General features: G+C 35.1%; 4 protein-coding genes across 5 annotated transcripts; 3 read left to right on the top strand and 1 right to left on the bottom strand.

Moving 5' to 3' along the window:
• The first annotated feature begins 10,644 nt into the window (after window positions 1-10,644).
• Window positions 10,645-15,484, top strand: LOC142624551 (metal transporter Nramp3.2-like). Its single transcript, XM_075798154.1, has 4 exons — window positions 10,645-11,429; window positions 12,151-12,287; window positions 12,640-13,292; window positions 14,979-15,484. The coding sequence occupies exons 1-4, from the start codon at window positions 10,882-10,884 to the stop codon at window positions 15,201-15,203; spliced, it is 1,563 nt and encodes a 520-aa protein (XP_075654269.1). The 5' UTR covers window positions 10,645-10,881; the 3' UTR covers window positions 15,204-15,484.
• Window positions 15,485-37,861: 22,377 nt separating this feature from the next.
• On the top strand, window positions 37,862-42,386 carry LOC142625726 (FRIGIDA-like protein 3). Of its 2 annotated transcripts, none has more exons than XM_075799427.1 (4): window positions 37,862-38,115; window positions 40,074-41,153; window positions 41,377-41,552; window positions 41,642-42,386. In XM_075799427.1, the coding sequence occupies exons 2-4, from the start codon at window positions 40,112-40,114 to the stop codon at window positions 42,137-42,139; spliced, it is 1,716 nt and encodes a 571-aa protein (XP_075655542.1). In that variant the 5' UTR covers window positions 37,862-38,115; window positions 40,074-40,111; the 3' UTR covers window positions 42,140-42,386. The 2 variants fall into 2 exon arrangements, with proteins under 2 accessions (XP_075655542.1, XP_075655543.1); XM_075799428.1 differs by lacking the exon at window positions 37,862-38,115 and adding an exon at window positions 38,837-39,020.
• A 2,688-nt stretch (window positions 42,387-45,074) lies between these two features.
• Window positions 45,075-50,668, top strand: LOC142623689 (aspartic proteinase 36-like). Its single transcript, XM_075797134.1, has 12 exons — window positions 45,075-45,485; window positions 45,588-45,708; window positions 45,804-46,231; window positions 46,353-46,509; window positions 47,015-47,097; window positions 47,179-47,275; window positions 47,493-47,565; window positions 47,721-47,912; window positions 48,506-48,630; window positions 48,794-48,895; window positions 48,976-49,073; window positions 50,148-50,668. Exons 1-12 carry the CDS (start codon window positions 45,256-45,258, stop codon window positions 50,317-50,319), a joined length of 1,878 nt encoding a protein of 625 aa, XP_075653249.1. The 5' UTR covers window positions 45,075-45,255; the 3' UTR covers window positions 50,320-50,668.
• A 368-nt stretch (window positions 50,669-51,036) lies between these two features.
• On the bottom strand, window positions 51,037-52,254 carry LOC142625360 (putative F-box protein At3g10240). The gene has a single exon (XM_075799037.1). It carries the CDS (start codon window positions 52,252-52,254, stop codon window positions 51,037-51,039), a length of 1,218 nt encoding a protein of 405 aa, XP_075655152.1.
• Between the last annotated feature and the right edge of the window lie 9,917 nt (window positions 52,255-62,171).

Here is a 62,171-nt window from a genome sequence, read left to right as displayed (position 1 = left end):
ATTGCCTAAGGCCCCCACTTGTAAAAAAAATTATATATATATAATATATATTTATCTATATATTTTAATTAAAAAAACATTTAAGCACTTTTATTGGTCAATAAAATGAATTAAAAAGCCCTAATTGTATCCGAAAATTCAAAAGATTAAAAAGGGAAAAAACAAAAATACTCAAAGTTTAGCTAACAAAATTAAATTTTAGGAGACAAACTTATTATTTCATTCTTGAAATATGCTAAAATAAAAATTAATACCAAAAAATTTATTAATAATAAAACGTAATTGTCTTGAAATTTACTAAAATAGAGATTATAAATTTTTTTAAAAAAAATCTCTCATCTCTCTATCTCTCTGCCTCTCCATCTGACTATATTCTTACCTTTTTCTTGATTCTTGATCCTTTTCCATAAACTCAATCTAGCTTGAAATTTTTCTTTGTTGATTTCCTTCAATACACAAGAAATTCAAAATTGAAAAGGGGAAGCGTACCAGAGCCTGAGGTAATCTTCTTCCCCTCTTTATCCAAAAATGAAGATGATGAGTCTGATGTTTATTTAACTTAAATTATATATATTTTTTAGTTTAGTTTATTGCACAATTGATTGATGGGACACGTTTTTACTATGATAAGACCATTTTATGCTCCTCTCTTATTTCACTGCACAAGTCATTGATGGGAGTGAGACACGTTTATTTATTTCACTAATCACTGCACAAGTTGACCCTGGTTTTTAGTCATAAGACAGGCTGGGACCTGGGAGAGAGTCCTTCTAGTGCCACATAAAGTGGCACAACAAATGCCACAACTCGCCTATGTGGTTGGTGGAAGGGTGTCCCCACATGGACCTACCACCACCCTTCCACTAACCATAACTCGCCACATGAGCAAGTTGTGGCATTTGTTGTGCCACTTTATGTGGCACAAGGCTTATTCCTTGGGAAAATATTAATTCAAAATATTGATACAAAATTATGCCCCTCTCTTCATACTTAATTGGACCATTTTCTGCTATGATAGGACACGTGTTTTGCTTTTAGCCTTTTACACTTAGCCATAGGAGTATAGGCCTGGACATCTCACATCTGCACTGCACTGTACATAGGCGCACAACAACACAGGCTGCACTGCATAGTTGCGCACTGTATAGTGCAACCCACAGTTATAAGACAACACATTTTGCTCACTTTACTGACTATTATAAATTATCATACTAAGTAATAATTTGATGGGTATCATTTCGACTTATTTGTATTATAGTGACACTAATTTATTGAATCATAGAATAAATTAATTTTTATTTGTGCAGATTTAGACTTTAAACTTTACAGTGGTCACGGCTTTAGAAAAATTGCAATAACCGATTCTATCCTTCTATACTTAAAATTTTATTTTTAGTTAAATTATCATTTTTAATTAAATAAAAAAATTAGATATATATTATTTGATTAATTTTTAAATGTAAAAAGGCCCCACTTAAAATTTTCGCCTAAGGCCCTCAAAATTGTTGAGCCGTCCCTAATTGTGGTGGGTCTCACTCAAGCCCGCTGACAAATTTGGAAACTCAAAACGATAGATATAAATAAATCTTTTATTATCATTTAAAATAATATTTAACTAGTATTTTTTACATCATACTTTTTTTTATAATAAAATTTCATTATTCTTACATTTCAATATGACTTTTTTTTTTTTTTGGAAAATACTAAAGGTATAACATTACTACAAAAGAAACTTACAAATTGATGTAATAATGAATGTGGCCACACTTCAAGAAAATAATAAATAAGTATTTGAATTAATGATGTTGGGCATACTAATTTTATAGCATGAGACTTAAAATTTTATAATTTGATAATTGGGGAAGAAATTACTTGAACCTTAAATATCTCAATTGAAATTTTCAAGACGTGTCAATTGCTGTATTACAAGGATCTTAATGTAAGAAATCATAATTGTAACATACTAGTATTACAAGGATCTTAAAGTAAGAAAACATAATTAAGAGTGATCAAACAAGAATATTTTCTCAAGATCAAGACTGTGAAAGGTTATGCTCAATCTATTCTTTCTTACAGACAAAAAAATAAATAAATTGTTGTTGTTGTTATTGTTAAAAAAAAATATAATTCTCTTACGCATGAATGCGAAACTTTAAATTTCGATCAATTAAGACAAAATGACATAAGCATGAAATCTTATCCTTTTTATTGGGGTAAATTAAGATGAAACAATTTTTTTTAAGCAAAATGAAATTCAGTAAAAGAAATTAAAATATTGGAGATTTTTCAGCTGAACTGTACCAAATCCAACTTTTAATAAAAACAACACAACCAGAAGACAAACGACTATTACAGCCTGTTTGATTTTTTTTTTTTTAAATACAAACAAACAATTTGTATTGAAATTTTGTTCTTTAGAATATTGTAATAGATAATAAAATAATAATGCACATGTTAGTTCAATCCACCTCGATTGGAGTAACTGTGTGCACTGTGCACGCATTCGACTTTTGGAATGTACAAAAGCACAATTTGCACAAAAACTATTTTTGTTGCGATCCGCTCTTTATGTTTGCATCATGGGTAATACTGCAGAAAAAGAAAAGTACAAAGTAATAAACAAATCAAGTACTCTCTTTTGCTCAGAAGCGATCAGCCACTCTTTTTCAACATCTCACTGTTCGCAAGGAACATTTCAACGTCTCGCGATCTTTTATTTATGCGCATGGAATCTCCACCACACGTTAAAAATTCCACAGCATCAATGCGGAGACCTAGCAGAAATTCAAGAGCGTGAAATGCAAATTCACGTAGTAATCTTCATCCTCAACTCTTTCTTTTTTAAGGCGTTATGGAACGGGGCATGATTAAATTTCAGGGTTAATTGCACTTTTGCCCTTAATTATGGGATACAATTCAATCTATTTATAAAGTTTAGGGTAAAATATTGTTTTAATTTTTATATTTTACCAAGAGCTCTTTTGGTTTTCGTCTCTAACTTTAAAATATATGCTTTTTTGTCCCTAAAATTTTGTAAACATATTTCTTTATGTCCTTTCTTCAATGCTAGGTAATTTGTATCATACGTGGCCTGACAAAATATTAATGTGCTAATTTTTTTAACATTGTTTAATTTGACTTGGACCAAAAGTTTTATTTTTAAAAAGGCTGGACACGTTGCGTGCAATTATTGGTCACACATGGAAATAACGATAGACAAAGAGCAAAGTAACATTTTTTTTTTTTGGTAATTAAGGTGATGTGGAATTTCACGTGGCATCCTAGTTGGCAAAAAAAATTTAATATGTTCATTAGTCATATATATCAATTTTCCTATTAATTTATTACTTACTAACATGGATTATTTTGACATAATATAAAAAAAAGTTAAGAGATTAAATTAAGAAATGTTATGTCCATAACATTTTTACAATAAATTCTAAGTGGTAGGTTATTATTGGTTATTATGGGTGGACAAAAAAATAATTTAAATTGTGGATTCAAATTAGAACCAATAACAACTTGTCACCTATGATTTGTTGTAAATATGTTGTAGACATTACACTTCTCTTAAATTAAACTGACATTATTCTCAAAAATAATAATAATAATAATAATTAACTGATACATTTGACTCATTTAGGATCAAAGTAGTAATTAATTAAACCAAAAAAATTATAACCCAATGATTTGGAATCTAATAACCAGGTTAAAAAGACAATTTTAAAATTTCAGACTTCCAGCACTCTTTCCTTTCCCATGATCTCTTATTATCATAATACATATCATAACGCAAAATAAGAAAATTTTATTAAAGCATAAAGAATAAGCATTTGCAACCTTTTTTTTTTATATATAGAGGAAACAATAGTAGACTTTATTAATTGGGAAAAATAATATACAATGGAAAAAGAAAGATGGACAAATGACCCATTTTTTCTCTTTTGCAACACTAGCATACGTTAGGGTAGCACGATTACATCGTATAAAAAAAATCCAAACTACTGTAAGAAAAACGAATCTTCACTTAGATGCCCAAAACACTTGGAAAAAAAAGAGTCAAACGACACCTTCTTGATTTACATGGACATAAAAGTGATGAGTTTTTGTGTTTTTTTTTTTTTTTTTTTTTTTTTTTTTTTTCTTTTAAGACTTAGAAACTTCATGTAGGAGATGGATAGGGGAGAGTATCCCCAATGAACAAAAAGCATTTGCAACCATTAATAACCCATAAAGCGGTGTAGGGGCATAATGGTCAAAACACTCTTTTGGGCCTTGGGTCTGATTTGGGGGTATTTACTTGTCTGAGTAGGGTTTTGAAGCCCACAAACAAACTATTGCTGAAAAGGTTGCTAGGGATTGTTTGAGGAAGGGCATATCCTCAGCCAAGTTGAGTGAAGATCGTACGACACATCAGGATGTTTGGAAGGAAATTCTGGAAGGTCTATTGGGTGGAGATATATTCTACAAAAAACTATAGAGAGGGATAATGAATGAGAAATATTTTGAAGAAAGCTGCTACCACCGCATTAAAGGCTCTACACCTACCTCTCTGGCCGCATCAATGGAGAAATGACCTCTGAATGGTAGTGACCAGCTTTACAGCTATTGTTTGAAGACTTCAAGAGGGTGGCAGATGGGACAAGTATCTAATTGGGTGATTTGTGCTACACGTGGAAGAGGAAAAGAAGAAGAAGAGTTATATAAAAGAACGAAAAAGGCATTAGAGCGGGGATCTGACCAAAAAAAACAGAAAGAAAGCACTGTACACATCATCTTCAATTTTAATCTATTGTTTGAAGAAGGAAAGGCAATATAAGTCATCATCAGCTTATGTCCAAGAAGAATTTCTGTTATTTTTTATCAATTGATTGTGTAGATAGTGGCAATCTAGCCCACCTATTTGTTGTCCAATATCCATAAAACCTAGGTTTCAAGCCCACGTTCTATAAATTTAATTGTATAAGGCTTTTTGGGCTTGAACCCATCACGTGGTTGGGTCTGGATACAAATTGTGCACTTACTAGCGGTATCCTTAATTTTTTTTACTAAAATCGATGACATTTTGGACATCTATAATCTAGCTATATATAAAACTGAAACAACTTGAATTTTGGTTATCTCGTAATATTGTGCCACGTAAACCTTTAAAGTCTCCAAATTTTACATGTTATTATTTTATTATATTTTTTTGAAATCAAATTCTATTCTATATTTTAACCTTCTATGATAATCTTGATATATCATATTTCTTTTTTCAAATGATAGAATATATAATTTATTATATAAACATGATCATAATAAGTGCTTAATGCTAAAAATTCCTCCATCCCTCTTGTAAAAAAAATAATTTTGGATATAAATTTAAATAATGGCCCACCTAAAAACATATAATGCATTTATTTCGTTGACTAACACTTTCTTTTGTTTCCTCAAATTACTCTGGATTTAGATTCTCTAGATTTTTTAGGGTACTCTAGCAATAGATTTTCTTAAATTCAAACTATTCTTTTATAATTTAAGAGTCTAGATTCTGCTGTGTTAGTATTCCACTAAAAATACTCTTAAAATAATATAATAATGTTGCAAACAAAATAATTAAGATTATTGTTAGTAGAATGTTGACATTACAGAATCTAGACCATTAAATCATTAAAGAATGGTTAAGATTTAATGAAAGTTATTTAGTAAAGTATCCTAGAAAATCTAGATGGCATGAATTATAATTTACTAAATTAAAGTATATTTAATGCATACCATACGTAATTTAATTATGCTTTATTTTTAATAAATTGACTTGTATAATTTTAGACATGGCAAGACTTGCCTTTTTTTTGCGAAAATATAAAGACTTATTACTTGACTTAAATATTATTGTTTAAGTAAGAAAATATTATATATTAAATCAAAATTACAAACATTTAGCTTGGCCCCCTAAAAAAAAAAAAATTGGCTCCACCACTGAACATACACAAACATAATCCTAATTCTAAATTAAAAAAATCCTAATAAATGCCTATTACTAACTACTATAATTATCAAATTTCATATTTTGAAAAAAATAGAATAGAGAAAAAAATCACTTTATGTTAAACTTTCTTGTGCATTGCACTTAGGTACAATAATTTATGTGTAGTACATTAAGTTCCTCAATTAAAATAAAAACATCTTGATGGATTGAATTAAATTTTTCTTGGAAAATTAAAAACTGTTTGTGTTTTATTGGTCAACATATCCAAGTGTTTAAATTTGATTGAGAAAATTAATATATCACATGTATATGAGTCTGACCCTTTATTCTTCTTAAAAAAGTTTTACCCTTTATTTTGGTTTTAAAAAAAAAAAATACTACAAAGTAAGTTACAAATTACTCTTTACCTTTATGTCAAAACTTTTCTAAAATATATTATTAATCTTTATTTAATTACACCTATTAGCATAATTATTTATTTATTTAACTGAACCCTTTATTTATTTATAGACACGATGACAACACTATATTCTATGCGTCGGTATACCGTGCAAAAAAGGCGCGTACATGGAGCGGGTTATTATCAAAAGGAATGAAAATCCAACACAACTGTTTTATATTTATTTATTTATAGACACGATGACAACACTATGTTCTGTGTGACGGTATACCGTGCAAACACGTGCAAAAAAGACGCGTACATGGAGCATCAGGCTGATTAAAAAAAATCAGAGGAGAATTTATGGGAGTTAATTTTGTCTTAATAGGGAGAACACACAAAAACCCGTGCAACCACGAGGCAACCACGACAAAACCTCGTCTCTCTCGTTGCGCCCACACACTTGCCTCATCTCATTTGACACGAAATTTCCCACTTCGGACTGCCGTAAAAAAGCGCTTCAAACTTGTAATAAATGACGCGCCACTTGGCGTTTCCTTAGTGGAGTATTTTAGTTTTCGAAAATATTGATGTGGACACTGACATCTCTCTGTCCCTCCACGCTTATCTAAATTTAACGTGGGGTTCATCATCTAGGGATTGATAGTTACTTTGACTCGAGTCTCGTAATGGGCAAGCCAACAATTATGGGTGCCTGCCTCAGCAGCCCTGTAGTTGATATGGATAAAATTTATTGAATTCAACATATTTGCCTGAATTAGGACAAAATTTTCGATTGACATTTTGGGATGGATCATTGAACATTCCTTAATTACATTGTCCATCTATCATTCATTTGAAAATTCAGACTGATTAATATGATATGTGCCAAACAAAAATCTCTGATATCATAAAACAAAAAAATTTCTATCTTTATATCAAAAAAATTAATAATAATAATAATAATAATAAACTACACCCTTGTATTTTCCTTGGGTGGTCCATGTGAATATTACTCTTTTGTCTTGTTTAAGGAAATATTCTTTTGGAATAACTTATTTTTAATTGTTTATTTTGCTTAAAAAATGAATTGAATATAAATATAAATATATCTAGTAGAAATAAGATTTTAAATCCAGTAAATAAGTTGGTTGAATTTTAAGTTTACCCCAACTTGCATGCTCTCAAAGTCTCAAGAGTTATATTCACTTATTCTCCCCACCCCCTAGGTTACATATAAGTCTAATATAAAAAGATGATATGAGTTTATAAAACCGTATTCTTTTATCTAACTCAAATAAAGTTAATGAAAAATTTTGAGTTTTTAAATTAAATAAATGATGCTAGCTTTTAATAGTTATGAATATTTTGTCCATTATCTTTTCAAAAGGTATTATATTTTAGAGATTTTAAAATACAGTAAAGGATTAACAAAAAGATTCGAAAGGGCTACTTTTTTTTTTGAGGATCAGAAAAAAAAAAAGTATATAAAATACAAAAAAAGAAGATAATGCGCATGGTGTGTGTACCTTCTTTCAGTGCAATAATCTTTATACATTTTAGATTCCCTAGAAAATTATTGTGTACTCCCGGAGTACCATAAATGCGTACTCCCTCCTTTCACATGAATGGTGGATCCCACTAATTAAATTCATGGTATGACTCACCATTCATGTGAGAGGAGGAAGTAGGCATTAATGATACTCCGGAAGTACCTAATAATTTTCCAGATTCCTTTCCCACGCACATTAAATGTTTAAATTGCGTAATCTTGTTTTTGGAAACAAGATTTTTTAACTCTGCTGTTTTTTTTTTTTTTTTGATAAGATTTAACTATGCTGTTGTTTGTCCACAACTGTTTATTATATGATATATTCATCACAACTTATTAGTCATAATAAGGGAATTAAGAACCAGCCTAGCCTAAATTTGAACTCACAGCTTTTTTTTTTGAGTAAACAATAATACTTATTATAATACACACGAAAATAGTAATACTAGTACTTTAAACTGAGTTTATAATACATTAAGGGCCTGATTGGTATGAGAATTTTTGTTTTTGTTTTCAAAACAGTATAAAAACAATTTTCAAAAAACTGAACTTGAAACTAGTTTTTAGATAATAATTTATATATTTTACGTGTTTGGCTCCCAGTTTTAAGAACAATTTTCAAAATACTAAAAATAAAAATAATTGTTTGGGAGACCATTTCTATTTTTGAAATTGAAAATTTTTTTTATAAAAAGTAACGTATAGAATCTATAGATTACATTTTTGTGGATAATGATAAAGAAATAGAGTTCATCATATTTTTTATTTTAATAATAAGTTTTAAATTTGAAGTATGAGAATTTTTTTTTGTGATAAAAATAAACTCCTAAATTTAAGAGATGAAAGAGTTTGGACAAATATGTAGAGTCTACTGTTTTCAATTTATTTACAATTATGTTATTAAAAACATTTTCTGTATCTTGAAAACACCCCTAAGCCGTTTTCAAAATCTTGTTTTAAATCAAGAAAATAGGATACAGTTTTTTGAAAATTGTATTTGGAAAATATTTGCCAAATAATAAATTCAAGCATGGGATCCATGATTTTATGGATTGCAAAACAAAAAACTATATTTAAATACTCTTACCAAACAACCCCTTATATAATCAGAAAATAACTACAAAAGGGCCTAACCTATATAGTTTTATTGGTAAAAAGTGATATTATGGCATATTGTATTTGATATCCACTTCATTGCCTCGCATTTTTCAATTTTCAATTTAAAACATGTTGGTAGGTATTGTAGTAAGATGGCTCATTCTCTTGGGAGAAGGGCAATCATTTCCCCTTCATTATCAATCTTGATGGAAGATGTACTACTAGATATTATTTATGTATTGTAGGTTGATTTAACTAGCCTACCCCAATAATACGCATTGTCCTTTTTCTTAAAAAAAAAAGATATTAAAATTTACTACCACATCAAGAAAATAGGATACAGTTTTTTGAAAATTGTATTTGGAAAATATTTGCCAAACAATAAATTCAAGCATGGGACCCATGATTTTATGGATTGCAAAACAAAAAACTATATTTAAATACTCTTACCAAACAGCCCATTATATAATCAGAAAACAACTACAAAAGGGCCTAACCTATATAGTTTTATTGGTAAAAAGTGATATTATGGCATATTGTATTTGATATCCACTTCATTGCCTCGCATTTTTCAATTTTCAATATAAAACATGTTGGTAGGTATTGTAGTAAGATGGTTCATTCTCTTGGGAGAAGGGCAATCATTTCCCCTTCATTATCAATCTTGATGGAAGATGTACTACTAGATATTATTCATGTATTTTAGGTTAATTTAACTAGCCTACCCCAATAATACGCATTGTCATTTTTCTTAAAAAAAAAGATATTAAAATTTACTACCACATCAAGAAAATAGGATACAGTTTTTTGAAAATTGTATTTGGAAAATATTTGCCAAACAATAAATTCAAGCATGGGACCCATGATTTTATGGATTGCAAAACAAAAAACTATATTTAAATACTCTTACCAAACAGCCCCTTATATAATCAGAAAACAACTACAAAAGGGCCTAACCTATATAGTTTTATTGGTAAAAAGTGATATTATGGCATATTGTATTTGATATCCACTTCATTGCCTCGCATTTTTCAATTTTCAATTTAAAACATGTTGGTAGGTATTGTAGTAAGATGGCTCATTCTCTTGGGAGAAGGGCAATCATTTCCCCTTCATTATCAATCTTGATGGAAGATGTACTACTAGATATTATTTATGTATTGTAGGTTGATTTAACTAGCCTACCCCAATAATACGCATTGTCCTTTTTCTTAAAAAAAAAAGATATTAAAATTTACTACCACATCATTTTAGCTTATAGAAAAACTAATTACATGTGCAGTTAAAAAAAAATTTAAAGGTAAATCAAACTTTTTATTTTTTTTTCCCTTATGAAAAATAAAGTTAAAATACAAAGGAATGAAAGGAAAGATAGTAATTTAAAATTCATTGACAAAGATTCGGCCCCAATTACCTAATGAAAGGAAAGACTGCCTTAACTTCCTGGTCGGTTTCCATCATTGTACAATGGTTGATTGTCCTGTAACACAAGCAAAGGGTATAGTTAAATGACAAGAACACCCTTGCACGTAGTTGAAACGGTCCAATCAATCCTCCTCGCTCTCCTCCACGTGTCATGGCCTAAAATGTAAAGTAAATTAGTAAATATATTTATCTCACACCCCAAAAGAGAAATAATCAAAGTCGCAGAAAAAGTAAAAACAGAGGGACCGGCAGTTATCTATCCGAGTGAAAGAGTTCTCTCTTTAGTCTTTCCCGTAACGATAAAGTTTTGGGACGATAAAAACCAGAAGCAAGCAAAGCACAATCAACCACCACTCCCAAAAACATAAAACACTGTAACCCAAAAAAACATATTCAACTCTCAGAAACACAGACACGCACTCTATCTCTGCGTGACACCACGTGAACCCAATCACCATGCCGCCACAGGAGACCGAGCAACAGCAACAACCACTGTTAACAGGGGAGTCTGACGAGGAGCTAGAAGAGACAGCCTACGAGTCCGACGAGAAGGTCCTGATTATTGGGATCGATGGCGAATCAGAAGGGTTGGACTCGGACTCGGGTCGGGCTCCACCGTTTTCGTGGAAGAAGCTTTGGCTGTTCACGGGTCCTGGGTTCTTGATGAGCATAGCGTTTTTGGACCCTGGGAATCTGGAGGGGGATCTCCAGGCTGGTGCGATTGCTGGGTACTCGTTGCTTTGGCTGCTTTTGTGGGCTACCGCCATGGGATTGCTGGTTCAGTTGCTCGCGGCTCGGCTTGGTGTGGCCACTGGGCGCCACTTGGCTGAGCTGTGTAGAGATGAGTATCCGAGTTGGGCGAGGTTGTTGCTTTGGGTTATGGCTGAGTTGGCTCTGATTGGGGCTGATATTCAGGAAGTTATTGGGAGTGCTATTGCTATTAAGATTTTGAGTAATGGGGTTTTGCCTCTCTGGTCTGGGGTCATCATTACCGCTCTGGATTGGTAATTACTTTCTCTTTTAATAATGGGGTTTTTTTGCTTTTGGTTTTTACACAAATTAGACAAATCTTTCATTTCTTTTTCTGATAGCTAAAGTTTTTGACTTTGTTGACGTTTTACTATGTAGCTCTGGAGATTTATTTCTTCTGCTTGCAAAAACAATTTTATTTGAATTTTGAAGTTACTTATTTGGAAAAAAAAAAAAAAAAATTATTTGAAGTTGAGTGCTTTTTCATGTCAAAAAATTCTTTGCGTTTGTGTCGGTTAGAAATAGAATGCTTTGATGACAAACTATAAGTGATAAAGAAATTTATCTTTAGGCTTTTGAGATCGTAGTAGATAAGTTTTTCATTTGATCACTATTCTCAAAATATAAGATTATAGGGTGGCGTCATTCAAATCCGGTATTTCTTTTTTTTTTTTGGTAATTAAAATTTTAAAATCTGGTTGGTTGCCAAAAAATCTGACTGGTCTAATATATATAAAGACCATCTCTATCATGCTGGATAACTTTATTAGGTTCTGTTGAGTGTCCATTGAAAAAGAGAATTCTTTAGTTATATGCAAAAGAAAAAGTTTGTTTGGAATAGCTTTTTCTTTTCTTTGCATTTTAATAATTTTATGAGCTGCTGAATGAAGCATATTTCTTTTTCTTTTTCTTTTTTTAACAAAAATACATTGTTCATGGGTTTAACAGTAATGTTTCTTTTTTGCCTTTTTACAGTTTTATCTTTCTATTTCTTGAGAACTATGGTGTGAGGAAATTGGAAGCAGTCTTTGCTGTTCTCATTGGGACAATGGCAGTCGCATTTGCTTGGATGTTTGGTGAAACAAAGCCAAGTGGCAAAGAACTTCTTCTTGGTAATTAAATGCTTTCCATTTGGTTAGAATCTTTTTTTTTTTTAGCACCAGTAAGAAAGAGTGAAGTGATTCAAGTTGAGGGAATGGAAAAAAGTAGATGATGACCAAAAATAACATTAGTAGTAGTTAAATAGGGCATGTCAATTAAGGAAGTAACAAAGTCTATGACTTTGAATAAAATAGAGTGGAGGAGATGAATAAATGTGGTTATCTCTAACTAATCTTGTTGAGGATCCCAAAAATTTGAGACCGAGGCTTTGTTGTTGTAATTTGCCCTATATTTATAAGATTTTTCATTTATTTACTATGCTCCCTTGCACTAATGCACAGTTAATTGGATTCATCTTTGTAGGTATTTTGATTCCAAAATTGAGTTCCAAAACAATAAGGCAGGCTGTTGGAGTTGTGGGTTGCGTAATTATGCCTCATAATGTGTTCTTGCACTCAGCTCTTGTACAATCTAGGGAGATTGACCGTAGCAAGAAAGGCCGAGTTCAAGAAGCTCTCAAGTACTACTCCATTGAGTCTACTATTGCCCTTGTTCTGTCATTCATTATAAATCTGTTCGTTACAACTGTGTTTGCCAAAGGTTTTTATGGTACAGAATTAGCCAATAGCATTGGCCTTCTAAATGCAGGGCAGTATCTTCAAGAAAAGTATGGGGGTGGGGTTTTCCCAATTTTATATATCTGGGGTATTGGGTTATTAGCAGCCGGCCAAAGTAGCACTATAACGGGTACTTACGCAGGGCAGTTTATCATGGGAGGTTTCCTAAACTTGAGGTTGAAAAAATGGCTGAGGGCATTGATCACACGAAGTTGTGCAATCATCCCAACTATGATAGTTGCTCTTGTCTTTGATAGCTCTGAGGACATGCTAGATGTTCTAAATGAATGGCTTAATGTGCTTCAATCAATCCAGATTCCCTTTGCACTTATTCCCCTGCTTTGTTTGGTGTCAAAGGAACAGATCATGGGCACTTTTAGAATTGGCCCAGTTCTTAAGGTATGTTGTTAATCCTTTTTATTCTGCATGTTCACCATAAAAATCATGCCATTTTATTTTTTGGGAAAGAAATGTTTGATGCCTGATTAGATAATTTTTTTTTTATAAAATAAACAAATCATTGTCTGACTAATCCTTGAGTAATTACTTTCAAGAGATCTTTTAGAACTCCCATAATCTTTATATCTTGTACACTGCTTCTGACAGATAACAATTTAGTACAAAGTTCTCCAGTCTTGGTATGGCTTTATTGTTCAGAAAGTGAAAGGTTAATGTCATATGATATTGTCATGGATGTGACTAGCAGTCTTCTCTGATATTTCATGCTTGTTGAAAAGTTGTCTTGAGTTTTGTTTATGATTAGAAGATAAAAGGGATTAACGTTTCTATTAAGGCACATGAAACAGACCTAGTTCAGTTGTAAATTATTGTTCATATAAATATTATTGGTGGTTAATTGTAGCTATCTACCCTAAACTATGTAGTCTTGTTACTCATGACCAATGTCTAAACTACAATTTTTTGCAATGAACATCCCAATTTGAAAAAAAATATTGCACTGTTCACCCCACCATCCAAACATACTCTTAAAAGTTAAAATTAACAAACTAGTGGGCCAATTGAGGTGGACATCGCAAATAAATATGAACTAATCTGTTGATTTTTCCATATTATGGCACCTTACCACTCAACCAGCCTACTTCTTTGACCCTAATTTTGGATGGTGGGATGGATTGTAAATTAACTCAAAAAAGTACATCGATTACAAAAATTTATAGTTTAGGGTTGATATTGCAAATGCCCCTTATAGTTTAGGGTGGATAGCTACAATTAACCCAAATCTTCTTAGCCTATTTTTATTTTTGTGCCCACTTTCCCATAACCATAACCTGCACAGTTGGTGCTCAGTTTATCGTCTTTCAACTTCCTGTTTATATTACTAAACAACTTGATGTGTCACATACGAGCTTGTATGGATGATTGTCTTGGTGTTGCAGTCTGTAGCATTCAGAGGCAGTGCATTGATTATGTTTGTATTAGTAACTTTGCGGGATTGTATTCTTCTAATTCTCCAATAATCTAGTGAAATTAAAGTTTGTAGTTTGGTCCACTATTTGTTGCAAGTATTTTGCTAGTGCTATCAGCTTGAAAAGTGGGCACAGTGCCCCCTTTAACTTAATGACCTGTCATATATTCCCTAATACCCACCTTCTCCTTGAAGTTGAAATCGAAAGCTATTAGTCAGCTTCTCTGATTTTTATACCTTCCCCTGAGGGATAAGGATAGACAAATATTATGGAATTTCACTCACTTGTCTGTTATAGCCAACTTGAAATTGAAGTTATAAATTATAGGTAAAATGGGTTGCTTGAACTTCTTCTGCCCTAGAAACTCACACCTTTTGCTTCTTAATTCACTTTGTTTCTTGTAGGTCGTACAAGATCAGCTCTTGTTTCTTTTGTAAATTTGCCTGATTTTTATTTTGCCATCTGATTTTAAGCCATCAGTTTTAAGTTCCTTATAAATTATAGATCAAGATCACTTATATGATATATCCACTCATTATTTTCTCATGACTTGCTTTGCATGCTGCTCACATTATTTTTTTTCTTTGCACAATGATCAAAATTCTTTAATAGTGGTTCAAGAGTTCACCCCTTTTTTTTTTTAAATTTTTTATTGTAGATAACTTCATGGCTGGTGGCAGCACTGGTGATATTGATTAACGGGTATCTGTTGCTGGACTTCTTCTCCTCTGAAGTGAATAGTGCGTTGTTTGGCACAGTTGTGTGTGCATTTACAACTGCATATGTTGCATTTATAATTTACCTTGTTTCCCGGGGTGTTACCTTTAGAAGATGGTGCAACTGGGGACAACCCAAGATCGTAGCAGACACAGAAATTGAGTAATCAATACCCATTGTTGGTTTCAATTGCAAGATGTTTGAAATTAGAAAATGCCAGATTGGGAAAGTGCTGCCAGTGCATTTGCACTGAAATTTTCTGATTTAGATTGACCTTCGATTGGTAATCATAGATCAGTTGTGTACAAATTTGAAATCAGTAGCTTAATATCGTTTCTCTGTGCTGTATTAAGCAGCTCGAGGTTGTTGTTTCTGTATAATAGAACTCGTTTATTATCTTTGGTTTTATAGAGGGAAGAGAAATGCAAGCCGTTAGTGCTTAGAGTATAATCTCCCACAGCAAATGTGCCCTTTACTTTTGTTAGGAGTTGAATAATGAAGCTCCTGGAAGATCTCTATTTAGCCTCTGTTTACTGGCATTTCAGGCCAATCCGTATTCTGTTCAGAATAATCGACAATATCTAAATAGTTAAATGCATGATCACCTAATTGCCCGTGCCCATGTACATGCACACAAGCCAATCTTTGGTAGCCACCCTTTACACTAATTTTACCATCTCTGTAGTTTAATGTAAATGTCAAGGTCAAAACTTTGGAATCTGTTATGGATCTTCAAAAAACTAGTCAACTAATTGTTATGGATCTTCAAGAAACTAATCAAGGTCAAAGACAATTACTTTTATTGATTTATGTTATTCTATCACATTCAAAATCACTCTCTTGATGCGATGGTCACTCCACATGTATAAGTACTTGTGGAGTGTGGGGGTAAGGACCGGAGTTCAAGTTTCCAGGAAGGAGCTTTACACATATATACACTTAGATTAGGCTAGAGTAGAAATTATATTTTGTATAAAAAAAAAAAATAAATAAAAAATCACACTCTTTATCATCTCCTTAATTAGAATGTCATTTTTTACTATTTCTGTTAGTGCTATTTTTGGTGGTCTTCTAAATTTTTTAGCTCTTTTGACTTATATTTACTCACTCTTCTCCACTGTTGCATTAATTGCTCTTAGCCAAACCCTCCCAAGTGATTTTTTTTTCTCATCTTTTTATCAATCGTATTTTTAAGTGAAATTTTGAAAAAGATTTGTCAGAATCTAAGTGGATACTTAAGAAGTGTTTAATCTTAAGTAAATACTTATTTCTAAAAGATTTTATTAAAATGTAAAAACTTGACTATTTATCTATTAGTATTAAACAATTTTTTTTGCTTTTTTTTTTCTATAAAAAAAAAAAAAATTATTCGCTCAAGAATACACCCTTGTCCCAAGCTAGACCAATGAGGTTATGACATGTCATTAATCATGATTGATTTTTTTAAATAACTGATCACAACTAATTAATCATAATCACATTTGTCTCGTCCTAATCGTAGGGATGCACATTGACCATTAAATATTGATTCGATTGTAATCTTTAATCTGATGGTCAAAGAATTTGATATAAGTTTTGATCGTTAGAATTTTTAGATTTAGTGAGTGTTTGGATAAGCTCACTTTTTTTTTTTTAGCTGAGCGCCACTTGCACTGTTCATTGTCCATGAACAGTGCATTTAGGCATGTGAACAATAAAATTTTGTGAATAGTAACTTTTTAATTATTTTTTTATTGTTTTCAGTTTTCAGTAAAATAAGCGGTATGGACCCTTATTATCAATGAAGTATTAGAAGAGGTCAAAAGTATGATTTTGTCCTTATATTGCGAAATGACAAATTTGCTCTTGAAATTAGGGGAAATAAAGTTGCAAAATAGGGAGTCTACCATAAGAATATACAAAGTGAACTTTGATGGAGTAATATTATAAAAATTAATTACCGTAAGAGGTGGGGGTGGTTATCCGATAAAAAGAAAACAAAATTAGCTTCGTCCTATGCGCTTCGCGGGGGGTTTTTTTTTTTTTTAGTGGTCTTATTTTGTAGCAAAAAAAAGCTGTCTTTATTTATTTTTTATAAGTCTATGTTTTTATTTTATTTATACCACTATTTAAGCGGTTTCCCCTATTTTGATCGATTTTTTTTTGTTCCAAAATACTCCTGACACTCCTAAGTTTAAATAGAGACAAAACTAAAGGATAATTAGGTAAAAATATATGTCTAACTTGCATTAAAATAGAAACACTCTCTATTCAAGGTATTTGAAATGCTCCAACTACCTAAACCCACGTTTCCAAAGAAAAAAAAATCACTTTTTTTTAACCTTTATTAAGTCTATAGTTTTTATGAAAAAAAAAAAAAAAAAACTGCTCCCTTATTTGAATATGTTTAAAAAAAAAAAAACTTGCTCCCAATGAAAAATGTAATTAATTTTTTAAAACATCATGCAGTTTGCTTTTTTCTACAGATGTATCATTTCATGGTGGTGAAAAAGAAGGAACCCACTTCACCACTCTCACTCTCCCTATTACGATCACTTTCTCAAAACACAAAAGTGCAAGCAATTAGTTCCTATCCAAAACAAATTAAGAACATTAGTCTCGTCACACGCGCTTCGCGTTTGCGGTGAGGTTTTTTTTTTTTTTTTTTTGAAATGATGAGGCTTTTTTTTTAGTGGTTTTATTTTGTAGAAAAAAAAAAGCTGTATTTTTTATTTTATATATATATATATTTTTATTTTGAAAATCTAATTTACAAGTGAATAAATCAATTTAAAAATTAATAGGAAAGTTGTCCTATTTTTTAGGCAATGTTTTAGTAGGAGTTAGAGTTGCATTTTTACCAAATTGTCCTTTAGTTTTGTCTCTACTTAAACATAAGGATGTAGGGATATTTTTGAACTAAAAAATGAGAAATCCAAACAAGAGAAGCCCCTTAAATAATAGTATAGATGCATTTTTACCAAATTGTTCTTTAGTTTTGTCTCTACTTAAACATAAGGAAGTAGAAACATTTTTGAACTAAAAAATGAGGAATTCAAATAAGAAAAACCCCTTAAATAATAGTATAGAAAAATGCCAACTTCCTTAGTTAAATTCTTCTTCTACATTCTCTACTCCATTTCCTTCACAGGTACACTCTTTTTTCTCACAACATGGCAGTCTTTAAAACCCTTCAAATATGTATACTATGGTTGAAAAACTTACATCGTTGCCTGTTGTCAACTTTGTTTTGCAGATGGGACACATATGGCCTGGACTTCTTGCCACTGACAGGCCATTTAACCCCAAAAGATGGTGGCTTTCATCTCTATAGTGGTGAAGAAGTAGTGTTTGAAGTTCTGGAAAGATGGTCTGGAAATATGGGGCAGACAAGGTTGTTGCTTTGATGAAGAAACTGGCAAAGGTTCATGCCAATTGCCAAACTGGTGATTGTGCTAGCCTTTTGCATTGCCAACACATTGGTGGACTACCTTCGGCCACAGTTGTTGAAATGACATTTGGAACCACTAAATCAAATTTACATTACTATGATGTGAGTTTGGTTGATTGGTTCAACTTGCTCGTGAGTCGTGTCAATGGTTTCCCATAGGTGGTAAGTATTATGCGTGTATAGGGGGTGAGTATTAGGAATGTAGGTGAAATAAGTTTTCATCACTAGGTTTTTTATTTTTTATTTTATTTATTTTACAATTGAAAAATGTAGTATTTCTAAATTATAATGCATGCAGATTATTAACCTTTTTCTCTGGTATTACATTTTTTTTTTTGTTGCTAAATGGCACTACTTCTTTATCAGCATTAGGATATGAGGAAACCTATAGAGAGAGGGTTTGGATAGAGATTATGTTTTCTGAGTTTACTTTTTTGCGTTTTGCTTTTTTTTTTTTTTTTTCTTCGTTTGCTGCTGCGGTGGGGGACAAATGTGCAGTGTGCACACTGTGCGTGTACTGTGCGCGCACTGTTCATGTACTTTTTAAGCAATTTTTTATTAAAAATTGGTCCCACAACACTATTCACACATTTAAAAATTATTTTACTACAGTGTTTTCAGTTTTCAGTTTTCAGCAATAAGTTCTATCCAAACGGACCCAGAATATCAAACATGTGATTAATATGTGAATATATATGCAAATACATTCAACTATCTCTAAGGACTAAGATTATCACAAAAACTTAGACACATACCATGTTGAGATAAAACAAACGCAGCAATCCTGAAAACAATTATTAGCAATCCACTAAGCAACCAAGTCAGCCTGCAAACAAAACTAAACCATAGATTCAAAAACTCAAATCCAAGTTGTTTTGTGATTTTTTTAGTTGGTTTAATCATTAATGCTGTTTTGCAAACCATAGGTCACAGTTTAGTTTTATGTTGTTATTTTTATGGTATGTATTTTTAGGTTTAGGGTATGTATTTTTGTAGAAACAAAGAAAGCAGAAAATCGTTTAGGTACAGTCAAGTTTTTTTTTTTATATATATATAAAAATTTCCTTTTCTTGGTGTTAATGTAGGTGATATGGTCCATACGGATAGAACAATGTTGGCCTAAATTGCATTTTCTGGACATTATGGAGATCTTGATTGCATTTTTTAATTCCTCTCTCTCTCTCTCTCATTATTTTTGTATTTGACTTCATCTACATGAATGTGACAAATCACCAAAGAATTTCCTGAGCATCTAGGCAAAAACCTTGCCATTGTCAAGAGCTTTTGAACCGAGAACCCTTTGGTGGCGAATGGTTTACCTTCTAGAAAACTTCTTTCAAATGGCATCTAAAGATTAGTGTCCACTATGCCCCGAAGCAACAAAATGCATAAAATTTGTTTGGAGAGAAAGGATCTAGACCCAAATAAGTTCTATTGACACACTATTTGTCGCTGCAAGCACTAGTAGTTAAATTGGGTTCATGTGAATCAGATCATCATATCTAGGTTATCCTACAAAAGTTGTGTGATGTACGAGCCGTGATCACAAAGAGAGTATAATTTTCGGATAGGATCTCTCTTTTTTTGTTTGAGAAAATAAATTGGGTGCTAGAGTGGTCTTTAGTGAGAATTTGTTTTTTATAGAAATAAAATGATTTTAGACATCCTACATTCGTAGACTTCTTTTTCTGATTTTGTTATTTTTTTCCGAGAGTCTTGAGGGGCTCTGTCAATTTATCTTAGTTTTGTAATAAATACACTCAAAAAATGCAGTAGTTTCATCACACTCATTTTTCTCTTTATTGTGGGAGGAATTTTACTACATAAATTTATTTGTTATGTGTTTTTTTTTCTTTTTCTGAAATGCTAAAGTTATAATTTTACTTCTTCATAATAGCTTTTGTAAAGGTCATCACATGTATTTTGTAAGTAGTTTTATTGTTATAAGTTCATTATGCATTTTCAGTATATGCATTATTTATAAGATTAATTCAAAGGATTTTTTTCCCTTCCAATAAAGGTTAATACTAAATTATAGCTTCATCTTCCAATTAATAGCACGTTGATTACTGCATAAACAAAATTGGGAAAAATGAATAATAATTACAGGATACTAGCCTCTGAGCACGCGCTCACACAAGTGCTCAGAGGCTAGTATGTATAATTTTTATTTTAAGAATCTAATTTATAAGTGGATAAAAAAATTTGAAAATCTGCATGAGAGTTGCCCTATTTTTTAGGCAATGTTTTAGTGAGAGTTAGAATTGTATTTTTACAAGATTGTCCTTTAGTTTTGTTTCTACTTAAACATAGGGATGTGGAGGCATTTTTGAACCAAAAAAAAAAGGATCCCAAATAGGGAGAATCCCTTAAAGAGTACTAGTATAGAAGAGAAATGAACACTAGTTATAACCTGGTATATATAATTGTAGAAATATTTTTTATTTAGAACTAAGGCTAGTGTTATTGTTGTTGTTGTTGTTGTTGTTAAGTTTTCAATTGTTTGTTAATACTTTTTTTTTTTTTAGAAGAAATACTGGGAACTTTATTAGAAAGAAAATTAGTCATGATCAGCTAGAAGAACATTATGAAGGTATGAAGGAATATCTTCCAACCACTCTGATAAAATAATAGTGCTTAAAGAAATAACAAAATATGGAAGATTTAATGTAATGAGTGTAGTACTCGAAATAATAGTGGTGATTACTAGTAATTTTTAGGTACTTCCGGAATATAGAGGATGGTGCTTCTTCCTCTCACATTCATGGTAGGATCCGCTTAGTAAATTCATGGTGGAGTCCACTATGAATGTGAGAGGAGGGAGCACCATATTTCCATACTCCGGGAATACTTAAGAATTTTCCGGTGATTACTTTTGTATATATTTATAGCAAATTAGACAACTTTTACATACTCATTGACATTTATAAAGATGATATATATATTTTAATTATATTGTGTATGGTATATGTAAAATTTGGTACTAAGAGTGTATTGTTGTTCACGTGTGTAAAAGTTATAACTTACTTTATTTATTAAAAAACTAAAAAATGAACTCTTTTAATATACACACATGACACGTGTGTTTGGATTTGCTTTTTACTGAAAAGGTTATTTGTTGGAAGTTGACATAAGTACAGTCGTGCCTAAAATAAGAAATGGGACTTTGAAAATTTTTTATAAATAAATAAGCTAAATTAGCTAATAAGTTAAAAAGAAAAAGCAAATCCAAACACAAATTGTTGCTTGTATATATGAGTGTGAGTGTGAGTGTGAGTGTAAGTGACTAAATGTACGTATGTTTATCTATCTTGATTGATATACTAATATCGAAATTCATGGGCTGTTTGGTAGCATTTTTTTAGTAACATTGTTTGTATTTTTTGAAAATTCATGTGGGTAAAAAAATATGTAGAAATACGTGTAATATTGTTTAAAAACTAAAAACTAAAAACTGTGGCTGAAAATACCATACCAAATGGCCATTCAGTCTCCCAAATAAGCCTCAAACTCAGTCATTGGGGTATCCTATCATTGTTGCTATTCTGCTTGATATACCTAAGAAACATTGTCAAATTCTTAACTCTCAAGGATGTATTGTTTGTGAGATTGAACTGTTGGACCCTCCTAAGAATGAGAATGCCCAATATATGATAGCATATTAAGTAAGCAAAACATGAACAATAAATATCAACTGTGTTACTGCATAAAATAAATAGAAGTAAAAAATTAAATTGGTGAAAAAATGAGTTAAAGGGGGTTTACTTGTTAGTTGTTACAGTATCAAAGTTTATACACAAAATTGGCTAATATAAAAGTACTGGGGTAAGTGCATCTATCTCAAAGTTCAAGGGATGTAAATTCATTTTACCCTTTTATTAACATAGTGAAAGCATATGATAAGGTCCTTAAAAATGTAATGTGGTGGGTTTTAAAAAGAGATGAGTTCATTTGAAGTATATTAAGTTGATTAAGGGTATTGTAGAGCTATAATTAGTGCGAGAACAAGTAAAGGCATCCTAATTGAGTTTCTTATCACTGGATGTTTGTATCTTAGTGTGTTATTTTTGCAAATAATGTAGCTTTTTTTTGGATGAAACTAGACATGAAGTTAATCTCAAGATAAAATTTAATTTGGAGAGATTTTAAAAAATTGAAAAGTTTTTTTGTTAAGTATAACTTAAATAGAGTACATAAAATGTAAGTTTGGTGAAAGTAGAAACAAAAATAAGGTGGTTGTCAGACTTAATAGTCAAGAGATTTCAAAGAGCAAGAACTTCTGATATCTTTGACTACTAATCAAAAGAGATAGAGAGATTGCAAAGAATGGAAATCATATGATAAAAGTAAGGTGGATGAAGTAGAAAAGTGTATTATGAGTATTGTGTGATTATAGATTATCTATTAAATCAAAGGGAAAAGTTTACAAACTACTATAACACCAAGTATGCTATAAAGTGATGAATGTTATGTTTTTAAGAAGCAACATATTCATAAAATAAGTATAGAATCAAAATGTTAAGATGGATATATGAGAATACAAGGAAGATGAAATACAAAATGAGAAATTTTTTTTATAGAGAGAGGTGGCCTCTATCGATAAAATTGAAAAGACATAGAGTTACTTGAGATAGTTTGTTATGTTTAAAGAAAAATGATTAATACACCATTAGCATTAATGGAAGAATTAGAACTAATGATGCAAAGAAAATCAGTAGGCTGGATGCTTCGGACTTGAAATGACTACTTGTTGTCTTGGTGGTCTGAAAAAGAAAGAAAAACAATCAAAGGTGATTGGGGTTGCCGGCCAAGAACCCTCCGATGATAAAGTTAGTTTTCTCTCTATAGTTTTGGAGTTCCAACTTTTTAGGAAATTTCAAGCGTACCTTTGTTTAGTCTGAATGGGCGTTTATATAGTGTCCTAAAGACAGTTATCAAACTTGTAACCTCTCCTGGATTTGTGGAAGTGTGAGGGTTCAGGGATAACTTCTTCAACCGTTTAGGAGTTACATTTTTCCTCACAAAACGGTCATTGAAAGTTATGCGTGTGATATGGAGTTGTTATATTCACTTAGGAATTTTTCTCTAAGTGTCATGGGCTTGTCCAGGGGTCCTCGTCCAGGGAACCTCCATTTAGGCGCATCTTGCTTCCAAGCGGTCTCGTTCCCTTCTAGGCGATTTCCTAAGACGAGGTTGATGATTTTCTTTGGACGACATGGCATGATGTGGCAAAACTTTGTCCATGCAAAGCTTTGCCCACACACCTAACTGCGTGCACGGCCTTATCCTGGATGAGGTTCTTACAACCTCAGCCTACTTGGTTTTGTCTTCGATTATGGACGAAGCTGGAGTCGTATTTTTTAAACCCCATCAGTTGCCCCCCTTGTCCATAGGTTGTCCAGGGAGTACATTAAGTGGCGTCATCTTTCAAACGCGTTTCATTATTAGCTATTACGTATGCCACATGTCTCAATTTCACTGGTAATTTGTCACGTTGATTTAATTTTTCGAGGGAAGTGCCACGTGGCATGCTCTGGTTGGTCACGTAACTTGAGACATCATTTTTCAACGCCTATAAATAGTGGAATTCCTCTCGTACCCGCTACATTTTCTCAAATTTTCTTATTTGACATCCTCGTCTTAGCGCCTCGTCTAGAAGTTTTCCACCATCCCTAGTTTTCCACCGTCTAGAGTCAGGTATCTTTTTTACACTCGTTTTTAGGTTTTCCTTAAGTTTTCAAGATGTCTGGAATTGTCGTATCTTCGTCTAGTAATAGTGTTGAAAAGGAGATAGACGAGTATCATAACTCTTCTAGTTATAGTGGTTCTAGTTACACTAGCAGTAGTAGGAGTTACTCTAGAAGTCCTTCAAGAAGAACTTAGGATGAGAGCAGCGTCTGGGTCTAGGCTGGTCCATCGAGTGCTCCCCCGTCTGTTCCTTAGGACGAGGTAGAAACCATTTACAGTTGTGCTATGGGAGTCCCTTCTAAGACGGACGACAAGAAATTAGAGTTTCTTAAGAGTTGGTATCAGATCCCAGAGGAGGTTGGCTGTCTGAGAAGAATGATGCTGCCAACCTCGTTTTGGTGTAGGAGTTTATGAGGCCTATCTTTTAAAAGGTCTTAGGTTGCCTCTTAACTCTTTTGCTAGGGAGCTACTTACCAGGTTAGGTTTAAGGTTGTGTCAATTTAAACCTAATGCATGGAGATTAGTCGTCTCTATGCAAATTTTGTCGAGAGAGGTGTTTAAAGGGGACCATCCCTTCACAGTGGATGAGTTCATTTTTTGCTACAAACCCTCTGAAATTAGTCAATCCCGTGGTTTTTATCAATTTACAACCAGAGGGAGAAATTGTAGAATTATTAAGTCTTTGGTTACGTCCGATAGGAACTGGAAGACAAAGTTTTTCTTCGTCTCAGGTTTCTGGGTAGAACGCTCTGTTGAGGTTGGCAGGAATCCATTTGCCCCTTATAGTGGAGAGTTAGGGTACCTTCGTCCTGAAGGTATGTTTATTGCTATGCATTGTCCCTTGTTGTATGTCATTTTATAATCAACTCTTAACTCTTTCTTGCAGGTGTTAGACGACCGTCCTTGAACAAGTTTTACCTTGGACGAGTGCAAAAGGCTTGTCTTTATCCTGAAAGGGATTTCCATTCCTTGGTTACTTGGCAACGCCTTGCTACCTGGGGACTTGGTCCTAATCCTTCTCCTCAAGCCATAGCCCACGAGCGCACAATCCGTAGATGTAAGTTCTTACTTCTAGTGATCCTTTGTTTTTTTTTTTTTTTTTGAAGTAATTCTAACAAATTTCTCTGCAAGAATGGCTACTATGAAAGAGAACAAAGGGAAGGAGATAGTGGACGAGATCGTAGGGCTAGAGGCTCAGCCTCAGCTTCGTCCTACTTTGGGGGAGTCTCAGTCTCGTCTTACCCTTGAGGAATCCTAGCCTCGTCTTTCTATTGGGAATAAAAGGAAGAGCTTACCCAAGGATCTAAACTTGGAAGATCTTCCAAGTCATCGAGGGCACAAGAAGGCAAAGCATAGGTCGTCTAAGCCCGAGATTGTCAAGCCAAGCACTACCCCCCTGTCTTTCATGCTCCTCCCGTCCAAATCCTTGACGAGGAAATGCCTGAGTCTATTGGCATCACCCCTTCAAAGGTCATCACTCCTATCCCGTCTCAGCCTCGTCCTAAGGTTCCCATGAACATAATTGAGAATGAGGACTTAGCCTGGGAGAGGTTTGAAAAATTTGTGACGGAGGAGGATGTGGCCGCTTGCTATGACATGTCCTTGAAGGAATTTGAGCACTTTGTTGTCATGATCTCTTCAAGGTATGTAATTCTATATTTTACCTCGTCCTATCATTTCATCGTGACCATTATTTTATTATTATTATTTTTTTTTTAATTGGACTTTTAATTGTTTGTGTAGGCCATGTCTAAGTTCATAGCAGCGTCTAGAAAGACCACAGAAATAGACAAAGAGAGGGCTAAGCTTGAGACGAAACTACGGCAGGTTAAGGACGAGTGTAGAAACTGGTCTGAGGTAGCGGGTAAAGCTATGGATGAGGTTAAGGAGCTACAAAATCTTGTCGAGGAGGTGAAGGCTGATATCATCGAGAAGGACACTCGTTTAGATCATTTTCAAAAGAGAAATGACAAGTTCAGTACCCTTCTCAAGGACGCCAAAAAGGTAGCTGAGGAGGAATTCAAAACTTCCTTCCAGTTTATTGATCTATTGGACAGGAACTATGCTGCTGGCTTCGAAGACTTTCGTATCGAAGCTATTGAACACTTCCTCGAGGTAGATTTTAGCCTTGTCAAACTTCAACTCGGTGGCTCTGCTAGCTCTCTCCTCCAGACAAGTTCAGAGGACGTCAATATTGAAGACGATGCCACTACGAAGCCCTTTCAGGACGACCCCAAAGCTGACGCCCCCTCCATTTGAAGATGAGATTTTTTACTCTTTTAAGTGTTTATTTGTTTGTTTCCCTTTGATTTGGTCCATTGTTTTTAGGACCTTTATTAAAATGTATTTGAAAACAATTCTCTCGTCCATCATACTTTGGATGAGCGCATTAACAATTGTCTTATAAAGCTTACTTTGTAAGGGTTTTTGGACGGTGGTCGTCTACCCTTTTTAAGCTTTAATGAATGTTTATATTCATCCATTATTTTTATTGCATGGACGAGTTTTACCCTCTATCCCTGCTGTTATTGGTTGTTTTAACTTTAGCCTTATTGATACCAAGTACTAGAGGGTCGTCCATATGCTTTTCTTATGGACGATGTTAGAGGTTCGTCCACGTACTATAGGGTCGTCCATATGCCTTCTTCTTTTTTTATGTGGTTGACTTGTTTGCGAATGGACAATTCAAGATAGCAATGATGGTCCTGTCAGACCTTTATCTCGTCCATGGGTTTGACTTGGCATTTGCCTTTGGACAAGACGTTAGTGTTTGACTCATCCTAGAACACCTGAGCGTCTTGGTCAGATGCTCGTCCATGGACTAGTGCTTCACTGTATGGCCTTTTATGCCTTAGCTTATTTTTTCTTTACTTTATCATTGTCTCGAGGAAAGCTTATGAACGTTACATCCCCGCGTCTAGAGATTTTCATTCATCTTAGGCTTTCGCCCCCCTTGTGGGTATTATTATGGAGATCGGATTTATGCATTAAATACGTTAGAAATCCAAACCGTATTATTATATGAACATTGTCCACAAATATAGCACATGCTTAGAAACTAGTGCCTTATTAAAATACTTAAGAAAATACATAACTTCGTCTTTCACAAACTGGTCTGTAGACGGTGCAAAAGTTTAGGAACTAATGCACTTTTTATTCTTAATACACACCATAGTAATAATAAAAACACAACAACAAGTATTAGCAAACACCATAGTTGTGACCTCGTCCATATTTGTAACCTCATCCTTGGTGAATCTTGTCCAAGCTCATTACTGATAGTACCTCCTCAGGTGCTCCACGTTCTAGGGGTGCTCTAACTTTCGCCCGTCCAGAGCTTCGAAGTAGTATGACCCCTGCCTTTTGCAGTAGATTACCTTGTAGGGTCCCTTCCAATTGGGTCCCTTCCAATTGGGTCCTAATTTTCTATGAGCTGGATTCCTGGTTGCCAGGGATACCCTTTTAAGAACAAGGCCTCTGATGTTGAAACGCTTGAGTTTTACCATGGCATCATGCTGTCTAGCCATAAGATTCTTGTATCTTGATATCCTTTGCTCTGCATCCATTCTTACCTCGTCAATGAGATCGAGGTCAAGACGAAGTTGTTCCTCATTTTCTTTCTCTTGATACTTCATCACTCGATGGTTAGCCATATGAACTTCTGCCGGTATGACTACTTCACTTCCACAGGCTAGCTTGAAGGGGGTTTCTCCTGTCGGAGTTCTCATAGTCATCCTGTATGCCCAAAGAACACCCGGTAACTCGTCTGGCCATATCCCCTTTGCCCTTTCGAGGCGAGTGTTGATAATTTTCAACAGAGATCGGTTCGCTACTTCTACTTGGCCATTTGCCTGTGGGTGGGAGGGTGAGGAATAGTGATTCTTGATTCCAAATTGTTCGTAAAAGTTCCTGAAGGGTGCGTTGTCAAACTGACGTCCGTTATCTGATACTAGTACCCTGGGTACTCCGAACCTACATAGAATATTCTTCCAAACAAAATTTTTGACATTTTGCTGAGTGATTTTTGCAAGAGGTTCGGCCTCCACCCACTTGATAAAGTAATCAATCCCTACTACCAAAAACTTCATTTGTCTGGTTCCCATGAGGAAAGGACCTAGGATACTCAGTCCGTATTGCACAAAGGGCCATGGGGCCATCATCAGGGTCTGGTACTCCGATGGTTGTCTAGGGACGTTGCTATAGCGCTGACACTGGTCACATACCCTGACATAGGCCTTAGCATCTGCTTGAATTGTAGGCCAGTAGTAGCCTGCACAGACGACCCTATGGACAAGCAATCTTGCTCCTAAATGATTCTCACATGCTCCTTCATGAACTTCCCTCAAAACATAGTTTGACTCGTCCAGAACCAAGCACCTTTGTAAGGTTGGGAAAAGCCTTGCTTGTACATCACTTCGTTTATGAGGACGTACTTGGCTGCCCAAACCCTCAACTTCCTAGCTTCGTCCTTGTCTTCTAAAAGCCTTCCATCTTTTAGATAGATTACTATTGGACTCATCCAATTTTCTCCCTCTCCTATTTGTTGTATATCTAGAAGGTCTATGCTTGGCATGTATTGGACTTTGTTGTACTCGTCCGTTACTCCTCCTGCTGAAGCTGCTTTTGCCAAGGCATCTACTTCCATATTTTCCTCCTTAGGGAGTTGAACAAAACTTACTTTTGAAAACTTTCGTGCAAGCCGTTTCACTTTGCTGAGGTATTTCTTCATCCGATCTTCCTTAGCATCACACATTCCACTTACTTAGTTGATGACTAGCTGAGAATCTTCTTTGATTATTATCGACTCTGCCCCTAGGGACTTAGCCAATTCCAGTCCTTTGAGTAAAGCTTCGTACTCAGCCTCGTTGTTGGTGGTTTGGTACTGTAGACAGGCCGCATACTTCATCTTATCATCCTCTGGGGACTTGAGTATGACTCCAATTCCTCCTACATATAGCGTGGACGATCCGTCTACATTGATAACCCACCTTTCAACACCCTCGTCTTGGTCCAGCTTGTCCTGGCTAGGGGTGAACTCTGCAATGAAATCTGCTAATGCCTGCGCCTTTATCGCGCTCCTTGGAAGGTATCTGATGTCAAACTCGCTAAGTTCCACAGCCCACTGTATTAATCGTCCAGTAGCTTCCAACTTGTTCATTGCCTTCTTTACGGGATGATCCGTTAGGACGCTGATAATATGAGCTTAGAAATAATGTCTCAGCTTCCTGAAAGCCGTAATCAAGGCAAAAGCTAGCTTCTCCATCATTGGGTATCGTCCTTCCGCTCCTCTCAACGCACGGCTTGTGTAATAAACTGGTTTTGGATTCTCCCTTCTTCTCTGACCAACACTGAGCTTACTGCGTGTGGGGACACCGCCAAATACAAATACAGCTCTTCTCTAGGTACAGATGGACTTAGCAATGACACTATCATGAGGTAAGTCTTCAAGTCTTGGAAGGCCCTTTGACACTCGTCCGTTCACTTAAATGCCTTCCTTAGGACTTTAAAGAATGGCAAACACTTGTCAGTAGCTTTTGACACAAACCTGTTAAGGGCGGCAACTCGTCCGGTAAGAGACTGGACTTCGTTGATGTTTTTCGGTGGCTGCATATTCAGTATCGCCTGGACTTTGTCTAGATTTGCCTCAATTCCCCTGTGCAAAACCATGAACCCCAAGAACTTCTCCGACGATACTCCGAATGCACACTTGCTTGGATTTAATTTCATGTTATACCGCCGAAGCGTATCGAAGGTCTCTTAAAGGTCGTCTAGATGCTTTCCTTCGTCGAGGCTCTTTACCAGCATATCATCCACATAAACCTCCACATTTCGCTCGATTTGAGGACGGAACATGTGGTTAACCAGTCTTTGGTAAGTCGCCCCTACGTTTTTCAGACCGAAGGACATTACCTTGTAGCAAAATAACCCTTGGCTAGTAATGAATGAGGTCTTTTCTTGATCTGCCTTCTCCATCTTTATCTGGTTGTAGCCTAAGAAGGCATCCATGAAGCTCAACAACCTGTGACCTGCCATCGAGTCCACTAGTTGGTCGATGCGCGGCAATGGATAACTGTCCTTGGGGCAAGCCTTATTTAAATCAGTAAAGTCCACGCACATTCGCCATTTGCCATTGGACTTCTTTACCATGACTATGTTCACCAACCAGTCTGGATAATAAACTTCTCGGATGAACTTAGCGGTAATTAACTTTTGGACTTCTTCTTTGATGGCATTGTCTTGCTCAGGAGCAAAAACCCTCTTCTTCTGACGCACTGGCTTGGAATAGGGACACACATTCAGATAGTGAGTAATAACATTTGGATCAATATTAGGCATGTCCTCATGACTCCATGCAAAGACATCAAGATTTTTCTTCAAAAATTGGACCAGAGCATGCTTTGCCTCTTCTTCCATGCTCGCCCCAATTCTAGTGAACTTCTTGGGCCTACTGTCGTCCAAAGGGACGTCTTCTAACACCTCAGTGGGTTCCACTGCAATCCTTTTTTCGTCTATGCTCATTGCCTGTACATGCTCGTCCATCGCCAGCATGGCTAGGTAGCACTTTCTGGCTGCCAACTGATCTCCTTGTGCTTGGCCCACCCTGTGCTCGGTCGGGAATTTAACAGAAAAATGATAGGTAGAGGTTACCGCCTTCCAACTATTTAAGGTTGGTCTTCCAATAATAGCATTATATGATGATGCACAATCAACAAGGAAGTTTATGATGCGAACCTCAATCGACACGCTTTGAGACCCAACAAAAATATTGGAATATTTAACCCAGGAAAGCTAAAAACCAGATTTATGATAGAAACCCTGACCCAACGTTTATAATCGAAACGCGAACCAAAGGTATAAGTTGACCTTGACCCAATGATTATAAAGAATCACGAACCAAAGGTATAAAGTTTGAACGCCACAAGGAAGAATCCTTGATAAGTTCACAGTTCTTGAAGAACCAAAAGAGAGCAAAGCCTCACCTTTTCTGATTTTTATTCAATAATATTCTATATTAAAAAACGTTTACAGACTTAAGAGCCTATTTAAGAGCTCCATAAAACTTGACAGACAAGAAAATATATTCTAAAATAACTCCTAATTGATACCTTACCATATCAGGAATCAAATTTGACCTAAAAAACATTAAATGCACCTAAAAACAAGGAAATAAATCTCCAAAACTTAAAATAACGTTTTTACATAAAAATACCAAAAATAACAAATTACAATAATTAAATAGTAAATTGTGTCCTATATCAGTTTACCTCTTTGGTTATCTACTGGGGATACGCTCCAACCACCACTGGTAATGTGATGGTGCCTACAGGCTGCACCTTCGTTCCTCCAAATCCCACCAGTGGCGAATTTACCGGTCGGAGTTGATCTCGTCCTAGCCTCATTTGCTGGAAGGCGGGGTAATACAAAATGTCCGTCGAACTGCCATTGTCTACCAACACCCTCCTAGTCATGTAATCAGTAATGAGTAGGGTGATGACTATCGCGTCATCGTATGGGTGGTGAACTCATCCAGCGTCCTCGTCTGTAAACGTAATGGCTTGCTCGTCCGCTTCCCTCGTCCTGGGAGGTCGTCCAGACTGCTGGACGTTTTGCACCACCTTCAGGTATGTTTTCCTCGACTTGGACGACTGTGCTGTCGAGGTTCTTCCGATAATTACTCTTATTTCTCCAAGTGGGGGTCATGATGACTCCTCCACCTTAGCCTTTAGTTTCTCGTCTCTTTAGTCTCGTCCAAGGAAATTCCTTAACTTTCCTTGTTTGATGAGATTCTCTATCTGCTGCTTCAAATCAAAGCACTCGTCCGTGTCATGCCCGTGGTCTCTGTGAAAGCGGCAATACTTGTTCCTATTACGCTTGTTAAGATCTCCTTTCATTTTATCCGGCCACTTTAAGGACGGATCATCCTTGATCTGCATAAGCACCTGCTCTAGTGGCATATTCAGGGGTGTGTATTGCTGATTTCTTGCTGAGGAACTTGCCTTCTTACCATCTCTGTCTTTTTTCTCGTCTACCCGAGCCTTCTTTGGACATGGACCCTAATTTGAGTAACGCTGGTGACCTGCTTCCGAGCGCTCTACTCTCTTTCTCTTCTTGGTTATGATAGCGTCCTCAGTATTCATGAATTCTGGGTCGAATGGACGAGTTCGGCTATAGTCTGTGGTTCCTGCTCGTAGAGCTTATGGATGAACAGGTCAGGGTTGACCCCATTGTGAAAGGCGGCCAATAACAACTTGTTGTCCATTTTATCCACTGTCAAGGCTTCTCTATTGAATCAGGTAATGAATGACCACAAACTTTCGTTTTTCCCTTGCTCTACAGTCAGCAAACTAGAAGAGGAACACTTGTGGCATTGCCTTCCAATAAAATTATTGACGAACAACTTACTCAACTCCTTGAATGAGCCCACGAAGTTTGGGGGTATTTTACTGAACCACACCCGTGCTGGTCCCTTAAGTGTGGTTGGGAAAGCTCTACACATAATCTCGTTCGGGACCCCTTGAAGGTGCATGGTCGTCATGAAAGTAGTAATGTGATCACATGGGTCACGATTTCCATCATACGAATCCAAGGAAGGCATTTTGAATTTCGGAGGTAGGGGGTGACTATTGATGGAAGCCGTGAAGGGGGAGTCCGTTTGGTGAACTAAATCATCCACGGGGTTCGCCCGCCTCATGTTCTCCTTCATCTCATCCATGGCTTTTCTCATCTGGTCCATCTCCTTCTCCAAGTATAGCACTCTTCTTGAAGCAATACCCCTGGTCTGATTTTTGAACTCAACATTTTCTCCTCCACCTTCCTGACCTTGGGCTCGTCCTTCCGCGTGCCCATCATGGCGTTGCCTCCTTAGATTGATCTTCTTGTTCAACTCCTGATTCTAACGAGTTAATTCCCCCATAGCGGCAGCCATGAACTGTATATGTTGAACAGAAGGTGGTTGCACGACAGGCGCGGATTGACGATCGCGGAGGGGATTACTAGAAGCATCCCTACTCTTCTGGTGGCCTGGGCTAGTAGCCCTTGATCTTGTTCGAATCATTCAGCCTTTTGTCTGGGAAAGGCTAATCATTGAAAACAGAATAGATAATCGAACGAAAAGAACACTGATTTATCTTTTCCCATAGACGATGCCAACTGACGATGCGAAGAAAATTAGTATGCTGGATGCTTTAGACTTGAAAGGACTACTTGTTGTTTTAGTGGTCTGAAAAAGAAAGAAAAACAATCAAAGGTGACCGGGGTTGCCAGCCAAGAACCCTCCGATGACAAAGTTAGTTTTCTCTCTATAGTTTTGGAGTTCCAACTTTTTAGGAAATGTTAAGCGTACCTTTGTTTAGTCTGAATGGGCATTTATATAGTGTCCTAAAAACAGTTATCAAACTTGTAACCTTCCTTGGATTTGTGGAGGTGTGAGAGTTCAAGGATAACTTCTTCAACCGTTTAGGAGTTACATTTTTCCTTACAAAACAGTCACTGGAAGTTATGCGAGTGATACGGAGTTGTTATATTTACTTAGGAATTTTTCCCTAAGTTTCATGGGCTCGTCCAAGGGTCCTTGTCCAGGGAACCTCCAGTTAGGCGCATCTTGCTTCCAAGCGGTCTCGTTCCCTTCTGGACGATTTCCCAAGACGAGGTTGATGATTTTCTTTGGACGACCTGGCATGATGTGGCAAAACTTTGTCCATGCAAAGCTTTGCCCACACACCTAACTGCGTGGACGGCCTTATCCTGAACGAGGTTCTTACAACCTTTGCCTACCTGGTTTTGTCTTGAACGACCTCCATGGACGAAGCTGGAGTTATATTTTTTATACCCATCAAGAACCTTAATTAATAAATTAAATATCTAAAACAAATTTTGACATTTTTTAAAATAATTTCTCCATTTTTTTTTTACACATTAAATATGTTTGTGCAACTTTTTTTTTGGGGGGCAGAATGTATATAGATACCAGCTGAGACTATGGGTACAAATGTTTTTTATTTACCCATATTTTATATATATACGAAAGGACTAAAAATATAACACTTGAATTGATATTTTGACTCCTTACTTTAAGTTTAAAAGCAAAAAAGTTAAAATCTCATAAATAAAAGAGTAAAATTAAAGAAAATTATGGTTATTTGGTTAAGATAGCATAACATTATAAATAGATAAAAAAGGACGTTGCACATAAAACCATGTGGTTTGGTATTTCTGCAAAAAAAAAAAAAAAAAAACGCCGGTTTTTTAATGATATAATCAGTTATTTTGCAAATTGGATATTTCTTTCATACTGACCTAGAATTGTATTATTCACTGGTTTGATAGTTCAATCGCCGATTCAATACAATTCTGGTAACTATGCTAATTCTATATTTGAATAAATTTGTCTGAATTTGATGGATAATAATATTCAATTAATTTCAATCTTTGATATATTTGCATATTTATGTTAAACTTGAATATCATCTGATAATATTTATAGTTATATTATTTTTTTAAGAAATTAAATGGTTGAAGTTGAACTAGTGAACCATAATATCATTTCAAGAGATGACAATTTTTCTCCATCCCAACTCAATCCGCCTTAAGTGGATTTTCTCTTCCGGTAAAGGTGGGGTGGCAAGAATGTGATGCAGGAGCATATACATCATGACATTCTGATTCGCTTGGATTGTAACCGCTAGGTACACGAGGGTGAGCTGACAGTTAGAATCAGCTAAGCTTGAGGTAGTGGCAAGTTGCAACTGTAACTAATTCAGTTTCACAAGTTAATTACAGTTCCAACTATGAAGCAAAGCTTGGCTACTTGAATTAATTAGTATAAATAGTGTTAGTAATGATTGGTAATTCAGATTTGGCGAATGGGAATTTTACTTAGCCTTTGAATGCTAAATTTCAAAGAATATTCTTTGTGCAAAGTTTGCCTATAATAAACTCTCACTTCCTTCTAAACCCAAGCCTAAACACATACCTCCTTTCCTACTTGCATCAAGATGGCATGAGATTTTTTCCCAGCACCTTAGGGTGGGATAAGGACAGATTTAGGCTACTCCACCCTGCATATATTTACAAAAAACCCCATTTATTTTATTTATATTTCAAAAACACCCCTAGAATCATTTCTAACTTATATTAATAAGTATTAAAATGGTTAGATATTAAGATTGTTTTTATTGCCTTATTAAATACTTTAGTTTATATTATTGGGTTACTTAGTAAAAATTAGTTTGATTTAATATGATTAATTTGATTGCAATTTTAAGCCTAATTTTATATTATTATAATAAGAGTGGGATGACCTAGCATTACAGGTTAACATAGGGTGGGGTCTTGTGGGCAAAGTCTCACAAGCCCCGTGGGACAGTAATTGAGCAAGACTCCTTTAAACCTCTCTTAGTAGGAATGTGGATTCTCTTTAAAACAGGTGGGTGTTCAAATTCCCAAGCTTAAAGGAAATTTTATTTTTTATAAATTGACAATTTTAACCATTTTTCCTTATCATTTAAGCAATTAAGATAAAATATAAAACAAAAATCAATATCTTTTCTCTTATCTTATAGACCTGAACGTTGTTAGGTTGTTTTGTTATGGATTAAGTTCTTTTAAAATCATTATTAAGAATAAATCATTTGAGAATTTAAATAGTTATTTTTATATTGTACTTGTCATTTTAAAATGTTAGACTACAATTTTAATGAATTTGTCATAATTAATAATTTATATTTTGTTTTTCATTACTTATCTAGAGGAAGATTTTTTTTTTTTTAAAGGACTTGGTAGTTTATATTCAAATCTAAGGATAGAATGGAAAAAATAAAAAATTCATTTAAGATTTCTAGAAATAAACCAAACATTATCATCTCATATTCCTATTGATGATGCAAAGAAGATCAGTAGGCTGGATGCTTCGGACTTGAAAGGACCACTTGCTCTCTCTGCGGCCTGAAGAAAAAAGAAAAGCGAATCAAAGGTGACTGGGGGTGCCGGCCAAAAACTCTCCGATGGCAAAGTTAGTTTTTCTCTCTATATTTTTGGAGTTCCAACTTTTTTGGAGTAAAATTCACCTACCTTTGCCTTGTCTAAATCAGTCTTTATATAGTGCCTTCATAGACGGTTATCGAAATTGGAACCTCTCCTGGATTCAAGGAGGATTAAACGTAACTGCCATAACCGTTTAGGAGTTACACTTCTATTTCACAACGGATACATGACAGTTATGCATGGGATAAGGGATTGTCACATTATATTCGGAGATTCTCCTAAGTATGATCTCCTCGTCCTGGAATTCCTTCGTCGAGTGTGCCTGATAATTCCAAGTGTAGCATCCTCGTCCACGAAGCTTTATGTGGACGAGTCCTCTCGGGGCAGGCTGTGCGCATCCCATGGACGAAGGATATAACTTCGCTATCATCCTCAGGACGGCCTTGTCCGTTACCCTCGTCCTGAGGATAACTCTTGGACGGCTGCTGAGGTGATGACCGTCCAGGGACGGTCTGAGCGTTTTTATCCCACATCACCTATAAATCGTAAAAGATTCCCAATGAAACCATGCATAGGAAAGCTACATGCATAGGAAAGCTACATTCCTAGGCATCCATATTGTAATGTGGATTTTCCCGTACCAAACGTTACATACGGTTTAATGATCAGTTTGTTTTCAGTTCGGTTTTGATAACTATTGTATTTTTATTTTTTGGATTTTTCTGGATAGGAGATAACTAATTGTAGTCATACAAACGATATACATATAGAATGCATATGGGCCAAATGATTTTTAACTTTTTGGCTGAATACGTTAGATGCTATACAATTGGGTTATAGTACCCGTTTGTTTGCACTTTCAGATGGCAAAAAATACTTTTTACTTCAAAGTTCAAAATGCTAGGTGTTTGGTGAGTATTAAAAAGCTGCTTTAGCAAGAAAGTTGCTTTTTCAAAAAGTGCAAGACTAGGAAAGCCAAAGGACCTTTCGGCCAGCTTTTGCAAAAAAGCCACTTCAACTTTCAGGAATTGTTGGTTCAATTACCAAATTGCCCACTTGTTTTTATTAAAAACCCAACTTTACCCTTTGAAACCTCGTCAGACCATCATGCTAAAACAGATAACACCATATTCAATAAGACAAAAACATTATTAAAATAGTGATATTAATATTATTAAAAATAGATAACATTATTAAAGTAAGACAAATAACATATTTGGTTCAAAATTTTTAGAATAACAAATAATTTATGCTAAAAAAAACTAACATTATTAAAATAATACCAATAATAGTAATAGTAATAACAAATAATAATGACAATAATATATTATTATTATTAAGTAATTTTTTTGTTTGAGTAAGTATTATGAAGTAGTTGATTTAAAAATGAAATAAACTAGTTTATATATACATTGTTCTTTTTGGTAATTTAACATCCAAACTATCACATTTATAAGTGCTAGCCAAATACTCAGATTAAAAAAAAAAAAATTTAACAGCTTTTAACAAACACTTATGGCCCGTTTGATACATGTGTTTAAATAATAGTTTTCAAATTTAAAAGGTTTTTTTAAAAATACATATGATAAAAAAATATATAAAAATATGTTTAATATTGTTTAAAAATTAAAAATTATTATTTAAAATTATATACTAAATACCCCTCAATTTCTTCGAAAAGCAAAATTTCATACTGGCTCAACCCAACTCACCCATAAAGCAAAAGGGAAAGCGTATAAAAACGACGGAAATATTTCCTTAGAGCTGAACCGACCGTCATCTAAATATTTCAAAACAGCGCGTTAGGGTTCTTACGGCGACACAGCCCAACCAGCTACAACAACCAAATTAGCCATTGAACAAGAACCTGAACCTCACTTCAAGAATTACCTTCTATATCCTATAATCTGCAACCCAGCAAAAATTGAATTCGCTTCTACTTCTAGCATTGCTATTTACTTTTCACGCAACTCTTCAGGTACGCTATTCGATTCCCCAACCCCACCGCCTTTCTAATTTTATTACATGCTATATTTTCTTTGTAAAGGGTAACCTATTTGTATTCTGCGCATTAGTTTAGGGTAATTAGATTTCTTTATTCTATTTTTTTTTTAGCCCTAGGTTCCGTTTGTATTTGTCGTTGAATGAAATTTGTATAATGGTTCTAAAGCCTTCGAAATTGTGGTTCTTGAAACTGAGATGAATATGGATATGGATTGAATGATTCAATTTGAAATTTCTGTGTTTCCTGTTAATAAGTGAAAGATTGGTAAATCAAGAACTGGACTTTTATTGATTTAATAATTCGATAGTTGGGGAGGGAGGAATTTGAACTCTGTACAGTTCCGTTTGTAACGACAAGAAGTGCCAGTTGAGCTAGTTACGTCTCTTGACAATCTAGCCTAGAACTAAGGGCACATGTGGATATGGCATGTGTATGTGTATGGGTGATTAAGATCAATACAAAGAGATATTTAGTTAGTGAAAGGGACAATGACAACCTTTAGCTTTTCTTGATACTTGATTTGTAAAGATCCCTAGTATAAACACTAGGAGCCATGTAACAATTCTCATATTGAACATTGATATCAATTACTCTAATTTCTTTGTAGGCTCTCTTCCTAATCCCTTTCTTCTTCTTGGGAGGGTGACTAGCTCGAACTAAGTCAAAACCAAAACCAATAATTCCCTTCACCAAAACCAATAATTCCCGTTTCCATCCTTTAAGACCGTAGCAGGTTCACTACATGGCAACCTTTATTGGTATGCAGTGTGCATTGAAGTTCATAGGAATTTAACTGAGCTGCTAAGATACGGAAATTGGTAGTCATGGAGTTTTCTTTTTATTTTTTCCTCGAAGTTATATGATACAAAAGGAAGGAGGTGAGTCTTTTGGATTTTTTCAAATTGCATTTTTGGTCCTCAACCTTTGACCTTCGTTACACTTTAGTCCTTATACTATTACATGTCTCAAAAAGTTCTTTACTATCATCTGATGGATAGAAAATTTTGACGTAGCAAATGGAATTTATGAAATCAAGGTCACTTTGATGACTTGGAGCCTATAATGTGGCATGAATTTTGTTATGTAACATCAACATTTTCCATCCATCAGATAATGATGAGGACCTGTTTTTAAACAATTTTGTAAGAATAGGAATTTGGAATTAAAATGAAACATTTTAAACTATAAGGACGATTTTGAAACGAAAGTTAAGGGTTGAGGGTACTGCCTTGGCGAGGTTCCATGTCATTAAAAAGGAAAGAATCAAAGGTTGAGGACCAAATATGTAATTTAACCTTTGGATTTTCATTGAGTGACTAGTTCAATCTTTGAGGCCTCAGATCCTTAGCTTTGGAAATCTTCATTTATGTGCTCTTATAATGATTAAAAATTAAGGGATATTTTCAACATCGTGTGTTAGTTTGAGATTGTTTGCACCTTCATAGTAGATCTTGTTACTTTATGAAATTTAACAAGAAATATGGTGTTTCATAGTGTTTCTTTTTTTTGTCTGATCTCTTTATCTCTAAAAGGCAAAGCAATTGATCTTGGAACTCCTATTAAATTTATAATTGATAAACTTCTATCATTTTGAAAGAAATATCTACTCATAGTTGCAAGTTATTCAGTCTCATCTTTTTTTCCCCAAAATTTTTCAGCCTCCCTTGATCAAGTTGAGGTCTGGTTTTTAATTATTTTTCTTTTTTTTTGGGTGTTGGGTTTTTTTTTTTGGGGGGGAGGGCGCAGGTGTTCTTGTAACAGAAAAACAGATCCTAATTTTGCATCAATGCATATGCATGAACGTTGTAAATCTCCTTTATGTGAACTTATATCAGACAAAAACATAATATTGAATATTCGTATTGGCTCATGAAAATGCTTGCTTTCCCTCTTATTGCTTACTCTTTAACCTCTTTTTACGTCTTTTATAGAACTGCTCCTGAATCTCAGTTGAGCAATTTGCATAACCATGACTGATATAGAGCAAGCTGGGGCAAAAGATACAACATCCTCTCTGATAGAACAGCTTGGAAATGCATTTCTTGATCTGCATGCTCGCAAGGATGCTTTTGAGGATGAGGTTCAGTGGACAGAAGTTGAAGAACACTTTCGCAACCTTGAGACGTTATTGAAGGAAAAATTTGAACAGCTTGAAGCGAAGGAGAAGGAATTTGAGGAGAAAGAAACTGAAACACGCTTATTGATTGCGGAGAGAGAGGCAGCTGTTGCTGCTAAAGAGCAGGACCTGTTAGATCGAGTGCAGGAGCTAAAAGATTCTGCTGTTACTGCCATTGCAGAGGCACGATCTGTTCACCAGCCAACATCTGTAGAGGCTGTTGATGACGGGGACAACAAAGACGGCAAGGTAAGCAGCTCTCTTGGTGATATGAATTCCCCAGAGGAGGATTTTTCTCATAAAACCACTGAAAATGCTGAAGGTGTGGCTGTTGTGGTTAAGCCACGCCCAGAGCTAATGCAATTATGCCAGCAGATGGATGCAAAAGGGCTTCTGAGTTATACAATGGAGAATAAAAAACATCTAAGTGCCATTCGAGAGCAACTTTCTGTTGCACTTGAAAGTGCAACTGAACCAGCCCGTTTGGTGCTGGATTCACTGGAGGGGTTTTACCCCCCTGATGAAACTACCCAACCAATGGATAAGAAGGATGCTGCCCTTCCGGGCATGCGCAAATCCTGTGTTATGTTTATGGAAGCCATGACTGCCTTATTGGCAAGAGTTGACCCAGGTGGTGATCACCTTCTGAACCCCGAGACCAAGCAGCAAGCCAAGGCAATTGCTGATGAGTGGAACCCTAAGTTGGCTAATTCAGGCATTGATGCTGCCAATGGAAATTCATTGGAAGCAGAGGCATTCTTGCAGCTCCTCGCAACTTTTAGGATTGCTTCGGAGTTTGATGAAGACGAACTCTGCAAGTTTGTACTTGCAGTTGCTCACCGCAGGCAGGCGCCTGAGCTCTGCCGTACTCTTGGGTTAACACACAAAATGCCAGGTTGGTGTTCTTTCAACTGACTGACCTGATGGGTTCTGGAGACTTCTGCCTTGTTTCCATGAGATGTCCCTTACACTATGTTCCTTTAGGTTTCGGTAGCTTGTCAAATAACTTGAGAGACACGACAACTTTTGTTCCGCTGCTTCGATATTATTATGTCATTACTAAAATGGTCATTTTGTTATTGGATACAGATTTTGATGAGCTTCCATTTTTTGTGCAGGTATTGTTGAGTCATTGATCAACAGTGGAAAACAAATTAATGCGGTACGTTTTATTCATGCATTTGAGCTCACAGAAAGCTTTCCCACTGTGCCCCTCCTAAAGTCATACTTGAAGGATTTGAGGAGAAACTCACAAGGAAAGGGTGGGAACTCAGAAGGTGTTGGTGGTTCACAGGTACGTTTCTGTCCATTAGACTGACCAAGTGATGCTTTGAGAATTTTCTTGTATGGATTATTTACTGGCCAATTTTTGTTCACTTGCAGAATGAAGTAAATGCACAAGAACTTGCAGCACTGAAGGCTGTAATTAGGTGTATTGAAGAGTTCAAGCTTGAAGCAGACTACCCACTTGATCCACTTCAGAAAAGGGTTGCTCAACTGGAGAAATCCAAGACTGATAAAAAGAGGGGTGGAGATTTTGGTAGACGTCAACAATCAAAGAAGCCAAGAGCAAATGGAGGGTTCCGTGGATTCCGTGCACCAGTTGCCTCAGCTGCCACTGCTGGTAGGCAGGGTCCTCCTGCTTTTGTTGAGAGGGCAGCATACACTGGAATGTCAGAGAGGTATCCTCATGCTGGTATGGCAACATATGATTATCAGGTTCCTAGCCAGCCTGCATATGTTCAGCAAGCTAATGATCAAAGATTATACTACTATCCCCAAGATGACAGGGTTACTCCAACCTCATATAATGCTGCTTCAACTAATTATGGTGGTTATATTGGTGGTGGATTACAGTCTTCGCACCAGCCATACATGTAATTGACATTTGCAGGTACTGTAGGAATCAAGCCTAGAGATGCTGGACTAACTCATTTGCTAATTTGTCGGTGTTAGTATGCTTCATATTTGTTGTTTCCATCAGATCCTTTTGCAATTAAGGCTTCTTTTCTCAATGCACTCCAAATATACTTCGCTAGATTGAACCTATATATTTTTAGTAGATGGCAGTTTAAGTTAGCCATGAAGACTTGAATATGTTGTATTGATGGTAAAGCTTATGTTTTCAGAGATTAGCTCACTTCTTTTTCCCCCCTCAAATTCTTATGAGAGCCTCAACACTGGCAGATGACATGGGTGGACTAGGATTAAACCGTTTGTTACACCGATTTCTTTTATTTTCTTTTCTATTTTTGATACAAAGGCGTTGGTGTCACACCCTTCGGAGCTCTAGGTTTATATCATGTCCCAGATTAATAAGCCTACCACCCGGGTACCCCATGGCTGTGTTGCCCTTTTTCTTTTTATACAGGATATTGGGTGTGAATTTTTTTGTTGGCCATTACAAAATAAATGGATAAATAGAGTTTATGCATATAACATTTGTAATTATCAATCTTGATTCGAGATTTTAAGAAAAGAATAGCGGTATTCAAGGAAGCCTCGTGAGACCGAAAATGCATAGGCTTGCTTTATAATAAAAAAAATAAAAAATAAAATAATATACATAATTCCCAAAAAAAAGGGTAAAAGAACAATATCGAGACTCTATAAATCTAACATAATGTTACAATCGAGTTAATAATGCATGTAATAGGTAAAAACTCCATACGATGGAATTTTAATATGTTCCTAGAAATCCGCTATTAAGTCCCAAATATTACAATCTCAAATTGAGATGATTCCCTCCCCATACATATGTAACTGTTATTCCTGATTATTCAGCTTAATGAATAATTCAATTCTCTTGCTAAATATTCTTTGTAGGTCTCTCTCTATTACTCCTCTGTTCCCTTCCCGTTTTCTTTGAAGAAGGAAAGGATGTATTTCCAAGTAAAACAGACTCATTCCCTCAAGAAGTATGGAAGATGACAATGATCAGTGGCATAGCCAAAAATTTTTCTCTAGAGAGCTAAAGTCAAATATATCATTGTATTCTGGTAGCTTTAACTCTCTCAATATAAACGCGTATAACTTTATTTTTGAAAAACAACAAAAATCTTTTGCTAAAGAGATTTGCTTATATATTTTTATTAACTTATACTTTAAATGCTCCTAAAATTAATGACTTATATGACAAAAAAGTCAAGTCAATATTAAACGGAAAATAAAGGAGACAACAATAAATTAAAGAACATTTATACTCTTTTTTTTTTTCAAAAAAGAAAGGGGTCATTATCTAAAATTTACGTAATATTTTAAAAGTTTAACATTAAATATAGGGGGAGGGGGCATTTTTGGAAAATCTATGGCCTCCCTAGCCCCCCTTCCCTTCGCCAATGACGTGATAGTTGTTCTCAAATTGTCCATGTCGTCGTTAGATTAGGGGAGGATTGTAGGACTAATCCTACTTCTGCTATATAGACTGGTCATTAAGCATTTAATGTTTAGCCGCTGTAAATAGTTGATAGTAATTAATGTGAAGACAACAACTTATTTTTCTTCTCAAGATATCTCTCCTAAATTTGTGAGGGTTCATAACCTTCCTCTTCAACTAGCTTCATGGCCATGGTTGAGGAACTCAAAGGCTAAAGCCTAAGATATGGGTTTTTCCAAAACTTGGCATTAGGAGTTTGGTTCGATTTTGGGACCTCAATGATCCCTAGGAGAGAGAGAAATTGAATCACGAATATCTCCATTGAAAACGTTAGGGTTGTGTCTGGTTGTAGGTAAAATAAGAAAAATAGAAAATAGACGAGAGAAAATAAGTTTTGGAGTTATTTGGAAAGGAGAGAAAAGTGGAAGGATTTTTGGTAGGATCCAGACATTTTCTCCACTGATTCACCAAAAACAAATTTCTCCAAAATGGAGAGAAAACATAGTGGAAAACTTGGTTGTTGGTTCAACCGATTGGTTTTACAAAATTAACCTCATTCCTTAATGTTAGTTACCTTATATGCCTTTATCAATTTTTGTCTTTTTCTTCATTTGTTTTTGTCTGTATATCTATGAAATGTGCTGCGTTTGTTTGTTTGTTTTATTTATTTAAATTTAAGTGGGCATGGTTGGCTCTCTCTATGTTTGGTTTTTTGCTTTTATTTTATTTTTAATTGGACATGATTTTTGTTTTAATAAACTTGGTGGGATTTTTTTTACTAATTGTTTGTTTATTTTTTAATTGAGTTCTAATAAGAGCATATATAGTTAATTTTTACCAACTTTATTTTCCATCATCTTTTTTTTTTCTTAAGTAAATAAATGAGTTTTCTATCTCTCCAATTTTCCATTCTCTCAACCAAACAAATATAAAAGAACTAAATCTCTTTTATACTTCTATTTTTCCATCCTTCCAATCAAATGGATTCTAAGAGGTGTAGTTAAGATACTAAGAGGTGCCCTTGAGGTATAGGACTCTTTATCCTTAAAAAAAATTTGAAGATTTATTTAAAAAACAGAAAAACAAAATCAAAAGAATTTGAATAAATCTCCTCATCGGATAGTGGGTTCCTACTTTGATTACACTATTACACCATCCCAGCAAAAACCCAAAAGTAATAATAATAAAAAAATTTCTTGAGAAGAAAAACCCAAAACTAAAGTAAAATAAATGTAAGTACTTAATCCTAATAATAATAAAAATTCCACGATCTCCTCAGTCCTCACCCGTTGAGGAGTAATAAATAAATTAAAGTTGACAAGCTGATTAGTATTAAATTTCAGACACATTACCTAACAAACAAATAAATACAAAAATAATAATAATAAATAAGTTTTTTTTTCTAACTGACTTCCCTCCTTCCTTCCCCCTCTTTCTCTCTCTCTCTCTCTCTCTCTGTCTCAAGTCTCAACGAGCTACCGTTTCGTTTTGTTCACTCAACCTCTTTACCTCCACCAGCCATTCTCTCTCTTCTCGGAAGTTGAATCTCGATCTGCATTCATTTCATTTCGCTAACTATCTTTAACTCACTCTCTCTCGCCCGACCCAGCCACTGACCCAAATGGCTCGGGCATTTTTAATCCAGCTCATCACCTTCACCATCCTACTGACCGTCCAATCATCTCCCTCCACGTCACCCCTCCTCCGCCCTCCTCACGGTGGGTCCCGCCAGTCCATGCTATTGCCTCTCTTCCTCTCTCCTCCAAATCCCCGTCGCCACCTCCAAAGATCCGACCCGCAAACCCACCCCAACGCTCGCATGGGCCTCTACGACGATCTCCTCCGCAACGGGTACTTTTCTCATTCATTCTCTATTGCTTGCTTTTCTCATTCATTCATTCGCTATAAGGATCCATAGGGAAATTTTGTGACTAAGACTTTGTTGTATTATAGATACTACACGACACGGCTTTGGATCGGTACGCCACCTCAGATGTTCGCTCTTATTGTTGATACGGGAAGTACTGTCACCTATGTCCCCTGCTCTACTTGCGAACAGTGTGGCAGACACCAGGTCTAACATTTCTTAATCCTGCAGTTTTTATTTATTTATTTATTATTATTTATATATGATTCATAATAATGATGTTTTTGTGTTGTGCTAACTAGGATCCGAAGTTCGAACCAGAATTATCTAGTACCTACCAACCTCTGCAATGCAATTTGGATTGTAACTGCGGCAGTGAGAAGGTACATTGTGTGTACGATAGACAATATGCTGAGATGAGTAGCAGCAGCGGTGTTCTTGCTGAGGATGTTTTGTCCTTTGGAAATTTGAGTGATCTCCAGCCGCAGCGTGCTGTTTTCGGCTGTGAGAATCAGGAAACCGGTGACCTTTATAGTCAACGTGCCGATGGAATCATGGGTTTAGGCCGTGGTGATCTTAGTATTGTGGATCAGCTTGTTGAAAAAGGTTTAATCAATGATTCATTCTCGTTATGCTATGGTGGAATGGATATTGGTGGCGGTGCTATGGTTCTTGGTGGCATTTCTCCTCCAATTGACATGGTTTTTACACAATCGGACCCCGTACGAAGGTGTGTTTTGTGTGAACAAATTAGTCTTATTGATATAAGACATCCCTGTATTTATTTTTTTTTTTTCTCCTAACAAATACATTTGATTCGCGCATTTACTCTAGTTTCGGGATGGCAACAGTCCATACTACAATGTTGATTTGAAGGAGATACATGTTGCGGGGAAGCCATTGATGTTAAACCCAATTGTCTTTGATGGAAGGCATGGAACTGTCCTGGATAGTGGTACAACATATGCTTACTTTCCTGAACCAGTGTTTGTAGCATTTAAGGACGCGGTAAGATCCTCTTCTCTTCATCAATTCTGAATGAGTTTCAAGAAGATTTATGAATATATTCTTGCTTAACTTACACTGGTGAGTGAACTTTAGAAATTAGTCTAAGTACCTCATAATTTTTTCTGAATGATAATAACAAAGGGGCTATTTGTAGTTACAGAAATGATAAATAAGAAAATAAACACAAAGGGGTTCATTTTTTGTTTGGTGAATATTATGCAGTTGATTCAATTTATAGACTCTGTATCTGATTGTAATATTTGTCAAACCATGAATGTGTTGGCCAAGCAGATCTTTGTGCTTAAATTTCTTGTACTCTTTTGTTTTGTTATTTATTATTATTTTTTTTTGGTGGTATCAGTGGGTTTTAGATCAAAGTACATTTAGTCCTCACCTTTTAGCTTTTAACCTTTTTGGTTTGTTTTTCTTTCCCTCTCAATTTTAGTCTTTCTCTGACTTCTAAATGTTTCTGATTTTCTGAAAATGTAACTATTTATGAGTGCAGATTATGAAGGAACTTAATTCCCTCCAGAAGATCCATGGTCCTGATCCAAATTTTAATGATATCTGCTTTTCTGGTGCTGGAAGGTACTGCCTATAACATAACAGAAGACTGACTGCATAAATGAACTACTTTCTTTTTAACGTTATATATCGTTTTTGCTCCAGTGATGTCTCTGAACTATCAAAAACTTTTCCTGTGGTTGACATGGTATTTGGTAATGGGCAAAAGCTGTCACTATCACCTGAAAATTACTTATTTCGTGTAAGTAATAGACTTGTTCATATATGTTTCTTTACATACATACATACATAACATATCCTTTCTTAAAATGTAACAAGCTTTTTGAAGTCTTTTCTAATAGGATCTGCACTTTCTGGATGCAGCTTTTGTGTTCTTGCCATTGGTGATTTGTTTTATACATTGACTGATTTTTATTTTTATTTTTTATTCTGGTTTATTTGATATCAAACTTACGAAGCATTCAAAGGTACGTGGTGCATATTGCCTGGGGATTTTTCAGAATGGAAAAGATCCAACTACTCTTTTAGGAGGTATGTTATGCTTTAACGATTTCCTTTCTTTTTTATTTATTTTTCCTTTTTCTTTTAACCCATGCCATGGCTATTGTGTTCATTTTCATGTTAAACTGCCAACTTCCTTTCATAAAATTTATGCAGTACTTTTACATATGTATCCGTTGTGATAGGTATTATTGTCCGCAATACACTTGTTATGTATGATCGTGAGCATTCAAAAATTGGTTTCTGGAAAACTAATTGTTCAGAATTATGGGAGAGACTTCAAATATCTGGTGCCCCTCCACAAATGCCTTCAGCTCCAGATAGAGAGCCCCCGCCTACAATAGCGCCCACTCAAGTACCAGATCATGTGCTTCCAGGTATAGTATATTGCTGGCCTTCAATCATATTCAGCATAGAGTTTGGTAGCTTAAGTTAAGGTTTAAGATAGGAATTGTGTAAAGGATAGATTAATTAAGAACTCTAGGTATGAAGACATGGGAATACTACCTAAGGTAAATGTAGTTTGTTGCGTTCATCATTGCACACTTTATTTATTTGAACTAACTACTTCTTTCCACACACACACACAAACACACACACACACACACACACACACACATATATTTTTATTTGTTTTTTCAAAACAAAAAAAAAAAGTTGCAAAACTAGATTTTTTTTTTCTGTGCAAGTGGGGATCCTGAAAGTATAATGAACATTTGTTGACTTCTAGTAGTTACTGTTTTAGGCTTTTTGCAGCCTTTTATCTTATGTCAAGTAAAATCTAGGTGTTTATAAAATAAAATAAAAAAGAGTAAAATTTAGGTACGTAAACCAAAGCTCTAATCTTATTCTACATTACAAAAAAAAAAGAAGGTATATTACTTTGCCTTTTTGTGACATAACTATGTATTGTAGTTTGTCTGATTGATACTCTCTCTTATTATATTCTCTCAATAATTTTGATGCACAGGGGAACTCCAAATTAAACAAATAACATGTGATATGTTATTGAACGTCAGCTACCCAAATCTGAAGCCTCACATTACAGAACTGGCTGAGTTTATTGCTTATGACTTACGCATTAATTCTTCTCAGGTTAGACAAATACCATATTGGAATGCAGATTTTTGAACAGCATTTGTTCAATTGGTTCAAAGCTAGCTTCCTGATTATGGATCTGTCTGTTTATATTGGGTCTCTTTAAGTTAAAGTTCATTTTTACTTGAGGGTAACAATAATTATGAATGTATGATTTCAGGTTCGTTTAATGAATTTTACTCCCAGTGGAAATGATTCCCTTATTAGATTGGCCATCTTTCCAGCAGGGTCCAGTGACTATTTTTCAAATGCAACAGCTAATGTAAGTTTGCATTTGTGAATTGCAAGTATTGTCGGTGCAAAAAATTATAAGCACTTGTGTGATGATTTTGTTCTGTTCAGAGTATAATTGCCCAATTTGCTGAACATCATGTGCAACTTCCCGGTACCTTTGGAAGTTATCAGTTGGTTGGATGGAACATTGAGCCTCTGGAAAAACGGTAATTTACTTTTCACTTTACAGAGTCTACTTGTTCCAGATGATATTACATTTTTACTTCATTGGTTGGTCTTCTCAGGATTTGCATAAAGCCTGATTTTTGAGTATTGGCAATGAGATTAAGTAATATGCTAATTGTATAAGTAAATTTATGCTAATGGAATTGAAAAACCCGAGCTGGTCTCTTTGAGTTGGTTTTTCCCTGACTACACTAAAATCTCTGATACGACCATTTTAGAGTTACTAAAATCTAAATATAACCCTATATAGAAAAAGTGAATATTTCACCCCCCAAAAAAATTGTTATGAAAATAGAAAATTGTTATTATGTTATCTGTGGGTGAAAGCATGTGAGTACTGCTCATGTATGAGAAAAAATTGGATGAGGTACCTGATAAAAGAGGGAAGCCCTCTACTATAAATGAAGATCCATGCGTGGTTGGGGCTGAGTTTGTCTTGCAATTGAAATACATATTTAAAGATTCACCAGTGAAGATATATGCAGAGTCTCTTCCCCTGCTAAACATAGGTGGAGGGTTAGGTCATGAATTCTATCCCATATGTGTTAGTTATATTGCCCATGAAAAAATATATCAGCAATGGAACATATACTTATTATTTAGGTTATTTTATGTCATATCCTCTTTCAAGATTATTTGGTATATATATATATATATATATATATATATTTGGGCTTTCTAAAATAAAATTAATAGAAATAGTAAAGAAGGACATCAATATAAAGAATTTAGCAAAGAGTATGACTTTGGATAGAATATAATGGATGCAAAAAAAAAAAATACATGTGGCTAAACCTGATTAGTCTGTTGAAGATCCATAGCCAATCCCAAAGTTTTGGCACTAAGACTTGGTTGTTGTTTGGGCTTCCCATCTCATCAGATTTTCCCAGATAGTTACCACTTCACCCATCTTGCACAGCTTTCTATTTGTTAAATAATGGCCTACTGCCTATCTTAAGTAACCTTTGGTGTATGCTAAAAGCTTTTCCGAGTTTGACATCATATTATCATAGACTGCCTCTTTTCTTAGTATTGTATTTTTCCGAATGTTGCAGTACTTGGTGGCAGCAAAACTATCTGGTGGTATTTTTAGCAGTTGTTGTTACAATAATTATTGGATTGTCAGCTTCTGGAATGTGGTTTATTTGGAGACACAGGCAACAGATGCTTAATGCATACAAGCCTGTCAATGCTGCCGTTCCAGAACAAGAACTCCAACCAATTTAATATTTTAGGAACTATCTTTGCATGGGAATTTATGTCAAATTATGTAGCTATCATAATCTCTTTGACTCACACAATGACTGAATTGAAACAATATCTTCTTAAACGACCAAGATTCTTGCTCAGTAAAGTGGATGGTCAATGCTTATTCAGTAAATCCAGGTAGGGAGGTATAGGTACACACGTTTTGGATTTGTTTTGTAAACATAATCAACTTTTTTATGCACTATTGTAATATACTAGTGTATTAGAAGCTTGCTCCATAAAGCACTGTACAAGTTCTTTTATTCATTTTACTTTCATTATTGTGGTTTACCTTTTTGAATAAAGTTATACAGCATGGATTTCACAACCGTTACAAGCTAAACCAAGAAAGACTGTTCTTGCTGTGTTACTTCTGTTTCAATTGTTAATGAGTTACATGCGTATTGTTACATGGAAATGAAAACAAGCATGACTGATTCCGCTGACACAAGTCATTGTATTGTTACTGAGTGAAAGAAAATCTGTAACATGCCCCACTCGGATTTATTCAGATTATACAAAAGATAAATCCAAACAAGCATGTATGCACGCAGCAGAAGATAAAATCTTAGTGGTAGGGATGGCAAAATGCACTTGTCTGTTATAAAGGAAAACATCATCAAGGGAATCTGCGAGTATGTAACCTAAAATTTTTTTTACAACGTAGAAGAAAAACTGAAACAAAGATAATGCTGCCTAAAATCTGAATTTTTGCAAGCCATTTGTGGTTATTTCCCCTGGTTGCATTCCTTTCAGAGTTATCAAACTGCTAGGGCCAATGTAGACAGCACAATTTGAAATTTTAGACCTCTTAGTAGCAGCAATCGTGTGACTAATCTTCTTACTTTCAATATTGTAAGCCATTAGTTTCTTGTCTTTTACCCGAAACCACAAATCTCCTGACCGAGTGAGAAGAGGAACAGGATTCTCCATCAAATCTGAAGTGCTGTTCATGAATGCCAAGGGAACAACAATTATCTCTTTACCCCATTTGAGCTTCTTGTAATCTTCTAACACCATGACATTGATAGCTTCTTCCACCCTAAAAGCAAAAGATAAAGACCCATTCCAATCTAAAGCCCAAACTTTTTCCCAATCCGAGAACAATCCTTGTGGCATAATATTACTATTAAAGCTCTCGTTCTCCAAATCAAGAGATACTATCTCTGTACAAAAGCATGTTCTAACCTTGTTTACTCTAATGCAGTGAACAGCCTCACCTGCTAACACAATCATAATTTTCTCTCTTTTCTTGTTAGCATTTTTTAAGTTGGGCAAATTGAGAGTTCTCCATGAGTTATCACTTCCAATGGTAAGAATTTCACAACCTTCAATTCCGGCTTCCTCGTTATCATCATAGACAGAGACCAACTTATAATAACCACTAGATGGAACAAAAGAGAATGTCATACCAAAACTATTCTTACGTGGGTCAGGCAGTCCAAGTATTTGGCGGGTGGCATGATTCGCAATATAGTATTTTCCAGAAGCATTGCTTTTTGATAGCAACAAGCCATTGCAACCACAGATCAACTGGAAAATTTCCCTGCCACTGCCAGAAGGAGCACTGCGAACTGGGCAAGTATTGTAAAAGCGAGTAATATTTGTAACTTGGCTCATATGCTTTTCAATGAATTGACAATCTTGAGTTAAAGCATACCATTGTTTGCAAACACACTTCATTCTAAGCACATACTTGACAGGCAGCCAGCTAAGGATCTCCATAATGATGTCCAAGGGAATGGACCATTGTTCAGCAGAGATGGAGATTTTTCCATTGCTCTTCTTAGTTACAGCAATCTCTGGCTTCGAACTCGAATTTTTGTCTTTATTTGCAATTCTGTGTTGTTCCTTGGATGTTTCAAGCCACTGTAGAGATGAGCAACAAGAAAATTGGGAGGCAATGTTTCCCATGATGCTCTTGAGAGACACTCCAATCTGCACACAAGACCTTACAAAGGAACAAACGTGGAATCAGCTTTTCTAATGTGAATCAAAAGAAATTTTTTTTAGCACAAAACACAATTTCAGTGTAGGAGAACATTTGCTAAGTTATGAACTTCATTGGCCAACCTAAATCCTCATGAAATGGAAACTCCTAAAAAGACATGCATTCAAAGTTTGTTTACATGTAATGGCAAAAGTTCCAATGCCCTTAAACAGGGAGTATGCACTTCACATGGGGAAAAAAAAAAAAAATCCCACATCAGTGGACATAAAGAAGCAAGGGAAACTTAAAAGGATTTTGAGTGTGTTAGTGTGCGCGCTCGGGAGAGACAGAGAGATTTATGGTGGTGAGAATAAACAGTAAGCAAAACCAAGCTTTCTTCCACTAAGCGCAAAAATAAACAAGTAGAACTCTTTGAAATTAACTTTACGGAACACCCCTATAATCTTTAAAAGCAAAAGAACATAGGCAATGTTTGGTAATAAACAAGTAGAGCTCTTTGAATTTTCGGTTTTTCTGAGACCTAAAAACTTGTTTGGTAACTTATTATAGGCCAAAATACAAGAACTGTTTCTAATTTCCAAATTGTGAAGGAAACTGTTTCTACCTTATTTTAGGCCAAAAAAAAAAAAACTGTCTCTAATCGCTTACCTCCTAAACTCTGAAGTTAGTAATGCTAAAACTACCAAACAAAGAACAAAGAGTAGAGGGAATTTTTTTTTTTTTATTTTTATACAAAATAAAAATTCTACTCTAACTTAATCTACGTGTATATATGTATGAAGTTCTCTCTTGGGGAAAAAAAAAAATTTATGAAGCTAGCAATAATTAGGGACATAATCACCAAGATAAAGGCTCATACATTTATTTCTTATAAAAAATAAAAAATTACAATTTAATTATTAACTCCAAACAATGCATATGTTACTTAATCGGAACCTTTAAAAATTAGTCGATTCTTTATGAGCAAACTTCACAAAAATCAGAAAGTTTGAACTACAGAAGAGCATGTCATTTGATGTTTGAGTCCTGAGAGCCTACAGTGCAAAACTAAAACTTTCTGGGAGACATAAAAGGAAGTAACCAGTGGGAAAAATTATTTTTGGTATAAAAGGTTGAAATTTAAAAGCATCATTCAAATAAGCACACATGATAGTTGAAAAATAGGTCAGACGAATGAAAAGGCGACACAAAATTACTTACAAATTTCTACCATGTAGCAAAGAGAACTAAGGTGAAACAAAATCCAAACTTCTATGCGTTTGATTTTTTGTTTTAGTGAAAACAAGCAGAGACCTTTGCTTTTCTTGAGGACCCATGTAGCACATGGGTATGCTTGGTCTATTGTGTTATGTCCCAAAATAAAGTACTAATTTTTTATTTTTTTAAATGTGTAAAAATTTTCTTTTTCTCCTTCTTTTCTCTAATTTCCTCAGCATTCAAAAAGATAATCAAGCATTGAAGAAATGAAAAAAAGATTTACCAAAAAAAAAAAAAAAGAAGAAGAAATGAAAGAAGGGTGTAACCAAATGATTTACCTTGCCTGGGCAGAGTGAAAATTGGCTGGCTGTACAGGTGGGTAGGGGTTGGAGACTAGGTATGAGGGCACAATGGGCTGTGGACATAGAAGTCAAAGATATGTTATAAATGGAGTCGTGATAGCACTCGAGTAACCTTAGGATCACACCGTTTATAGTACTCTTTTTTTGCAACTACCTTACATGAAGGATAGTAAATTAGCAATTATATAAAACTCACATTATCGCTTTAGCTATTAGCTAATACAAAATTTGGCAATCTTATCTTAACTTAATTACTTGCTGCCCTACTTTATAGTCTTCGTGGAGCTTTAAATTTTTGGCTGAAAACATTATCAGGAGCTAGTGATAAATAAATAAGACTTGGTAGTGAGCGGTTCATGTGTATAATGCAGAATTTGACAATTTTACTCTTTTGGTTAACGTAAATTAACACGCAGCAGTGCGAGCATAACTATTATTATCCTTGTCATTGTCGTTGTTATTATTATGATCATCTTTTGTAGAATCTTTATTTTTTTTTTCTATAAACCTTAAACTCATACGTCACAACTAAAACTGCATGCGGTACACACTCAATGTGGGACAACACTCAGTGATTTTTTCGATAAACCTTAAACTCACGCTACAACCAAACTACATACTGCAGTTAATTGCGTGGAATGAGTTATAAAGCAGGAAACACACAATATTCACCTACAATTTCACACTACACACACAAAACGACGAGGATCTGTGAAGGTTTTTATTATTATTATTATTATTATAAATAAGTCACGGTGATTTATTAAAAAAGGAAAGAAAAAGAAAGATAAAATATACAAACTACCCTTAAAGTTTGGGTTAATGTCATACATTACCCAAACTTATAAAAAAAAATCCAAATTACTCGCTAAGCAAAAAACTACACTTAACACTATTTGAAAGTTTTCCGATTCCTCCAAGTATTTTTAAGCTTCCTTCTCCATTTCGGTTATTCATCTACTATTTATTATCCTGACATTCCCTTATGCATGTAATTGTCACAATATTCATCGTGGGACTACATCGTGGCAATCAAACTCACTACAAATTAGTTTTTGGGAAATGGAGAACAAATAGTGTCAAGTGTGACTTGTCTTAGAGCATTCACATTTGGTTTTTACAAAAAATTCTATTTTACCATTTCAAAACCTACTTTATCATTTATACTATACCATTTTACAACACACCCAACATCTCAACTTTTATTTTCTTATTCAACTTATTAAAATAATATATACTACCTAATAAAATAATATAATCCAATCCCTCTTAATCCCTTCTTCTTACATCAATCTGTTTATCTTTTCCTCACCATCTCTCTTTCAACCACCCATCACCACCACCTCGGTCACAAGAAACCCACCACTACCACCAGTAAAAAACCCATCACCACCACCTCTGCCACAAGAAACCCATAAAACACAAAAAAAAAAAAATCAAAGAAATCAAATAATCCACCACCACCATAGCAACACAAAAAACATCCACGGCAACACAAATATTCCACCACCACCGCAGAAACACAACAACACAAAAAATCAATGAAAAATCCACCACCACCACAGCAACAACACAAAAAATCAATTAAAAATATACCACCACCACGATAACAACACAAAAAAAAAAAAAAAAAAAAATCAAAGAAAAATCCACCACCACCACCGCAGCAACAACATGCCTACCACCACCACGGACAGAAACCCACAAAAAATCAAAGAAAAATTCACATCAACACCCACTGGAAATCAAACCCATTACTACCATGAGCATCGGAAATCAAACCCAAAACCTACCCGGAATTCACATAAGAAATTCACATCACCACCATGAGGCACACAACACCTGTCTCACCACGCCACACGCCACGCCACACCATGCCCACACCAATCTCCATGCCGTGCACACCGATCTCCAACCCAACTCCGGTGGCATGTTTTGTATGAGAGAGAGATGTGAGAGAGGGAGTGAGGATGAAGACAGAGATAGAATTAGAGGAAAAAAGAAGAAGAAGAGAACTGAGTGGTTGAGAGAGAGAAAAATAATAATATAAAATTTATCCAAGATGCTATAGTACCGTCATAAAAGTAAGACGGTACTGTATCGTCACAAAAGTAAGATGGTATTGTAGTAGTATTGTAAAAAATTTTATAATTAGGAGACTAGGTAACGGAGTTTTTGGGACTTTGATGCTAAATATTACCAACATATGGCATTTACAGGATAAATTGAATAGTTTTGAAAAAATTGAGTAGTATCCGATGACCAATATTGATCCAAACCTTAGGGTTGATTTTTGTATTGTAGCAAAAATAAATAAAAAATAGCGGGTCACTTAAAAGTCAAGACACAATTACTACAAAATAGGTAGTTAAAAGTCTAAAACTTTTATCACAATGTATACAATAGCTAGGTTACTCGTAAAAAAAAAAAAAGGCACTATTTACCCCCCAAAAAAGCACTAAGGTGGCGTTTGACGTTTGGCATGGGGTTATCTTTTAAAATTCTTAGAAATGTGGAAAGATTCTCATATATGATTATAAATCATATAAGGGAGTCAGCTTCCAATGGTATCTAAATTCCCACTTAATGCCTTTTTTAGGAATGTTGATTCCTTTTTTTTTTAAAGTAGGTTTCTAGATTTTCATGTCGGGATAAAGTTACATTTTGTACCAACTGACAATTGTAATTATGCTCCATACACTTTAACCAATAAGAAAAACTGTTATAAATTGATAGTTTAAATAATTATTTTGTAGTATACATGCCATTTAAAAAATATTATACTATATTTTTATTGATTTTTTCATGATTTATAATTTATAATTTGTTTTTCATAATTCATTTGGAGGATTTTTTTTTCTTAAAAAAAAAGACTTGTTGTATTTACAAATCAAATGATATTTTGGGAAAAATAAATTATTCTTATAATATTCTCTAAAATAAATTGAATATAAACATCTCATATTCTTAGGATTTTTATTAAATTTCAAATTAAACCAAAGATAAAAAATAGTTACATTCCTAAACATTTAAATTTCTAGGTGTTGATGGCCATTTTTGCAAATTTATATTTAAAAGCCCATGAGGAAGAAAGCCCAATAAGAAGCAAGACTCAAAAGCCCATATGGAGGAAAGCCCAATGAAAAGCAAGGCCCAAAGACCCACCAAGAAGGCCGAAGAGTAAGAAATGTCCAAAGAAAGAAATGTAAGGGAAAGCGATCTGCAGTAGAATGCAGATTTGCAGTAGAATACAAATTTGCAGCAGAATACAGATCTACCGCAGAATATAGTTCTTTAGCAAAATGGTTTCGATAGATCAAGGCAAATTGGGCCCCGAGCCCTTTTGATCCAGTCAACATTATTTGGCCCACACAGGCACAAATCCTTTTGTATAAAAAGATAGGAGTGAAAACTAATATGAAGAAGCACAATGGCAAAAAACAAGGAACAATAGGAAGTGTCAGCAGTAGGAATTACGGGAAGGAAAGAAAAGCCAAACCAAAGGAAATGATAAACACAGTAGGAAACACATGAAGAAATAAGATAGAGACACGCAGCAAAATGAAACAAAGCTAATTTGTTATGGCAGAAACGGCGTGGGAACGAAAGAAGACAAAAACAAAAGATAATGGAGGAAGCACACAAGGGCCGAAGAACCACCAATCTATACCCAACCAATACAAGGGAGGTGGGCCCACGGTCAAGGGGATTCAGTGGGTGTGGTTTAGTGGTGGGGGGAAAAGGGGTCGATATTTGGTTTCTAGCCATACTTCTTTTGGGAATATACCCTATTGGGATGGTATCTTACCCAAAAGAAGTAGTAGATGGCTGGGACCATCTGATGCATGCCATAGAGGTAGGTGGTGAGGTAGCTCAATCCTTATCCATTTGAACTTAGAGGTAGAGGTATACAACAAGAACAAACAAAATTGAATTTTGTCACGAAATGAGTAGTGGTGCAGCAAATGTATTCTGAGCAAAGGTAGTGGCTAGGCAACCAATGGGTTGGTGGGCTGTCTTGAAGGGATGCCCACAACAAGCCAAAAATAGTTGGTGAAGTCCTAGGGGTAAAAGGGAGAAATCCCATTGAATCACTTTACTATAAAAGGAAGAGGTAGCCACAGATGAAAGGGAAAAGCACCTAAGGGGGGAACCAATGGTAAAGAGCAGTAAGCACCTAAGGGAGGTACTTAGAGAGAGAGAGAGAGAGAGAGAGACACCTAGAGAGAGGGTCCCAAAAAAAGGAAAGACCAAAGGGGAACAACCCACGACAAGAGAGTAATAAGAAACTAAGAGTAAAAAGAATGGAGAGAAATAAAGAACGAAAGTGGTAAAAAGAAGAGAGAAAACACGGCAGGAATAGGGGCACACATCAATAGACCATCTTTTCCCTCTCTCTTAGCAAACCTACTCTTTGAAGTCCCCCAAAAGTAGTAGTTAGTAACCATTTAGGCCTATTCTCCAAAATGCACAACTTTGATGACAAAAACCTATGACAAAGTTGTTCAAGTTGGGGTTTGGGTTCCTTCTTAGTTTACTTATTCTATGGGAAGATTCAATATTTGATTTCGATTGCAAATATATTTGATTTCACTTGTTAGAACTTATATCTGCTGTATTTAGTCATTCTGATGTAGCATGTTTTTATCACGTTTTCAGCATCAGTTGTCCTGTTGTGGTATCTTTACTTATTGTACTAGTTATTCTGCTGTAGCACTTTTTTATTATGTTAGCTATTATACTAGTTAAACATTTTCTGTTGAAATTCTTATTTCTTTGTTATTACGTATTTTACTTTTGGCACAAACTAATCATTATCCTGTCATAAGTATATATACATATACATTAAATCTCATGTTCTACAAAATATATTTTATGTCTGTATATGTGAATACGTATAAGTGTATTTGCGAATATATATATGTATATATTTGGGAATATGCTAACTCATGTAAACTAACATTTACTTGATTGGTATTTTCTTTGGATTTTAGATTTGTTTATGTGCAAGAAGTAGAAACGTATTTCTGCTGTAAAAAATGAAAAGTAGTCATTCACATTGCAGAAAAGTGCATAAAGCTTTTCTGTATAGCAAAAAACTTTACTGTGCAATAAAAGGCTATACCGCATAGCAGAAGGTTTTACTGCATAGCAGGAAGCTTTACTGTACTGCAAAAAGTTTTAGCGCGCAACAGAAAGGTTTATTGCACTGCAGAAAATTTTACTACGCAGCAGAAAAGTTGATCATGTGGCAGAAACTGGAGAAAAGTTCCTTCTACGGCAAAAGCAGAGGATAAGCTCACTTTGCAGCATTTTCCCTTGGACTTTGGACTCAATGTTTGCGCAAAATTGGCAGCGGTAGAATGGTACTTTGGAGCCCATTCCGCGAAGCGCCAAACCCAACTTCCTTCTTAGAAAAAGTCTAGACTAAACGTTGTCCAATAACATCAAGACGCATGTCTAAGGTACAAGAAATGTAAAAAGAACCCTTGACAATTTTGGTACCTTCACTAGGGAGTTGGGATCAAGATGCGGAGAATGAGACATTTCTCCTCTGCAAACATATTTCCAAGTCCTTACCAAAGCAAGACGTGGATGTTTTTGAAAGACATGGCTGGTTTTGATATTTAACTCTAAATTGGCGTACCCCAATGATTCATGATATCATGATTTACTAAAATTATTATGTTTCAAGAAATATCACCTAAATCTAATATGACCATTTTATGGAGCTACCCAACCTTGGTTTAATAAGGGAGAGCCTGAACAATAATTATTTTGTATCAATAATGATTTAGAAAATCTCATTAGTTATTGGAGTTTAGCTTGCTACTTACATAGATTGAGTTTAATGTAGGAAACAAAACAATATAAAACAAAATTTTGTTGAATAAAAAATGTTATCTTATATCAAGACTAGATGAATTAATTATCTGTTTTAATTTGTGCTACAACACAGGATGGTATCCAAAACGTCACAACAGTACCATAGTAGGATTCTATGGCGAAATATCATGGTAACATTACAGCAAAACAGTGTTGTGGAATTCTAAGGCAGAATATTGCAGTAATGGTACAGCAGGACAATATCGTAGCAGAATTCTCTAGCAGAATGTAGCAATGTTACAACAAGACAGTACGTAGAATTTTGTGGCAAAACGCAACAACGTTAAAATAGAACGGTATTGTGAGCAAAATGCTATGGTAGAATATTGCTGCAGAATGTTGTGGTAGAATACCACAATACCATAGTAGAGTTCAATGGGATTACATCAAAACGCAGTAGCAAAATATCACTACAACACCATAGAGTTCTACAGCATAAATATCTTGAGAACTCTACAATAGAAGGCCTTTAGAATACTTGCTCCTATCCTTTAAATGCCACTTGTTCTCCTTGCCATGCATGTGAGAACAAGTGGCAAGCCACTTCTTCAAACATGCAACTCTCCCAAAAGCTTTCTAAGCCACTTATCACATTTTTGCTCTCATTTCTTTTAAGGAAACACTAGAAGCTTTCTAAACTCTCTCCATCTCCACCTTCGGGTCTAGCATTTAGAAGAGAATAATCCCTTCTTCCCCTTACAAGGTTTTAATCATTTTTTTCATGCTAGTGATTCTAGCTCTACTTTCCCTCAAGAACCAAAAGCTAGAAACAAAAAATAAAGCTATAGCAGCCAAAGGAAAACTTTCATCATTACTATACTATTGCGAGTCACTATTTCCTCAGCGAAGTATCCTTCAGCAGAATTTTTCAGAAGTGAAAAATGTCCCTTTGCAGAAATTTCGTAGCAGAAAGTGCAGATTCAGGAGACTATTCACAGCAAAATCTGCTAAATTTCAAAAGTGCAGAATGTTCATCTGCAGAATATTTTATAGTGGAAAATTTCATAAGCTAGAATGTAGATTATTTACAGTAGAATCTACTAAATTCCAGAATGTTCATCGGCAGAATATTGCATAGCAGAATCCCAGAAATGCAGAATGTTCATCGGTAGAATATTTCGTAGCGGAAAGTTTTAGAAGACAAAGTGTAGATCCTTCGGCAGATTATTCACAGCAGAATCTACTGAATTTCAGAAATGCAGATAGCTCATCTGCAGAATGTTTCTTAGTCAAAAGTTTCATAAACCAAAGTGCAGATATCTCAGCAGACTGTTCACAGTAGAATATTCTGCAATAGAATATTCTACAGAAAAATTTTGTATTCCAACAGGTCTTTTCACAGAATATCTTACAAAGAAATTCAGTATTGAATTCTTGAACTTTCTAAGTGCAATCACAAATCCAACATGATTATCTTCTACAACAAAAGTGGTCATTACCCCATTAAGAATTCATTGGAACACCAATAGTGTGAAAATGTGTAAAAGGGTAGTGGACGATTCTACTGTAGCAAGAAATTCGAGTCTAGATCTTATTCAACAAATTTGGAACTTGTTATCAAAGTAAGGGAGGTGCATACAAAGCCTTTCATAGTCAGTTTTGCTGAATCAATCTCTTGCTACTTCATCAACAAATATATTAGTACCAATAAAGGGAGGAGAGAGAAATAATCAATTCAATGATATCAAAGCATTCGCTTCAACCAAAGACTACATTAAAGGCATTTGACAGGATGGTGGTGTGTCCAAATTAAATCCTGACCTTGGAATGAGGCCAATCATTCAGTTATTGCGTACTCTCCATAAAGAAGCCCAAATCTACAAGTTGCTTGCAAATTGCTTTTTGTCCATTATCAGGTCTAGCAAACTGATTCAACAACCTTGAAGAGTTGAGAAGCTTTCTGTGAAGCACCTTAGAGAATTTATGCCTAGAGTGGCATTAATGATCATGGTCTTTATAATATTTCTAAGAATGAATATATCAGATCACTTGTACTACAAACTACGCAACTCCACCATCACTTTTCAAGTCTTGAAGCTCATTGATGCCCATGTCTCATCCTAGAAGAACTCTGCAACAATGAAAAACTCAAAGCTCCTTCTTTTGGCTTATGTAGAAAAGGGAAATAGCATAATCAATTGCTGACAGAATCGTGAATAGAGTTGCTCATATTATTGCTGTAGAAAACTATTATGTGGTTTTTATTGAAGGAGTTCTACTACAAGGGCATTCTGCCACAAGAATAAAGAAGCATGATGTCCCAAGAAGATGTTGGTACGTCATGGGAAAATTCTATATTAGAAGCTGCTGACTCTTGGCTATTACTAGCCAACCATGAAGCAAGAGACGTAGCAAGCTCCATCTAAATACACCCATACTCAAAGCAAGCAAAGAAGAAACCTAAGAAATATGGGTCTTAGTAGTGAAAGCGAGCA

This window comes from Castanea sativa, chromosome 2 (assembly GCF_040712315.1).
Source record: "Castanea sativa cultivar Marrone di Chiusa Pesio chromosome 2, ASM4071231v1".
NCBI classification, from domain to species: domain Eukaryota; kingdom Viridiplantae; phylum Streptophyta; class Magnoliopsida; order Fagales; family Fagaceae; genus Castanea; species Castanea sativa.
The sequence above is the reverse complement of the archived record's forward strand: the minus strand, read 5'-3'. Positions and strand labels throughout refer to the sequence as shown.

Excerpts from the sequence above, each read along its gene's own strand:
- LOC142624551 (XM_075798154.1), top strand. The coding sequence starts at position 10,882 with ATGCCGCCACAGGAGACCGAGCAACAGCAACAACCACTGTTAACAGGG. Across the intron at positions 11,430-12,150 it reads ATCATTACCGCTCTGGATTG|TTTTATCTTTCTATTTCTTG; the intron begins GTAATTACTTTC and ends GCCTTTTTACAG. Across the intron at positions 13,293-14,978 it reads GAATTGGCCCAGTTCTTAAG|ATAACTTCATGGCTGGTGGC; the intron begins GTATGTTGTTAA and ends TTTTTATTGTAG.
- LOC142625726 (XM_075799427.1), top strand. The coding sequence starts at position 40,112 with ATGACTGATATAGAGCAAGCTGGGGCAAAAGATACAACATCCTCTCTG. Across the intron at positions 41,154-41,376 it reads GTTAACACACAAAATGCCAG|GTATTGTTGAGTCATTGATC; the intron begins GTTGGTGTTCTT and ends TTTTTTGTGCAG. Across the intron at positions 41,553-41,641 it reads AAGGTGTTGGTGGTTCACAG|AATGAAGTAAATGCACAAGA; the intron begins GTACGTTTCTGT and ends GTTCACTTGCAG.
- LOC142623689 (XM_075797134.1), top strand. The coding sequence starts at position 45,256 with ATGGCTCGGGCATTTTTAATCCAGCTCATCACCTTCACCATCCTACTG. Across the intron at positions 46,510-47,014 it reads TTGTAGCATTTAAGGACGCG|ATTATGAAGGAACTTAATTC; the intron begins GTAAGATCCTCT and ends TTATGAGTGCAG. Across the intron at positions 48,631-48,793 it reads TACGCATTAATTCTTCTCAG|GTTCGTTTAATGAATTTTAC; the intron begins GTTAGACAAATA and ends GTATGATTTCAG.
- LOC142625360 (XM_075799037.1), bottom strand. The coding sequence starts at position 52,254 with ATGGGAAACATTGCCTCCCAATTTTCTTGTTGCTCATCTCTACAGTGG.